This window comes from Ricinus communis, chromosome 3 (assembly GCF_019578655.1).
Source record: "Ricinus communis isolate WT05 ecotype wild-type chromosome 3, ASM1957865v1, whole genome shotgun sequence".
In the NCBI taxonomy this organism is placed as follows: Eukaryota; Viridiplantae; Streptophyta; class Magnoliopsida; order Malpighiales; family Euphorbiaceae; genus Ricinus; species Ricinus communis.
Genome location: NC_063258.1, coordinates 18,158,945 through 18,230,538, shown reverse-complemented (window position 1 = coordinate 18,230,538; position 71,594 = coordinate 18,158,945). Strand labels below are relative to the sequence as shown.

The window sequence follows — 71,594 nt, the reverse complement described above, 5'->3', positions numbered from 1 at the left end:
ATGCTCTTGGCAGAAAGTTTGCGATATGATATTAAAAATCTTAAAAGTATTGCTCAAATAACAATTAGCCTTTGTACCTATGGGCATTGTAACAATTTAGTCAGAATAATAAAGTTCAATTTCTGATAAAATTAAGAATGCACAATATATGCTTGCAACGAGAAAGAAAAAAAATGCATATAGTAATGGAGTAAGGTTCAAATCGGCCCCGAACTTGTAATTAGAGTTCAAATCACTCCTTTTGATCTTTTAGTGTCATTTTAGCCCAAAACTTAGTAAAAATCGTTCATTTTGACCATCTTTTGAAAAAAAAAAAGAAAAGAAAAAGAAAGTGCATTACACTGCCCATTAAAAGTGCGTGAATGCAAAAAAGTAAGAAATATTAATTATAAATTCTTAAACAAAATTTAGTAAATCCTTAATTATTATTATAATAAATAATAAAATATTACATATCAAACTTTTTATTTAAAAGAATATTACATGTAAAACTTTTAACAAACATCTCCATATTCAACTCCACTATGGGTTAACACTGCTACCACTCTCAATACTGCAAAGGCCACCACTCCAATAATTACAATTATCAATACAAGACCATCAATCATAAAACACATTAATAACCAAAAAAATCACCACAATATAGAAGCTATAACTGTATCACCATTTCTATTTTTTTCTTAAAAAAATCGAAAAGAAAAAGACTAAAAGAATATTGATGTTGCTTGTTGTTATCATCATCACCGATGTTGACGTCGACCTTCACCATCGTTGTCGCTCAATACGATCTCGGCCTTTATCGTTGCTGCCATTATTTGATACCGTCAATTGGGTTTGAAATATATGTACAACTTTGATTTCTTTTCAATAGGTAAGATTTAGTTTGTATAGGGTTTGATTATCTTTTTTTTTTTATGGGATTTGAATTTTTTATTTATTAACATAGGTAGAATTTGGTTTGGGTAGGGTTTGATTTTTTTTTTTGGGTGGATAGATTGTTTGTTTCCTAGGAACATGATAGAAAGAAAATATGTGAAAGGTAATTTATTATTTTTATTTTTATTTTATTTTTTTAAGTGTTTTGATTAATAATAAGTATGTGCAGTCCATTCTCTAAAAAAAAAGTTAAAATGAGCTATATTTGCTAAATTTTGGGTTAAAATGAGCTATATTTGCTAAGTTTTGGGTTAAAATGGCCCCAAGAGATCAATTTGGACTTTAATAACAAGTTAAACCTTATCCCTATATTAATATATCTACACAGATGGACCATAGGATTATATTACTCAAGTTTCATCAGGTAAAAAAAAATCATTTTTGAAGATAAAAGAACTGACAAAAACCTTAAGAATCCTAAAGTTTCTGTGAAATTTATGATCAAGTCTTAAATTTTTTTATTTACAATTAAATATTTTTTTTGAAAAAAAAAAAGAATTTCATTAAACAGAATTGTCAACAAACAAAATATCAATTAACCAAGGAAGTAGAGCATGACGCCACACTCTAGTGGACAAAGAACCTCCCACCCGAGCAACATTGTGGGCAACTGATGGGCTTTTTATGCAACCTACACCTAAGGCAGTGAACCTACCGATGCAGCCTAGCACTAGTGAGTATCAATGTCGTATTCCTGGAGATCGGGTGAACCTAGAGTTACTACTGCTTGCTATGTTATCTAGTCTGAAATAGGGTGTGAAAGTTCTAACATACCAGCTAATGGTTATGAGTGCAATTAAGTAAATGAAGGACAACAATGGACAATTAAAAGACAATTGTAAAGAGAGAAATAAATCCAAAAGGGAGCTTAAGTGATGGAATTCTAAAGATGAATTTTATGGATTGCCGATCTTGCTTACCCATGCCTAAATCCTGAATTGAATCCCGGTTCCTCTCTCGAGCTTACTGGATTCCTAAACCTGCACTAACCTAATGGAATCTCTTCCTATCAGATTATTACAAATTAGCATTAAGTATGATTTAAGACTATTAAGAGTTGTTAGTTCTTAATCCGGCGAGTAAATCAACCTCATCTCTAAGTGTTAACTACCAGTCCTTACTATTCAAAATCCAGTTGTAACAAGCATTTCTCAATGTCAAGAAACAACCTAATAAACAATTAATCCAACGTCTCAAATTAACCGCATCAAACTTTTATTCTTTGAATAGCAAGAAGATTGCAAGAATGATAATTATAAAAAACTAACAATTAAGCATAATCCATCAACAAAGGTGAACCCTAATGGATTCAAAAGATCTAGACGCTCATGTTCATAGTCAAAGCAATTAAAGAACAAAATAAGGAAAAACAAATTAAAGGTATGTACACCCTTCTCTTTCAAGTTTGAATGAGAAACCCTAAATTGCAAATTCAAAATCTCAAACCCTAGTTGCCTCTTGAATGCTCCTAAAGTTTGTCTTGATCTTCAATTCGATGTTGGAATAAGTGGAATCCCCCTTCAATTGATGAAAATTGATCTCTCCAGTCTACAATTGAGGTATAGGAAATATTTGATTAAGTGTGTGTCTTGGAATTGAGTCCGAAAATCGTCCTCTTCAATTAGAATTCAAAATCGCCTATATAGTTGATTCAGAGAGTCCGTGTGATGATTCAACGGCCGAGTCCAGTGTCGAATCTGTAGTCTGTTGTCTTGAGCCACCACAGTCGTGCCCAAGCCGGTCTTGATCCACCACAGCCGTACTGGAGGCCGTGGTGGCTACCAAGTCGTACTGAAATGGCACAATTAGGGATAGCCTCTTGATAATTTAGCACGGCCGGAGTCTAGGCCGTGCTCAACCCTCGGGGTGCTTGTTCTCGCCCAATTTGATGGATTTTGCTCCGTAATCACACGTATTTCCCTCGATTACTGATGGTGTCCTTCGAAAATGACCTGAAATGAAAAGGAAAACAAAAGACAGGTGATTCTAGCATAAAATGGGATAATCATGCATAAAAATGTGAACAATCGGGCATGAAAACATGTGTAGTATGATGCTTATCAAATTACCCCATGCTTAAACTTTTGCTTGTCCTCAAGCAATTTACAACTCACTCCTCAAAAGATATCAAATAACTCAATCAACTGCATTGCAGGAGGTTAGCTCAAAATAAATTTCAAAACTCCATAATGATTTTTCCCAAAATCCCCAAATCACTAAATCCTTAAGAGAAAGAGCAAACTTAATAAAGTTGCTAAAGTTAAAATGATAAACCATCTAAATTAAGAAATTGAGAATCATGCCTCACAAGATATCACTCAAAACACACAAGTGTATATAGGTGAAAGAAGATCGCCAAGCTCTCAACGCAAAAATCTGGGAAAAGTGCTTACCATAGGCTTGCTTATGGATTCAATCTCCACTACTACGAAATAATCAATAATCATGATCAAAGGGTCTTGAGCCAGTTGTAATGGGGTTAAGGTAAGGTACGTATAAATATGGAAAGTAGGCTACAAGTTCTTTGGAAGTTAAGCAAGTAATGCAAGAAAGTAATGAAGGATCAAGTGCTGTACCAAAATGAACACTAAGTTGCTCTAAAAATAAGATGATGCTCGAAATGAACTAAATTAATACTTTCTACTTTTTTTTTGTTTTTTTTTTGTTTGTTTTTTTGTTTTTTTTATATATAAATATATATACTATGTATATATATTACAACAGCTTATGTAGGAGTTGTTGGTTATTGACACATACAATAATTGAAGGGAGCATTTATGAAAAATCTAGCAACTTAGTGAAATTTATGAATGCAGATTGATCCAAAGTAAAATGCAGCATAACTTATATAATTTCCAGCAACAATGGTAGAAAGAATGGTCAAATGAATAGAAGTGATAAGATGAGTGTCACTGTTATTATTGTCACGAAAGGAATGGCTAAGGCTCAAAATTGGTTCACTAAGGGAAAAATAGGGTTAGCCTTTTTGGCCAAATTGTGTAAATCCTAAGTGCCCAAATCATCTCACGATTATTGACAATTCATGTAATCTCAACAAATATCATAAAGCAAGTTCTAGAAACAGAGATTCTGTAAAATGCTCACTAATGAAAGAAAAGGGAGCATAATAGTGATGCACCAATTGGCTCAAAATCTCACCATTTGAGTGATTTAAAATTGCATGAATTCTCAACCCAAAGTTTAAACAGTCAATCACAATAATAAGCAGCAATATTAACAGTATTCTATATCTACGATAAAGTAATATGGAAGAATTAAGGAAAATACCAGTTTTACCTGGCTGGATTGTAGTTGAGAGATTTATTCATTGCCTTCTTCCGAATAAAGTTCGATAAAAGCTATAAGGGAATCCATTCAAAGGAGAAAAAAGTCATCAACTACCTAATTAAAACAAAACTCAAGATAGGCACAACATCGGTAGGTCCCTACCCCACATTTTAGTATAACATCACAGTGTTAGAGATTAGGCCCGAGGAAGCATATGATTCACACATTATGGTTATGGAAGATCATGCTGATTTTTTTTTAATTAAAAAGGCATAGTGTTCTACTTAACATAAACAAACAAGTGCAAGGAAATAACATAAAAGTAAACAAGCTACAAGCAAGAAAGTAAAAGGAGATAACAAATTGAAAGAAAATAAATAAAAAAATAAAATAAAATAAAATAAAATAAAGAAAAAGGATGGAGGAAAATATCACAAATTTTTTTCTTTCCGCTAGGAGTCTGCTGACGGTATATCCTCACTGGTTGGATCTGCTGGAAGTTGGGGGGCAGGGAAATTTGCTGAGGGAGGTTGCGGTGGTGGATCAGGGTCTGTGAAGCATGTCGCCAAATCGAACTCCATATCATCAATGAGCCATTGATTTTGTGCTCCAGCCTCTTGCATCTTTTGAATATGCACTACTATGAAGTCTGTCTGGGTGGCCTGTCTTTTTAAACCACTCAGGAACTGTTGAAGTGTCTTTATTCAAGCCTTCGTTTCTTCTTGAAACCGCACAAACTCGCGTAGATCGCAGACTCGATCTAGACGGTCGGCCAAAGCAACTGATCGGGCCTTCGATGGCTCTACCGAATGAGAGGATGAGGCTCCAGATGAAGGCATAAACACTCTAGCTAGGTTAGGAATCCTAACATCCGGAATCCCAGCCGACGGATGTTGGGCTCCTCTAGCCACTGCCTCTCTAGCTTCCCTGACTATTGTGCTCACGAGCCTATATTCAATACCATGTGGATGTCTAGTGGCCGTGATCATCTGCATGTTGATCATTTGTCTGATCCCTAGTGGTGTCATGTCACCAATATTTGAAAGCTCTGCAGACAGTCGTCCAATACATCTAGTCTCTTAGCTAACCTAGTCACATACGGACCGAAACAACAATGCATCTTCTTCTGGGCGTCTACTATAAATGAACGGACTTGGCGAGCCAATAAATATCCAAAGTCTAGCTTCTTCCGATGTTGCATAGCCCGGAGAATAAAGACATCGATCATGTGGCCCCCCAAACCGGCCCCTCGACTGTAATAGTGTAAGCTAGTAGGGTATGAATGTAGCGGAGATGGTCCCAGAGGCTAGATGCCTTAGACCACCCTTGGGTAGTATGTTTCCGGCCTCATTACCAATGAATCCCACATGGCGTCATATGAAATTGGGTGGATGTAGAGACAACCCTGATACTCCTCCCCCGAGATTTCTTGTTCAGTCCATAATCCCAAATGCATTCCAAATTGTGGGACCGACATCGAGAACTCCCTTCCCCCAAGCCTAAAATAAATTGCATCAGGCTGATGCCGGTTTGTGATCCTTTGTAGGAAGAAGGTGTTGAGGAACTCGATCGTAAGCTCACGGTAGGTTGGCTTAATGATGTCAAAGAATCTCGCATATGGCAGAGTCTCGATCAGTGTGTGCACATCTTGAGCCAATCCCACTCTCTCTAGGGATGTGAAGTCTATGCAACGGTCCGCCATCACTTGCTTCCATCTCATGACTTGGAATCTACTTTCATTATGCGCATTAGGGAATGTCCACAATGGATGACGGCCAGTGTGGATGGATTCACAGTAGTGCTCTCCGAGGTCGGACTATTTCTTTGTGGTGGTGGAGGTGGAAGTCTTTGGTCTTTGGTTACGGTCTTTGTGGAGGAAGACGTTCCTTCACCACGCGATCGCTTGCTGGTAGCGATGCGTTTCAGTTGCTTTCTACGAGATTTATCGCGGTCCGTCATATCACCTAATGCAACGAATTATTAGTTTTTTGTAAAAATTCAAGTTAATGAAAGAAATAATCTACCGAATCAACGTATAATGATTATACTTCGACTAACCAAAACTTGTATAAACTAATAAACCGATATATATTAATCTAATTTATCATGAACCAGCAATTGCAATTTAAATCTAAACATTATTCATGCTTTGCATGCTGTAGGCACATTTTATTTCCACCAAAACCCTACACTTATCAATTTCATAACCAACTACACCACAAACACAACAACTAATGTAGATTAACCTAACCAAGGTCATATAGTTACAATATAGAGCCACCAAAATATCCTAGCATGTCCTAACAAAAGTATATGTCTAAAATAGAAGTGAAATCATAATAATAAAAAAAAATAGAATGCAACAAATGAAGGGACTTACCTGAGTTCGCTTAGGAAAGTGAGAAGGGTGAGATAGGGGTATAAGAACAACACCTTTGAGCTAAGAAAAACAAAAGGGAAGCAAAATTTTCGGAGGCCTCCACTTCTTATAGGCACGGTTTTAGCACGGGTGAGGGTAAGGCCATGCTGATCAGCACGGCTAGGACTCAGCCCGTGCTGATCCTTTAGCCTTCTTTGGATGCTCCTTGGCACGGGCATTAGCGCTTCCCGTCTCGCCAAGCCGTGACAATTACTCTTTATCCTTCAACACGGTCTTGACTCTGGCCGTGCTCATCAGCACGGCCTGGTGATGCAGCCCGTGATGGCCACCGAAACCGTGGTGAAATGGAGTGTTTCTGGGCTTGCCTTTTGCCGACTCGAGTCGCCTTGCCCCCATACCTATAATTAACACATATGCATGTAATTAGATCATTAAACAAGTAGATATGGTCAAACGGAAGAGTTTGTCCTCTTCGATTCTATAAGTCCGAAAAATTAAAATTAACCTAATTATTTTTAAGCAACTATAATAAAGTCAAATGAAAATAATGAAACAACCACAACTAATTAAAAACATGAAAGTATAATCCAAGTCGAATGTACAAAAGTGCTTATTTGGAGAGTCTTAAGCGTGACTCATTCGGATCACCCTTTCTGTGCATACAAAGCCAGGTCAACTCGTTGCTCACTATCCAACGAGTTATAATGATATCGCTTTAGCCGATGGCTGTTCACTTTGAAGTTCCCCTTCTCTGGATGATGCAACTCTACCACTCCATATGGAAAGACTTGTCCGATCTGAAATGGTCCAGACCAACGAGTCTGTAGTTTTCCGGGAAACAGACGAAGGCGAGAGTTGTAAAGCAACACTCGATCCCCAACCTGAAATTCCTTAGGCTCACGAATCCTTTGATCATGCCATTTCTTAGTCCTTGCTTTGTAAGTTGAGGAGTTTTCGTATGCCTGCTGGCGCCACTCATCTAGCTCACTCAGCTGCCATTGTCGCTCCTTACCTGCAGAATCAATATCAAAGTTACAAGTTCTAAGGGCCCAAAGTGCCCTATGCTCTAACTCAACAGGTAAATGACATGACTTTCCATAAACAAGGCGATAGGGCGTAAAACCTATAGATGTCCTAAATGCAGTCCTAAATGCCCATAATGCATCATCTAACTTAAGAGTCCAGTCCTTCCTACTGGTACTAACGGTTCTCTCTAAAATACGTTTAATACCCCTATTAGTTACCTCAACCTGCCCACTAGTCTGGGGGTGATAGGGAGTAGAGAACCGATGAGTAACTCCGTACCGCTTAAGTACTTTCTCTAATTGGGTGTTGCAGAAATGTGTTCCTCTATCACTAATAAGCGCCCTAGGTATGCCAAACCTAGCAAACAATCGCTTAAGGAACCTGTAGACAACCCTAGCATCATCAGTGGCTACAGCCTGAGCTTTAGGCCACTTAGAGAAATATTCAACAGCAACCAGAATGTACTTATTACCATACGAAGAGGGAAATGGTCCTATGAAGTCGATGCCCTAGACATCAAAAATCTCAACGACTTGCACACTGGTTTGGGGCATCTCATCACGAGAAGAGATATTACCTACGCGCTGGCAAGAGTCACAAACCTTAACAAATTTCCGTGCATCTTGGAAGAGCGTAGGCCAATAGAATCCTACCTCTAGCACCTTCCTCGCAGTATGGTTTGCTGCTTGATGACCTCCAGTGGGTCTCTCATGGCATTGCTTCAATATTTGGAGAGTCTCCTCGCCATATACACAACGGCGAATCACCTGATTTGCACATACTTTAAACAAAAAGGGATCTTCCCAAATATAGTATTTCAAATCGTGAAGAATTTCTTCTTTTCGTCGTCATACCCTTTGGTAGAACCCTAGCAACCAAATAGTTAGCATAATCAGAAAACCAGGGAGTATCAGTGTATACCTGAGTGACATACAAATGTTCTTCTGGAAATCAATCATCTATGGTCGTCTCATCAAGTGCATCTAAGTGAGGATTTTCCAATCTCGATAAATGGTCCGCTGCCAGATTCTCCGCGCCCTTCTTATCCTTGATCTCGACATCAAATTTCTGTAACAAAAGAATCCACCGAATCAATCTCGGTTTCGCATCATTTTTCAGGAATAAGTACCTCAATGCCGAGTGGTCCGTGAAGACAATGGTTTTGGAGAGAACGAGGTATGATCTAAACTTATCGAAGGCGTAAAAAACTGCCAATAACTCCTTCTCTATGGTGGTGTAGTGTTCCTGGGCTCCTGTCAAGGTCTTGCTAGCGTAGTAAATGGGTTGAAACTTCTTTTCAATCCTCTGTCCAAACACAGCTCCAACTGCATAATCACTAGCATCTCACATCAGTTCAAAAGGCAGCCCCCAATCAAGAGAAACCATGATTGGGGCTGTAGTTAGAAGTTTCTTAAGTAACTCAAAAGCTGCCACGCATGCATCATCAAAAATAAAAGGTACATCCTTAACTAACAATTGAGTGAGGGGCCTAGCAATCGTAGAAAAATCTCTAATAAATCTCCTATAAAACCCTGCATGGCCCAGAAAACTTCTAACAGCCTTAACAGAACTAGGAGGAGGTAGCTTAGATATTACTTCTACCTTAGCTCTATCCACCTCCATCCCAGCCTGAGAGATCTTATGCCCTAAAACAATCCCCTCTCTCACCATGAAATGACATTTTTTCCAGTTTAGTACCAAGTTAGCCTCAATACATCTAGCTAACATGCGCTCAAGGTTTGCCAAACAAAGAGAGAAAGAATTACCAAAAATAGAGAAGTCATCCATAAATACCTCCATAGACTCCTCAATCATGTCCTAAAAAATAGCCATCATGCACCGAAATGTAGGCCGGTGCATTGCACAGTCCGAATGGCATCCGTCTATAAGCAAACGTCCAATAAGGGCGGTGAAGGTAGTCTTCTCTTGGTCCTCGGTGCAATAGGAATCCGAAAGTAACTTTGAAAAGCCATCAAGAAAACAATAAAACATGTGACTGCTAAACGTTCAATCATCCCGATCAATGAAAGGAAGAGGAAAGTGGTCCTTCCGAGATGCATCATTAAACCTACGGTAATCAATGCAAACTCGGGCTTTATTCACCGTCCGAGTCGGGATCGGCTCATCCTTCTCATTCCTTACCACTGTGATGCCTCCTTTCTTGGGTACAACTCGCAGGACTAACCCACGAATCGCCGGAAATAGGATATATCAAACTGCATCAAGAAGTTTAATTACCTCCTTCTTTACCACTTCTTTCATGTTCGGATTGAGTCGTCTTTGAGGCTGAACGACTGGCCTGAAACTGTCCCCCAATGAAATCTTATGAGAGCAGAAACTTGGATTTATGCCCGGGATATCGGCTATATTGAAAGCAAAGGCCTTCTTGTACTTCCTTAGAACTTCCAAAAGCATGGCTTGTTCTTCGGAGTTAGATCGGTACGCTATGATTACTGGTAAGCGCTTCTCTTCATCCAGGAAGGCATAAACCAAGTGGCTCGGTAACTCCTTCAGTTCTAAAACTGGTGGGTCCTCGAATAAAGTCTTTACTTTCCGCACCCCAGACCTGTCAAGAAAAAGATAGGGATCAGTTGACAAGCTCGGCTCAGAAGCCAATAAAACAGCGAGTTGCTCCAACACTTGCTCGTTAGACAACTCCTCCTCATCCTCAGCTAATGCTACTTGCAAAGGGTCAGAACATAAAATTTATTGTAAATGGGACTCAACCACATCATCAATCACATCAATAGAACATACGATTATCATAGTCCGGATCGCCCCATGGAAGTGGCCAGTCAAAGGTAATGGTCTCATCATTAACTCTAAGCTTAAGCTTTCCATCACTTACATCGATAACAGCCCTCGATGTAGCTAGGAAAGGCCTACCCAGGATAAGAGGCACAGTGCTATCACCCTCCATATCCATTACCATAAAATCTACAGGAAAGATAAATTTATCTACCTTTACAAGTACATCTTCAACAATACCTCTAGGAATTTTAACAGTCCTATCTGCTAATTGAACACTCATCCTAGTAGGCTTTGGCTCATGCAACCCTAATTTGGCAAATAAACTAGTGGGCATTAAGTTAATACTGGCTCCTAAATCAGCCAATGCACCACTAATTGATAAATCACCAATCATACAAGGGATAGTAAAACTCCTTGGATCTCGTCGCTTGAGTGGCAGTTTGTTCTGGAGAATAGCTGAACACTCCTCATTAAGCACCACCTGACCAAGATCCTCCAACTTCCTCTTGTTGCTCAAAATCTCCTTTAAGAACTTGGCGTATTTCGGCATCTGTGAAATTGCCTCAACAAAAGGTAAGTTAATTTTCAGCTGCTTAAATAAGTCAAGAAACTTACTGTATTGCTTGTCCACCATATCTTGTCTCAACCTTGCAGGATATGGTACCGGGGGCTGATGCTCCCGCACAGGGCTCTTTTGCCTGTCTTCTTTCTTTCTCTCATTCTCTACCATCTCAAGGTCTGGTCCTTCCTTAGCTGGCTCGACCTGCACGATTGTATTATCCTTATCAGCTAAAGGTGAAAAACCAATCAAATTCTTACCTGAACGCAAGGTGATAGCTTTGTAATGCTCCCTCGGGTTTGACTCTGTAGTGCTAGGGAGCGATCCTGAAGGTCTCTCTGAAAGCATCTTAGAAATTTGGCCAATTTGAGTCTCCAAGTTCTAAATCGAGGCCTGTTGATTCCTAAGTGCACTATCAGTCTGCTGGAATCTTGTTTCTGTAGATGTCACAAACTTCATCATGAGCTCCTCTAAATTTGACTTCTTTTCTTGGGGAGGAGGAGCTTGTGCAGGCCCAGCTGGTTATTGTTGTGGCTGTTGATGAAGTCTTTGGAAACCTGGCGGACCCTGGGCATTATTGTTCCTCCAACTGAAATTGGGGTGATTGCGCCATCCAGGGTTGTATGTATTCTTTGTAGGGGTTATTCATTGTCTTGGGGCATTCCCATATAATCAACCTGTTCAACATCAGAAGATATAGTAGAATTAGATGGAAAACTAATAGAAGATGAAGCAAACATACCTCTTGCAGTACAGTTTGCACTATAATGCGGGCCACCACACAATTCCGATAGCGTTCATTTGTGTGAACCAAACATCTGAGTTGGTCGATCTTCTTGGCTAGAAGCTCCACTTGAGCTGCCAAGGCTGCTGTAGAGTCTACTTGGTTGACCACTCCTTGTCTTCCTGGTCGGCTCCTAGAGGATTGCCACTGATAGTTGTTCATGGCCATTTCCTCTATCAAGTTCTGAGCTTGCTCGGGCATCTTACTGTTTAGCGCCCCACCTGCTGCAACATCCACCATCTGCCTCGTTGCGAGGTTCAACCCGCTGTAGAAGGTCTGAACCTGCATCCACACTGGCAATCCGTGATGTGGGCAGCATCTCAAAAGTTCTTTAAATCTCTCCCATGCATCGTACATGCTTTCATCATCAAACTGCATAAAAGAAGATATGTCATTTCTAAGTTTAGCGTTTTAGCCGGGAGGAAAATACTTATATAAAAATTTTCTACCAACGCCTTCCGTGTAGTGATCGTCATTGTGGAAGAGATTGCAACCATCTCTTTGCTCTGTCCCTCAAGGAAAATGGAAACAATCTCAGCCGAATGGCATCATCGGTTGTTCCATTTATTTTGAATGTGACACAAATCTCCAAAAAGTTGGAGATATATGCATTGGGATCCTCGCTGGGCAATCCTCCAAACTGCACGCTTTGTTGGATCATCTGGATAACATTGGCCTTTATCTCAAAATTGTTGGCCGCTACAGCAGGTCTGACTATACTAGTTTTCGTCCCATCCAAAGATGGTCGAGCAAACTCGTACATCGTTCTCTGATCCTCATCGGCGTGGGGGTCATGGTTTTCCATCGTGTCTAGTCTATCCACAGGTACCTCAACCTCAATCTCCTCCTCTTCTAATTGCAACCTCTTCCTTAAGAGTCTGAGGGATCATTCTGGATCAGATAGAGGCTCTATAAGATTCGAGTTTGAGCTCCTGGTCATAAACTACCTGAAACCAAAACTTCACACAACCACCGATCAACAAAAATAATATAATAATAAATAATAATAAAATTAAAGAATAAATGAATAAAACAAATAATGACTAAATTAACACAAAAACAATTCACTCTAGTTCACCGTTACAAGTTCCCCGGCAACGGCGCCAAAAACTTGATGGGCTCTTTATGCAACCTACACCTAAGGCAGTGAACCTACCGATGCAGCCTAGCACTAGTGAGTATCAATGTCGTATCCCTGGAGATCGGGTGAACCTAGAGTTACTACTGCTTGCTATGTTATCTAGTCTGAAATAGGGTGTGAAAGTTCTAACATACCGATTTAATGGTTATGAGTGCAATTAAGTAAATGAAGGACAACAATGGACAATTAAAAGACAATTGTAAAGAGAGAAATAAATCCAAAAGGGAGCCTAAGTGATGGAATTCTAAAGATGAATTTTATGGATTGCCGATCTTGCTTACCCGTGCCTAAATCCCTGAATTGAATCCCGGTTCCTCTCTCGAGCTTACCGGATTCCTAAATCCTGCACTAACCTAATGGAATCTCTTCCTATCGGATTACTACAAATTAGCATTAAGTATGATTTAAGACTATTAAGAGTTGTTAGTTCTTAATCCGTGAGTAAATCAACCTCATCTCTAAGTGTTAACTACCGGTCCTTACTATTCAAAATCCAGTTGTAACAAGCATTTCTCAATGTCAAGAAACAACCTAATAAACAATTAATCCAACGTCTCAAATTAACTCGCATCAAACTTTTATTCACCGAATAGCAAGAAGATTGCAAGAATGATAATTATAAAAACTAACAATTAAGCATAATCCATCAACAAAGGTGAACCCTAATGGATTCAAAAGATCTAGCCTCATGTTCATAATCAAAGCAATTAAAGAACAAAATAAGGAAAAACAAATTAAAGGTATGTACACCCTTCTCTTTCAAGTCGAATGAGAAACCCTAAATTTACAAATTCAAAATCTCAAACCCTAGTTGCCTCTTGAATGCTCCCAAAGTTTGTCTTGATCTTCAATTCGATGTTGGAATAAGTGGAATCCCCCTTCAATTGATGAAAATTGATCTCTCCAGTCTACAATTGAGGTATAGGAAATATTTGATTAAGTGTGTGTCTTGGAATTGAGTCCAAAAATTGTCCTCTTCAATTAGAATTCAAAATCGCCTATATAGTTGATTCAAGACGAGTCCAGTGTGATGATTCGGTCGAATCTGTGGAGTCTGTCAGGCCGAGCCACCACAGCCGTGCCTGGCCGGTCTTGATCCACCACAGTCGTATTTGGAGGCCGTGGTGGCTACCAAGTCGTACGAAATGGCACAATTAGGGATAGCCTCTTGATAATTCAGCACGGCCGGAGTCCAGGCCGTGCTCAACCCTCGGGGTGCTTGTTCTCGCCCAATTTGATGGATTTTACTCCGTAATCACACGTATTTCCCTCGATTACTGATGGTGTCCTTCGAAAATGACCTGAAACAAAAAGGGAAACAAAAGACAGGTAATTCTAGCATAAAACGGGATAATCATGCATAAAAATGTAAACAATCGGGCATGAAAACATGTGTAGTATGATGCTTATCAGCAACAGTATTTGTAGATCTCCTAATAAACGAGAATGTAACTTCTCCTATAACTTGGGTCAGGGCTCTACATTCCTCAATAATGAGGCCAAACCCATTAGGATTAGAATAATTATATGATGAAGCTTTAAATACCTGCAAACAGTCCATCTCAACAATAATACAAGATATTTGAAGCCCCTTAATCCAGCTGAGGATCTTATGTACTCCAACTACTTGAGCATCTTTTGTAGCAAAATTTCCAGAAATAACATCACATTTTGCAATAATAAAATTACCTTCAGATCCTTGAATTACACCCCCATAACTAATCTTTCTTTGAGAAGCAAAGGTGGCAACATCAACGTTGCATTTGAACTAACTTTACTGAGGTTTCACCCAGTAGATAGATCCTTGAACTAACTTGCTAGGCTCATCATTTAAGAATTTTTTTTGCTTCCTTGCTAATTTCCACTATAGCAAAAACTGACCTGCATGATTCAGAATATGAGGCACACGACCACATGTATTTTTCTAGATTTTATCATTTTGATTTAGCCATATTTTTCAACAAACTATAGCTACAAGATTGCATTCCTCCTTGCTACAACAGACAAATATGTGCTCAAGCCACACTATAAAAGAAGAACAATTTCCCATATAACTAATACAGGATGAAATCCAATAAGCTTTTGCAAACTCACAGTCCCCTAATGCATGGATAGCAATCTCGTTATAAGCATTACATAAAGAGCAAGTAAGCTGTACCCTCCACTCTCCTGCAGATGAGGTTATCAAATGTTGGCAAAATATTCATAGCTGATCTCTAAAACACATTCTTAATCTTGCTTGGTACCTCTAATTTCCATATCCTTGTCCATATGCAACTAAGTGGTGTATCATCAATGTGAGTTAATAATTGATAACAACTGCGAACAGAGTAAACATCTCAAGGATTAGTCATCCAATACCAAATATCATTATCTCTTCGAGTGCTAATAAGGTTTGCATCTCCTACATCAAAAATGTCAGACACAATGTCAAGATCCCATCTCCTCTACCCTAGTACCATAAGGCTACTGATTAGGGCTTCGGCTGTATCCTCTCTAAGGCTTATGGTAATAAAAACATTATCCAGATCAGTTAACCATGGGTCCCTACCAACTACCACCTGGTGACCACTTCTCATTTGTAGTCTGTTGTCTTTAATGACCACATACTTCGTTGTCATTATAGACATACAAGCATAACTCATATTATGTCCCACATTTGCATTAACAACTAAGGTTCTTGGGTAGTAACGAGCCTTGAAAATCTTAGCAACTAGGGAATCTGGAATTGTTAAGAGTCTTTAACATTGCTTCCCTAACATTGCAATGTTGAAAGCCTATAATCCTTTAAATCTAATCCCTCAGAACTCCTTTGGTTTCCATAAAAGCTCCCATCTCAACCAATTAATACCTTTACTCTGTTTCTTTTGGCTCTCCATTAAAAGCTAATCATTGCAGTTTCCAACTCTCTATAAAGGTCCTTTGGGAGAAGATAGACACTCATAGCATCATTGGGCACTACTTGGACTAATGTTTTCAGTAAGATTTCCTTCCCTGCCCTAGAAAGCATTTTCTTACTCCATCCTTGTAATTTCTTCTAGACTTTATCTTTAATAAATTGGAAAACTTCCTTCCTCCTCCCCACAAATGAAGGCAAACCAAGATAAGCACCATGATTAGTAGTATTATTAACATAAAGAATACCAAAAATCCGTTGCACCACCTCCTCACTCATGTTATGACTAAACAAGATAGAGGATTTGTTAAAATTTGCCTTTTGGCCCGACGTACTCCCATAGATAGCCAGCATATTATGAACCAAGCGAGCTTCCTGTTGGTTTGCTTTAAAAGACAGAAAGCAATTATTGGAGAGAGATAAATGAGTCATAATTGAGGCATTCCTCGTAACTCACACCATGAATCAAACCAAACATCTCCTTCCTTTTCATTAAAGAGCTTAGTCCTTCTGCACACCATATAAACATATATATGCGATAAAGGATCACCTTGGCAAAGGCCCCTACTTGGAACAATCGGACCCACCTCCTTTCCCTCTTGCAACACATTATATCTAACTGTTGACATACATAACATTATTAACTTGACCCATTAAGTACTAAATCCCATCTTAAGCATCATGGATTCTAGAAAACCTTATTCTATCTGATCGTATGCCTTTGACATGTTAATTTTCAGAGCAGCCACCCCATTTTTGCCTTGCTCTTTCTTTTCTGGAAGTGCATAATTTCTGCAAAAATGAGAATGTTGTTCGTAATTACACGTCCAAGAACAAATACACTTTGTGATTCTGAAACTACCAAAGAAATCACCCTATCTTTAAATTGCTTAGAAGGTAACCTCCTTCATTGGTCCTATTTAAGTTGAAGGAATTTTTTTTCCACGAATTACTCCTATATATTTTTTTCTTTATGTTTTAGTCCTTAATTTTTTGGGTTCAACAATTATGTTATAATTATCTTTTAGAGTGGGTGATATGTACTTAATTGTAAACAATAATAAAAGATTTAAGAACTAGAATTAGTAAGTAATCTATTTGAATTAATTTTCAAAGATATTCTAGTAGACTCCTTGATATTAGGTGTAGAGATATGAGCACTTTCTAAGTTAGATATGAACTCTTATGTTAATTTTCTTACCGTTGTTGTGCTACAAATTATATTTTAATGCATTTAGGGTGCAAGTGTTCGGATTATAGATGGTGTTCAAAAAATAAATTTGAATTTTTAAATTTAATGTATTGATTCTTTTAACTTTTTTATAAACTAATTTTCTCTAATTTGTTTTCAAAAGAAACATCAATTCATCTATTTTTTTTTAAAAGTGATTTTCAAAACTAAAAAATAATATAAAATAAAAATTGAGGTGGATAACCAAACACAATACTAACTTGACCATATATATAACCCACATTTTTCATTGAATTTGTGGATCCCTTTTAAACTGAACTCTCTATACTTGAGCATGTCGTTGATTGGAACGACCATCATATATACTTTAGATAGGATTATAAATAATTAATTTTTAATAAGTGAAGATATTAAATCTTAAAAGTTTGTTACTATAATCATATAATAATACCGATATAAATTAGTTGTTACACTATAAAGAAAACAAATGGATTACATAAATACGGGAAAGTGTGCTGAATTTTTTATTTTTATGATTTTTTCATAATTTTTTTAATAAAATCTTATTTATATGGTTTTTTTATAACTGTATTATAATATTTTTTTGATAATTTATTAGTTTTTTTAATATATTTTTGTTACCATTGAATATATTTTAAAATTTTTATGTTGATTATATCTTCCTGTATTTTAAATTCTATTTGATATATTTTTTAAAACACACATTTTAAAATCATCAAAATATTCTAGTTGCTATAAAAAAAATATAATATCATTCAGTTCACAAATATTAAATATAAAGATATAAAATTAAAATGATAAATATACCTTATTTAGCTAATTTCATAGTAATATAAGTTAAAATCATATTTTATTTGTGTCTTATAGATATATTTTTAATATTTTTTTCGGACGAAATTCTAAAAGGTAATTTCATAATAATACAAGTTAAAATAAAAAAAATTTAGTATTTTTTAGTTATATTTTTAATATTTTTTTGACGAAATCATAAAAAAATAAAATTATCTAAAATAAAAATTAAATCTACAATAATACGTATTAAAAATAATATTTTTTCGGTATTTTATATATATTTTTAATTTTTTTGATATTTTTTAGATATACTTTTTCTTGACAAAATTTAAAAAAAAAAATAAAAAAGACATAAAATAAAAATTGAAGTTATAATTATATAAATTTTTAAAATATTATTGAGATATCTTATATGTATATTTTTGATAATTTTTCTGATGAAATTTTAGAAAAAGAAAATTTATAAAAATATTTAAAAAGAAAACGTTAAAAGAATATTCTTTTTAACAGTAAACGTTAAAAGCCAACTTTATTATTATTTAGTAGTGATGTATTACATAAATGGACTTCTCAAGGTAACGTGACGGGCTTTTCTAGTGGAGGGAAATAGCCCAATCTTTTAGAATGAGCAGGCCCAGAGATTCAGGATTGGGCTGCTTCTCATAGCTAAATCGGGCCGGAGAGAGCCCGCTTCAGTTGCCGCTCAATCTTCGCCTCTCTCTCTCTCTCTCTTTCTCTCTCTGGGGTAATACAGCGACTCTGCTCTGGTGCTTCAATTTTGAGTTTGAGCTTATCGATGGAGGATCCTAAGGTATTCTTCATTTTGTTAATCTTTTTCTTATACTTCTTTGAGTAAAACTTATCCGTTTGATGTTATTTAATTGTAGTATCATGTAGAAAGTTTAATCTTCTTTTTTTCTTTTTCCTGCTGTTTCTTGGCCATCTGTGCCCACACCATTACTGCTTTATCATTTTTCTCTTACTTTTCTTGTTGGTGGGGGTAAAATGGTCTTTGATATGTCTCTGTCCTTCTTCTTCATTTAGAGAGAGAGCTTTAGAGTGAGCTCTATATTGTCATGTTAATTCAGTATGTATTATACTATCTTTAGCTTTAAAACAAAACAAAAAAAGGAAGAAAAATTTAGGGTTTAAACTTGCAATATGTGTAATCCACTATTAGTTTTGACAGCTAAAGGTGTTATTTTCAATGATCAGTTGTTGGTTTGTTTGTTGCAGCACTTTTCATCAAATAAGATCATAGTGAAAGACGATACCTTTATAATTGTCCTTGAACTCCCTGAAGATGATCCCTTTTTTGATAAAAAAAAGGTGAGAAATAAAAGCGTTGGTGACAATTTTTTTTTGTTCTTTTATTTTTATTTCTAACAATTTGCCTGGGCTTGAATTTCTTTTATAAAATGTTAATTAATAGTTGATTGTATTGTAATTTTTCATTAAGAATGGGCTTATGATATGCAAAGATTCTTATAGAAAAAAAAAAACAAAAAGAAGACAGTATGCATATGTAAATACAAATGGTCTGGAGCTAGATGGCACTCCGTCTTGATCTTGATTTGTGAATCAGAAAAATTCTTGTTCTTTAAACTTTTAACTTATAGAAGGTCAATATGTGCAAGTCACATTTTCTCAATAATGAAATGGGTAATTGGATTTATACTACCATTGTGTCCACTGATGTCTTGTCTGTTTTTAATCAGCATAGCAATTTTTTTCCCCTAAATACCTATTTGAATGACTTGTTAATTTTCTATCTTTGTTCTGATTATGTTCTACATTGTCTGGCAGAAACTACTGTGTGATAAGGGTTTTGATATCAAGGAACAGATACAGCTCCAGAGCTCATTTTCCCTTGATTCAGTTGCCACCACCTTACGAAAGATACTTCATATAGCAAGGATCATACACTTAGATGAGGCAAGCTGCAAATAACATGTTTCTTTAACTTTAGGAACATTCTAGAATATTGGATAAATGGATCTTAATTACTGGATAAATTGATACATCCTTATTGCACCCTTCCGCACCATGTCAGCAATATAACTTTAACTCTTGAATATAGAATTTTTCAATGTTTTTTCTTGTTATGCAGAGCATTGCTTGATCTTAATGTGATATTATTAAGTATTGGGAGTGCACTGGTGCAGGTAGAACTTTATTTTGGTGAAAATGATGAATGTTCATCAGTGGAGTACTGTAGCCTCAGGAATGAGGTGGAAGCCCTCAATTCAATTGCAGCACTTCTTGACGGCATGCTCTCTAGTAAAACACACAGAGAAATGAATGTCTTGCAAACCTTGCGAGATGCAGTTGTTGATAGGATTGAAAACTCAATGGAAGATAACAGAGTGGAAACTAGAATAGATAAGAGCTACAGTTGCGACATAGAAAAAAGCATAGCAGAATGGGGCCAAAGAAATGGCGTACACTCACGATTGGAGATAGTTTGTAAGTCTTCGATATTAGGGTAAACACTCTATACATACTTCTAAACAATATGTATATGTATATTTTCCCTTGGTTTCTACCATCTTCTAGTTGCAAAGTGCTACTTGGAAATACTGATGTCTCTTGTGCTTTTTTCTTTGTATAGATGTTGAAGGTGCTGGTAGAGGAGCCATTGCAACAGAAGATCTGAAAGTTGGAGATATTGCTTTGGAGATCCCTGTATCTATTATAATTTCTGAGGAGCTTGTGCGTCATTCTGACATGGTAGGTTTCATCATCTGGACATATAAACAAATGCTTCTGGTGCATGTGCATTTTTTTAACAATCACTTTGCAAAAATATCTGCAAAGATCAAAATAAGGTGAATAAACCTTCGGATACCTGAAGGAATTCCTTGGCGTATTCAGTATCATTTTTATGGTTGTAAACAAGTTGTCAGTCATAATTCTTAAAGCTATAGGGTCTAGGCAGACCTGTTCCTAAACTATTCATTTCAGATTCTCTCAAGCCTGGCGCCATTTCTAAGCTGTATCTTTGTATTCCCAAGGATTTAATTTGTTAAATTTACCATTTAGTTGGTTAGACAAAGGATTCTTATGATTTTTCTTTAAAATATATCACAATCTGATTTGGTGCTCCAGTCCCAAATTATGTCTTCTTCCTTCCTCCTAAACAACTCCAATGTTTGAAACAATGGCAAACAAAAGATTTTCTAGGTCTATATCTGAAAGACTTATAATGAAGGGAGGAAAGAAGGTGATCTCTTACTTGATAATGATGATGATTAATTCTAGTGTTTCTAAGACTAGGACTTGGGTCTGCTATTGTGATCTCTTGCATGTGCTCTGCTGCATATGACCTTAGTGTCTACTTTGTTTATGTACACATGGTCTTCATTGGAGTGGTTTATAGTATTGCTATAGATTTAGAGTACATTTTTGTATGCTAATATTGTTTGTATTGCTGTTTCATTAAGTTTTGTTGGATATATTATGTTCAGTTATTACTGTAACAATATCAGCGTATGCACATCTTAATAATTGCATACATTACATGCGTCAAATCTGTTGAAGTTCCAGGTATCCTGTGTCCGCTAGTCTGCTTGCACCCAGCCGTGTTGACAATCCTTATCCACAGGAGGTTGCTAACAGAACATGCTTTACAAAACATTGGCACCTAGGACTGACAATCCAAAATATTGTTGTTATAAATAGTTGGTACATGGTCACATTGGTTCGTGTTTTGTAGATAAGGCATATCTGATTCATGCCTGCCTCTCCCATTATCTTTGCTCAAATATCAACATAAGGTTCAATACAGTAAGGTTCATTCCTTAATTTGGTTGCAGTATCATATATTGGAGAAGATTGATGGGATTTCCTCTGAGACAATGTTGTTACTGTGGAGCATGAAGGAGAGGCACAACTGTAATTCGAAATCCAAGATTTACTTTGATACTCTACCAAAAGAATTTAATACAGGTGTTCTTTCTATTCTAATACACCCGGTAAATGAAATATGTGTAGAGGTAGATATTCTTTGGATAAAAGATGAAATATATTGTGTTAAACTGTAATGTTTAATTCTTTGAGGGTAGTTCTCCTTTCAATCAATTTTTTGACATGATATAGAAAAATACATACTGGTATCAGTCTTTAAACATCAAATTGTTCCTCATCAGTAGATTTCTTTTTATTTATGATTTGGTTTCTATTCCTGGAATGGCAATCATTCTGATTGGAAATGCAATAAGATCCTTTGAATTTCATTCCTAACACTTGAGAGAAAATTAAATGATCACACAAGTCATTAGTAAAACAATAATTACCAAATCTATAAAGGAATTGAAGTTTAATGATGAAATTGTAGCAAAGTGACTAGTGGTACAAATTACTCCCTAAAATTTAATTCCTCGAAAATCTTGAAATGAAGCTAACCAGCTGATTTTCTAAAATTCCAGTTTTGAATCAGCTACTTTCTATTCTACTGTTGAAGCATCTTGAGCTTGCAATCAGAAGGTTGCAATTATTTAAGTCCCAAAGCAATCGCTTTGTGAATTTTCTAAAGGATTTAAAACTATCCTTGAACTTTCCTTCTTTCACCTCTTCTTTGCTCGACCCTAATGTATTTGTTTTTAAATATGTTAGCATTGATATGTCTTGTCGAGTAGTTTTCATATTCCTCCCCCTCTTTAAATATCTACAGGGCTGAGCTTTGGAGTTGATGCAATCATGGCTTCAGATGGAACCTTGCTGTTTGACGAGATTATGCAAGCAAAAGAGGTTACTTTCTGCTGTTAATATCTAATATCAGCATTCATCCTGGCAGTTCTTTTTTTTTTTTTGTCTTTTCTTATGAGTAAAACTAGAATTGTGGGGAAAGCATTTTAATTATATTAGATTACAAGTGCATTTTTAGGTTTCTGATTGTCAACTGCTATACTTTTGGTGCATAAAATGCCACAAACCAGGTGTAACTTTCATGAATTAATTGAAGAAAACATTTATCTTTTGATTGTTTTGGACTTTGGATCGTCTCTTCGTCCAAATAATACTCTCAAGTAGTAACCATAGTTTATTTAGTGCATTGGGTAAGGCGAAAATATTTTATGTTTTGCTATTATGTGGATAGAAATGGACAACATTGTGTTCTGTGAATCTATGGTTTCTTTCAAAAGTCTGAAATATTGAGAACACACTGCTGACTTCTTTCCAGTACAATTTCATGTGTCCAACTACTATATTTACATCTCAAATTTGGAAAAAAAAAAAGAAGAAAAGAATAAAAGCTACCTTCTGAATGTGGCATACTTGCTTCTCTAATTTTTTACAGCACCTGCGTGTTCAATACGATGAGTTAGTTTCTGCACTATGCAATAATTACCCTGATGTATTTCCACCAGAGCTCTATACATGGGAGCAGTTCTTATGGGCTTGTGAACTCTGGTACTCCAATAGCATGAAAATTAAGTTTCTTGATGGAAAGCTAAGAACTTGCTTGATTCCTATTGCTGGATTTCTCAACCATTCGGTATGCATTCTTCCTCTTTCTCCATCATTTTGTGTGCTCGGCCCCTCATTTTTGTATAGATAATTAATAAAATTTTGACACCCAATGATAATGGTATCTACTATAAATTTTGAAATTAAATTTATTTTAGTTGGACTCTATCATTAGTGTGCCTGAAAATGCACATATGCTTAGCTCTTGCTGCTTGCTAGTTGCTGATTTCTGTATATCTGAAATTATATTTGATTAAACAGACTTCATAAACGTCCACCCCTTTTTTGCCTGCCACAAGAAGGAAAACGTAGCTTGTTGAGACATTTTGGTGTCTGTTGATTGCTTTGTTAGGGTTCTATTGCTAAGTATATCATCTGTCATAAACAAAATGTATTGCAGCTTCTTATTTACCAAAACTTCCAGCTGTTTGGCAATGTGCATAATTTGTTCATGTTCCAGTTGTTTTATTGCAGCTCCATCCACATATCATTCACTATGGCAAAGTAGATTCTATTACAAATACATTGAAGTTCCCACTGTCAAGGCCTTGCCGTGTTGGAGAACAATGCTGTCTTAGCTATGGGAACTTCTCTGGTGCACATCTAATTACATTCTATGGTTTCTTACCACAAGGAGACAATCGATATGATATAATTCCATTGGGTAAATTCCTTACTCTATTGCCTTGGGAGGTGGGGGTTGTGGAAAGGAAATCTGACTCGTACTGAGACATACCAAGGTTGTAACTCATTCGGATTTTATTGCATCATTAGATGAGTTTAGAGACATTCAATGTTTGCAAATGCTTTGGATATTGTATGAGTCCTTGTCTTGATGCAGATATTGATGCTGGTGAGGCTGATTCCACTGAGGATTGCCCCATGTCCAGCTGGGCTACTCATATGGTTCGTGGTACTTGGCTCTCTAAGAACCATAATATATTCTGTTATGGCTTGCCATGTCCATTGCTAGATTTATTCCGGAGAGCTCGGGTTCCTATGCCATACACTAAAACCATAGTAATTTCTTTTATATCCATGATTTTCTTCCCTCCTACAAATATTTCCTCATCTATTGGCGTAACTTTTGAGTCTAACGATCTGAGTTTTATCATCACTCGTTTCAAGAGTTTCTTTTGAGACTCTTACATTTCTTTTTTAAATCGAGTAAATTTCATAATTCCCTAATTGCATTTTTAGACACAATCAAACTTGGAAATTGAAATGGAAATCCTGGAAGACCTGCAGTCAACTTTCAGTAACATGATGGAGAATCTTGGTGACCCGGATCTTGTTGACAGGTTAGAATTTCCTAGCAAGTAAGCTCGGAGTATTCCTTGAAGAAGCAAACAATTTCCTTTGTAATTAGAGTTCTTATGAAATCATTGCAGAGAAAACACTAGTTGGGATGTTAAGCTGGCATTGGACTTTAAAGATCTGCAGAGAAGGATTGTCTCCTCAATTTTAACTTCATGTGATGCTGGTTTCAAGTTGGTACAAAATGAATTATCCAAGTGCATGGCTGAGGAGTGAGCTGGCTTTTAAGCATTACAAGCATCTGCATACTCGAACGGTCGCCCCAAAGTAAGCCATGGATATTTAAATCATATTATGCTAGAGCAGACTTTGATATAAACTTTTTGTAGCAGGATGACTCTTTTTTTGGTTTTGACAAGAATGACATATAATAATTGAATTGTAGCAGGATTATTTATGCTGCAATGGCATGTATATTTAAATTATTGCATGTCAGAGCAGATTTTGATATAAACTTTTTGTAGTAGGATAATTTTTGCTGCAATGTCGATGATCTGTCATCAACTCAAAGTTTTCTTTGAATATGACATAAAAATTGGTATGAAGCATATGGAATCTGACCTTTGTGATAAGTACATTTTATTCTCAATGATAATATTCTTTTCCTTGTTAGCATTAGATAATATAGATTAGACCCCATTCTTTGCAATTGTTGAAAATGAAAGGACAAAATGGGAGTGCCCTCAGAAAAGGTGTGACCATTATATGCCCTTTTGATGTGTGGCTAGTATGGTCATACCAAATATTTATTTATTTATTTAACACAAGTGAGTCAGTCCTATGTTGGCAGGTACCATGAATTTAATTTGACTTGATAACTAATTGCCTTCTTTATTATTTTCTTTGTTTGGTGGATTGTCCAATTTTGACTAAATATTTCCACTGTGGCCTGGAGAACTTTCTTTTTCTTTGCACATTAGCATACTACATAAATCATATAGAAAAGGAAATTTCTTAGCCACTCTTCCTTCCTGTATTACTTTTAACTGTTTGGATGAGTAAATCGAATTATTAATATTATGCAATTCGCTTAGAAAAGAATTAGAAAATTAGGATGTCTTAAATATTTTATTTTCAGAATTTGCATGTTAATTATTATGTTATAAACTAATTGAAAAAAGTAATAAACATTATTCAGTGGCAGAAAAAAGCAACAATTGTATTTGTCATTTAGTAACAAATACAAAAAGTGCCCAACAGAAAGAACTTGTGCAAAAACTAGCAACAATTACGTTCAGGAGCTTTATTAAGAGAAGGGGACACACAACTTAAACAAGTACCAGGAATTGCCATTTTCCAGACAGCTCTCTCAATTAGTGGAACAAAATTGGGTCTCTTTGCTTTGCTGCCACTAATATTTATTTATTTATTTTAAAAGAAAAAAAAAAACTAAAGATAATAATTATAAATAGTAGAGATCCCATTAGGGTAGTTGTTAGATAAAAGTGGTGGTTTGTGAGGTTGTGACTAGGATGATGTTAAGTGGTTCCTGCTTCCGTTTATTCATTTCTTACATTCCATTACCAATTTATATTATTTGGATTAGGGATTTTGTTTTGTTTTTATTTTATAGTTTTTTTAGTTCTCTTAATATTCTATTGCTTGGTTTTGAAAAAAAAAATTCATTATAATATGGCCTCACAAATGAATGTTATTTAATATTTTTGTAAACTAAAAGAAAAATCATGATAGTACAATATCACATCATATCTTAATAGAAATTCTCATGAATAAATGATCAAGTACTTTTTTAAATTTGTATTTTCGGATTAAATAAATCTAATTTTAATTATTTTAATAAGTAGAACTATAATTTCTATTTAAAAATTAAATAAATTTAAATTAAACTAAAACTGATAAAATTAATAACAATGATGTTGATAATGGATTGGTAAAATCGACAATAATAATAAAATAGAAAAAATTTAATATATAAAAATTAAAAGTTTAACTTTTAATATTAAAAATTAATATTTATATGAATTTATTTTATTTAATTAGTTTAAATAAAAAACTATAATAGATACACTTTTTTTAAATTTAAATCTAGTTGGTTTTTAAATAGAAATTTTAAGCCTATTTATTAAAATAATTAGAATATTAAATTTATTTGAAGACATTTAGCTCTTTATCTAATTTCTTATCTAGTAAAGAATTAATTACTTTAATAAGAAAATACAATTTTATACAATTATTTTAATACTAAATAATAAAACCAATACTGAAGGGGATGAAAATAAATTAATTATTGAGAGGATGGCCAATGACAAAAGATGGCCTGTCACTGGGCCATGCGCAGCCCACCACAGCCACATCCTCTTTTGTCCTTTTCAGGTGCCAATCAACAGTTCCCACGTTGATTAAGAGACAGCTGGCAAATGAGTGCGGCGTTGTCTGATTGGCTGTGAAATCACAGCGGAAAATTAAGTCAGATACAGCAGATAGAACCTCTTACTTAGATATTGTTTACAATTTGTTTTTAGGAAAAAAGAGCAATATAATAATAATAATGGTTATATTTATTTATTTATAATATAATACACAGCGCACTCACCTAACAAAATAAAATAAAATAAATAAATAAATAAAAAATAAGTAGGAGAATCGCTTTTATTGGTCCTCTATCATTTGGTGTATTGGGTTTGGCTTTTTGGTTTTGCTTTCGCTCTCTTCAATTCCTTTCTTTCTCTTGCTTCTGTTTGTTTTAGCAGAGAACTGAAGAAAGAAGGAAGGAAACGAAGGGAACTGAAAGCAGCAGCAGCAGAAGATTATTTTTAGAGATTCATTTTAATTTTAGTTTTAATTGAAGTGTTGAATTGAAATTGATTTGAAATTGTAATTTAATTTTAATTTGAGAAGAAGAGAAAGAGAAAGAGAAGGATGATGGTAGCTAACAGTTTCGATCTGTGGCAAAAGGATTCTTTCTTTTCTGCAGCTGAAGAAGTTCAAGCGTCTGCTGACCTGTACGTCTTTCCAATTCAATTCATTCCCTGTTCGTTTTTCTTTTCTGGTTTAATTTCTCTTATCAGTTTCTTTTGTTTTTCAAAGGTTTATCGTTAAGTGTTTCAACTTTTATTGCCATAGAAAATGATTTTTCAGATGGGTGTTGTTTAATATGCGTCAAAGATGCATAGTTATTAATTGGTTCAGTAGTATCAAGGATGCTGCTTACTTTGTATTGGGATATCATATTATAGGCCTTGTTTGGTATTATCATGTTCAAGAATTAAATTTGAATTCGATTCCTTGCGAAATTATGTCACTTGTGGAATGATTTCATTTCATTTCTTTTCTTCTTCTTTTTTTTTTTGTTTTACCTTAATGCCTTCGTTTCGCTTTTACTATGTGGAAAGAGTTGCATCCCTATTAACTATATGATATTTCAAAACAGGAGAATTTACTAAATAGAGTTGAATTATTTTATTTGTAGACTTCCCAAAACAAGGGAATAGAATTCCGTTGCAATTTCAGTGTCATCAGAATATATTAGGATCTTTAGTTAAGTTGTCAAGTCCAGTCTTCTCTGAATATTGGTTTGTTTGTCCAGAATGCAATCAGCATATAGGATGTGGGTAAGAGAGAAGGAGGGATCAAATCCAGAGGATATAGATGAACTTTTTAGAGAGCTCCAAACTTCTTTAGGTACTGCTAAATGGCAGGTACGTTTCCTCCCTATTCCTATATTTGAAAACCTTCTTCCTTTCTTTTTTTTTCTTTTTGCAAATATCCCTGTATTATTTAACTACTATGTGATGAAACAGTTGGAGGAGTTTGAGAGGGCTGTCAGGTTGAGCCATGGACATCGTAACGATGATATTACAGCATCTAGGCATAAACAATTTGTTGCAGCCATTGAAAGTCAAATATCACATGTTGAAGCTGCATTAAGAGAAGCTTATAGCGAGGATGGAAAGAAACCTCTACAATGGGTTCATCTGAATAAAGAAGAATGCGATGATTTGGCATTATTCCTCTCCGGAGCTCCCCAAACTCCAAAAAGTGTGAAAGATGATTGCAATGCTCTAAGACCTTGTATGAAGAGTCCTCCTATGGAGAAGAACTATTGTACAAGAAAAGATGCAGACTATATTCTTAATGCTACATGTAGTGGAAGTACTTCCAACGAAAGAGATGTTAGTGATGTTACTAGTTGCAAAAATGATGAATTTATTATAGATGTGGAAGACAGAGATATTTCTAGGATGCGGGATGATATCATCTGTCAAGCTGATAAAACATCTGGGACAAGGAGAATATGGAGTTCACCAAATTTTGGTGCTTTGAAGGTTGTAATTGCTGATGAAGATGAACATGATAGCAGATTGTCAAGAATTGATGCTACACCAAAGGAAAAAGGGTCCAAGCCTCTTTTTTGGAAGCAAAAGTGTGGAGAATTTTCTCAAGCGAAGGGACCGTCTAGTATGTTCAATCAGGTATTCAAATTATGCACTTACGGATTGCAATACTTGGTAATTAATCATTCTGAAAGTATGAAGTGCAATCCATGCCTTAAATGAGAAATGAAAACCAGTTAGTTATTGTAAAATATTTATGATCTCTGTTTTGGTTGTTGTACATGATATGCAAGTCTATTCCTATGATTCTAAAGATTATCAATCTCTTGCAGCTCTTCGGTCAGGTTGGTGGGTTCCAAAGACAATTGCAATCACCACTGCCCATGCAGTTTAGTTGTTCTGTCCAACTTACACTTGCTTTGATGCTAAGTATTTTTTTGATTGGTAAGTCCCTGATACTTTCTTTAAACGCATATGTTTCTCTGTTTGACATTAAAGAAATTAAAACCAAAGGCTGCTGCGTCCCTCTTTTTCCTAGTATTTCCTGGTTAACACATAAGATCACCAGTTGATATTGGATTTGATACATAATTTAACTGCACTTTAAATTTTTTGCAGTAGTGCTGCATGTAATTCTTGAGGAATGTACATTCTGTAATTTTTAGTAGTTATTTCTTTGATAAATTACATGGCATACTCTTTTCAAACTGCCATTTATTTTATTGCTTCATGTTGAAGATTTAGCATGTTTCATAGCAATGTCAAAGAAGAATGCTTTTTACAGCCCTGGGATGTTATAGAATTTATCAATTGATGCAACTTACAACCACATGATGTCATAGATTAATTATATACTCGATTTCTCAGTGTAGTTATATGTCTGATGTAATTCAGGTTACAAGACATAGTGCTTGGGCATATAGCATTTTGGAAACAAACTTTCCGGAATTGGAGTTGCAACTTGTTTAACATTGTCAGAAATCAGTGTGGCTATTATTTCTAGGAAATGTTTTACTAGCATCTATTATTGAAATTTTGTGAATCTTATGTTGGGCGGGACATGGATTTTACTGTAGATTTTAGTTGGTTCTGCCACATGTTAACAAACTTTTTGCGTCATCTGCAGCAGGCACTTTACTTTTCTTTTAATCTGGGTCATTGATTTATTAGCTGACTGAAAGTTCCATTTTTTGCTTGTTAGTACCTCAAGTTTAGTAAACTCATGTTCTTTAGATTTTAATAGTACATATAAAAGACTTATTTTTATGCAAATAAGAAAAAGAAATTCTCAAGAAAAAAAGAATTCTCATTTCTTTTTTTTCTTTTTTTTCTGCAGTGCCTTTTCTAGTTTATTCAGCTTGAGACAAAGTGGTATTTTACTGCTCATGATGAGGTTGAGAGGTAATCCTTTTACCCTAAAAATTTCTCTTTTTACTTTTCTTTTCCACTTTACCATAATGCTTCTTTTTCCCCATAATGCTTTTTAACTATTACAGCCACAATTCGGTGAATTGAATATAGAAGGTAAGGTAATAGAATATTTGCTTCTTTTCAAATGGTAGGATATTTATGCTGAAGATAACTTGTTACCAAAGCAAGACAGTTGATAATCAAGCATTGACTTGCAGTTTTGTAGTTTATAGCTGAGATAAAATATTTTAAATATAATATCTTTACTTTTGCTCCTTATTTCTTTTTTTGACCAAACTTTCTCCTTATTGGGTATAACCTAATGTTTCTGCTACCACAATTTTAGGCAGAATCTGGAATCTGGTGATAGAAACTAAATTACTAGTGCCTGTTTCTTACATCACTCTGATTCTAGATTTCAGCCATAACTTGAAATGAAGTGGAATTCCTTTTCCCTGGGGAATTAATCCTTGTTGTTTCTTTTTTATTTTCTCTCGTCCAAACTTTGGGAACAAAAGTACAATCACTATAGAAATCAGACTTGAGCTGGTTGATACAATGCCCTGCTACCTTTTATCTTTTCAGTATATACTAATTACAGATTGCAATTCCAACTTCAATTTAGAAATAGTTAAATATGATTTAAATAAGTTGTATCAATTTTATCTGTGGTTTGGAAGGGAGGAGATTGTTCCATGGTTCAAGTTTTGTGGGTCTCAACTTGCTGAATTGAAACAACTTCCAGGACAAGTTCAGTTTAGATCAGTTGGTGATCCATGTTTGACCACTAGTATTTTCAAAACTAAAAGTGAAGTTCCGTGATGTGGCATATTGTGGCAATATGCAGTTTTGGATAACTGATTACATATGTGAAACCTGCAAGTTCCTCCCTCCCTCTTCTTTTTGTGATGTAGCATTCTTAGCAGAGTGTACAAACACTTTTTGACGAATGTTGTGTTATGGAGCATATCATGTTTGGCTATCTTTTATAGCTATTCATGTAGAATTAAATAGACTTCCTCTTGCATTTGTTATATTGCAAGTAGTATGGAAGCCTTTCTCATTTCTCAAGAGTGCATGACCTGATCTCCACCAGTCAATAGATTCTTCCAAACCCTTCAGGTCTTAACTTGTTCCTAAAGGCAATACTTTTCTTCGGATTAAATTCTACATCCAAATATCAGAGAAACTTATTTCTTAAGAATGTAATGCAGTTGAACAATAACATGTTAGTGAGAGTATGACACTTAATGTTAATGGTGTTTTTGGTGCAGGCACTGAAGCTATCTGCGATAAGAGGAAAAAGCATGCATATAATATAAGGAGGATGCTAACAAATTGCCAACATCTATGCATGTTTTCTATTTGAAGTTTGGGAATAGGCTAGCTTAGCTCTGAAATTACAGGGGAGTGAAACTAGCAACAGGAACAGGGTAGTGTTTAGATTCCCTACCCTTTAAGCCACAGAAAGAAAAAAGGAGAAAAATGTATAGTATCCATCCATGTAGTCTCAAATGTAATTCAGACTATACAGAATCTCATCTGAATTGAACTTCAAATTTAAGATCGAAAGTTTGGGGTGGCGCAACTGCAAATGAGTTTAAATTGTAACAATTATTCTAAGTCGAATTTGTGTATTTTTCCTTCTCTTTTTTCCTACATTTTCTGTACATATTCCTTGTTTGTTTTGAATTGCAATACTTTTACCAGGAAGGAACTAGAGAAAATGTTATGTTTCTTTTAGTGAAATCAAGAAACAAGCCCAAATTCAAATTTCATTAATTAGATTTGGGGAATGTAAGGCAAAAAAAGTATAAAGAACGGTTATTTCCGGCTGAAATGATAAATTCAGAGCTTCTGAAATTCTTAGTTAACTGGTGGAATGGCTTAATTGACTAAAAACATTCAATTTAGTTTTCGAATTTATTATAAAATATTAAACTTATTTAAAATTAAATTATTATTAGATTTTAGTGGATATTTTTTTTCTCTTAAAATAATTTAATCTATTTTTAAAAAAATTAGTATTATTTAATCGATATAACAGTTTAATATTTTTTTTAGTTACAAATTTTATCAATATGTAACATTTTAAAATTTTCTAATTTAAATAACCTAAATTCTGATTCACATCTTAATACTTTGATAGGAGTTATAATTCTCTAATTTATTTAATATAATATAAATTGAATTTATACATTATAATTTGATGATTGTGATAAAAGATAAAAATAAAATATTTAAATATTTTAAAAATTTAAAAGTTACACATTCTCTGTTATTTCTTATGCTCGTTATAAATTTAAAGTTGGATTTCATATATCATATGCCTTTGTATACTCAAATTATCTAACTTGATTATTACTAGTGTTTTCAAGTAATCAAATTTGAGTATAAATGTGTTCTAAATTATTATACGTCTTTACTCAGCATACTTGATTTATAAAGTTATACATGACTTGTTATGCCTAAAACTAAATCATGTTAAGAAATTAGAATAATAGATATTATATTAAAAATAAGATTATATTATTATTTTTAAAAATTAATTTTAAATATTAAATTAATAAAATTTAATTTTGAATGAGTTTGATATTTAATAATAAATTTAAAAACTAAATTGAACTTTCTTTTAGTCAATTAAACCTTTTGACCAGTTGACTAACAGGAAAAATAGATGAAAGGAATAATAGTTAACGTAAACAAACGTCAAGAAGGTTCTAATTCACTTTTAAAAATGCAAGGTTAAACTTGTAAATCTTGTTACACCTCAAAAGGACAATAATAATTTTCCCTAAGATTTATTAATAACAAATTATTTCAAATTGATCTCATATAATTAGTTTTTTATAATTATAATAAATAATATTATTTTAAAATTATATTTAATAATTAAATAATTATAATATTTATAATTATATCATTAGAAATTAATAATAGTAGAATCTAAATTTAAATTCTTATTTTTAAAATAATTATTATAAATATTTTTAATAATAGATACAATTGAACTAAATATAATTAGTTATAATATGTTTTTATTATTATAAGTTATATTTATTAATTTATATTTTTGAAAATAGTATAATTAAATAAAATATATTTAAAAATAAATAATAAATTTAATAATCATTTAACATATTAACACTAGTTGCTAATAAAATCTTACTAAATATTTTAATTTATTGTTACCAACTATAAGACAAGCTATCAGCTACCTGCTGCATTAATAATTTAAGGCTTAATTACAAAAAAATTCTCGACCTTTGGCGTTTTTCTCAATTTAATCATGTGTTTATAATTGTAACAATGTCATGCGCGACATTATAAATTTTGTCAAATCGATACATAAGTAAAATTTCCAGTAAAGTTTATTCCACGTGGCTGCCGGCACTCTGGTAACTTAAATACGTAGAAACGGTGCGTTTTAAAGCAAAAGCAGAAATGCTGTGTTTTGCCCTATAGAAATGGTGCGTTTTATAGTCTTAATATGCCCCAAATGCATCGTGCTTCATATGCCCGAAATTCCTAATTCCTAAATTCATTTGCAATCTGTAGACTTAGTTTTTCTTATTCTCGTGGTTCATATGCCCCTAAATTGACATTTGTCTGCTAGTTTTAAGGTCGCGCATGGAAGAGGTAATGGTGTTGTATTAGGTTGATTGAAAGATTCACTTGAAACTTCTGATCCTGTAATGCTTCAATTGCGAGCTGGATCAGTAGTTCGATAGCTTCACCCTGACATATGAATGTCTTCCTTATATGAAAGATGTGATGAATCATTTGAAAGCTGAAAGGACGCATTGGAAGAAGTAATGAAAGTGAAGATGGTAATGGAGTCAACTATTGCAGAAAACTTGATAACTGCAAAAAGCTTGATGACTGCAGAAAACTTGATGATTGCAGAAAACTTGATTACTACAGAAAGCTAAATTTTGAAAAGAAAATGCTACAAAGAGAGTGTCCTGATGTGGTTTGAGAAACTTTTGTATTGTACTACTCATTGATATTGGTATTGTAATGCCTATGAGTTTAGCTTAACTGTTGGATAAATGTTTGTTTTGTAATTTGAATAGAAATATTGAATAAATGACAATGTTAATTTATGATTATTAAGCATTTTGACATAGGCCATATAACTTGAAGTTGGATGCCTTTTGCATATATGGTACTAGTATAAATCATAAATGGAGAATACAAGTATTTAAGAAGAGTATGAATTGATGAAAATAAAGGCATTATCTGCCTTCAAAACATGCTGCTATAAAGAAAGGCAAAAGTCTACAAACAAGATAACAGACACAATATTTGCCTAAAAAAGAAAATGTCATGCTCTACATTTAATCACAATTGCATTATACTACTCAATTTGCTTGACTCTCTTGGGTTCCAACAAGTGCAGCACCTTTCCCACCATTTTTAGCTCCTCTGCCACGACTTCTGTCAGCTCTATTGTTTATTGAACTTGCAATTGTTGGTCTGGCATAAGAGGAAACTGATTTGCCCTTACTTGCTGCTGCCTTTGCTGATGCTGCCTTTGTACCAGAAATGAATTTCACTCTCCTTGATTCAGGCATCTAGAAACCAAACACAATTATTCCATTAGACTAGGCATAAAATAATAAGAAATAAAATGTTGAATTGAAATTACCCTCAAATACATGTTGCCAGAATCTTCAAAGATTCTAACTCCATAACCTTGGTTAACCTGTTTGTATAATCATAATGAATACATATTGCTTCCCACTGTTCAAATGTAAACCAAATACAAGTGTTCAAAAAACTTACTAATGCAGTTTTTTTTCCTCCTTTGAGGTCCACTTTAAGGTATGCCAGCAAATTGAGTTTTTCCAGATTCAGGTCCACTTGAAGGTGTGCCAGCAAATTGACTTGGTCCACTTGAACTAGGGACATCAGACTGAGTTGTTAGGGATGTTGCAGTAGATCCAAGTACAGAAGTTGCTTTTCATGGCCTGCCACGCTTGACTGGTAGTTTAGGAGGCCTCTTGAAAGATGGATCATTTTTCATCTTACAACTCCTCTTGTTGTGCCCAACTCCTCCACAAACTGCATAAGTCATTTGAATTCCTTGTCTTATTAGGATTCATTGGATCTTCAGTGATATCTCTCTTCCTGTTCTTCTTAGATCTGCCAGGCATTTTCTTAAATTTGGTGCCTTGATTGGAAGCCCATCAGCTTGTGGCCATATTTTTCTGCCATTCAGTGGCTCAAGAACATTTTTGTAGGTTTCAATATAAGTTTCTACACTAAAGTACTTGTCCACAAAGGTTGCACTATCCTGGTTCATCTAATGAACGCTAGAACATGCATGGATATAAGGAATGCCTGTTATCTGCCATGCTCTACAAGTACAAGTGTGTATATTGATATCAACCACAAACTGATCATCTCCTATGTTCACTTGGGACTTGCCAGCAAACAACAGGTTTGCAAGTACATAATCTGATATTGTACTTGATTTCTTCAAGCTTAGTTATAATTCTAGGTGTGATGGAGTCAGTTAAACCACTAGCATGCATCAACTTACTATGCATTCTCTCCATTAATGCACATCTAATCTCTTCGAGCATGTCTATAATGGTCATACTTCTAAATTTGACAATGTAACCATTGAAGGTTTCACTGACATTGTTATCAATCATATCATACTTAGGAAGCTCAGAAATAAATGACTTACAAAATTTGGATGGATCCCTCTGTAAAAAATTATTATAGGCAGCTTCATTTTCTACTTTAATTTGATCAATGGCTTCCTTATAAGCAGCTTCATTAGTACTTCTAGCTGCACTCCAAAACATGTTTTTTAAAACTTGCCCCTTAAACTCCTTCTTCCAATTACAATAAACATGCCTAGCACAATTCCTATGTTCAACAAAAGGTGCTAGGTTCTTTATAGCATTAGTAAGACCCTGTGCAATAAAGCAAATATAATTATTAAGCAAATACAAATATAAAGTAAATAATAATTAAAACAGTCAAGAAAAATCACCTTTTGTTGGTATGATATAAAGGTCCACCCTAAACCATCTGTAATTTGCAGCTCCTCTAAAATAATGGTTAAAAACCAAGTCCAAAAGTACTCATTCAACTACAGCCCAAAAGATAGGGAACATTCGATTGTTCCTATCTTTACCTACTGCACATAATAGTGCCCCTCCTAAAAAATTTTCAAAAAACACCCATCAAATCTAATAATGGGCCTGCAACCCTTCAAAAACCCTTTCCTCAAGGAACTAAAGCCTATGAAGAACCCTTTAAAAGTACAGTCTTCATCAAGGAGGAAATCAAATCTGCCTTCCTTATCCACCCTAAGCAATTCAGCTTTGTAGCCTCTTAACTTAGCATAATATTCTTATACAGACCCTCTTAGCATATTAAGTGCTTTTCATTTTGTCCTATAGCACTTTGTTCTTGACACTTGAACACATAACTTCTTAAGTAAGTCATCCTCTAAGTCCTTCACACTCCAATTGCCATTTCTTTTGAATCTATGTATATATTCCTTAGCTATCCATTCAGAGGTAGCTTGCCTATTTTTCATCTCCCTAGGGCACCTATGCTCACCAACATATGTCTTAATAGCAAAGGTATGCTCTCTTTTAATCATGCTTCCATACAGTCTCCATGAGCATTTCGTGTCACATCTCATTTAAAGTTGGTACTTGCTGCTTCTCATCACCTGCACATTGTGACCATTAATAATTGCCCATTTATAAACTGCAGCTTTGCACTGATGTGCATCTTCAAATCGCATTCCAAGAACTAGCTGTAAATACTTATGATCACATCTGGGATCATATACAACCCTCATTCTCTTCTTTCTTGAAGCCTCTTCAATGTCATCCTCATCAGTACTGTCTGAATTCACATCCCCATCAGAGTCTTCGTATTTACTTACAAAGCCATATGCTTCATGTCCAGCATTTTTTGCCCTAGTAGTGCCATCAGTAGATGCTTTTTTGAACTGCAAACCAGTATTGCCATGTAATCTGTTAGCAAGCTCATCAACAGGCACATAATTCTTATACTTTACTGTCCTTTTCCTTGCTTCCACATACTCATCATCATCTGACAGTTCATTATCATTTAGTCCATCATCTTTATCACTCTCATCAACTAGTAAGTACTCAGGATCCTCTTCTGATTCTACTTGTTGTTGCAATTGCTCACTATGTTCAACACTGACATCAAACACAGTTTTATCTAAATCATCTAAATTGTCACTCTCATCCTTAGTTTCATCTAAATCATCAGTCTCACTCTCACTCTCATTAACTGGTAAGTAGTCAGGATCCTCTTCTGATTCTACTTCCTGCTGCAATTGCTCACTATGTTCCTCAGTTTCATGTACACCTTCTGGATTTTCACTAATATAGCTAACAACACCATCTTTTCCATGTACACATTTCTCTCCTTCAATATAGACTTGTAATACTCCATTACCTTCATCTATATACTTAATCATATCCATTAACCCTTATCATCCACCATTTCCCTTAACCCATCATTCAAACTCATTCCTGGAATCTTATAAGAAATCTTTGCCCCATAATATCCTAGTTTTTCTGCTTCATCAAGTATGTCCAAATATCCTATCCTATATGCGACCTACATAAACACATTCCCACAAATAGAAGCAAAAACGCCCACCATAGTTTATATATACAGAAAAGCTGTCAGACATTCTGTTGAAAGAGTGCATGAGTTAATATTTCAACAAGACAAACATAATACTTACATGAATAAGACCCTACAGACCATGACAAACTCAAATAAATAAATACGAAAATCACAATAAACTCAAATACATTTTGAGAAACCTGAAAGTGCAGTAATAAAAGATTGATTGATACCCTACCCCACACATATCGCACTCATCTCATTAATGTAAAAGTTTCTTAGAAAAGCAATTATCAATATAATAACTTACTTGTCATTTTCCAATGGTCGATACTTCAAGGGACCACAATGTTTGATGGCTGCTGCTGTCTTTGCTGGTTGAAGGGACCACAACGTGTTTGATTCTTTAAAGCGGCTTCACTTTCACTCTATTCTTCAAATGGTTTCAGTAATCACAAACAATAAAAAATAACGGCTATTTCAATTTTGGGGATTTAAGGTTTTCTTACACCATATACGCCATCGTTTCGTTCTTTTTTTGTTCCTATTTAATACTATAAAAACGCACCGTTTCTATAGGGCAAAACGCAACATTTCTGCTTTTGCTTTAAAATGCGCCGTTTCTACGTGTTTAAGTTGCCAGAGCACCGACAGCCACGTGGAATAAACTTCACCAAAAATTTCATTTATGTATCAATTTGATAAAATTTATAATGTCGCGCATGACATTGTTACAATTATAAACACGTGATTAAATTGAAAAAAAACGCCAAAGGTCGAATTTTTTTTTATAATTAAGCTATAATTTAATGATATAGAGCCATGTATATATATATGAACCAACATGTATATATATATATATATATATATATATATATATATATGAACCAAGTTCGAATCAAAATTTTTGAAACATTTGTTTCTAAATATATTAATTTTTGAATTATAATTAGTAATATTTAAAATTTCCCATATATATTATACATCATTTAGTTATAATATTGTAAAATATAAAATCGGTACTATTTTTATAAAGGATTTAATTCCTCCCTTCCTCAGTTTCCTTCATGTCCACCATGTATTGTTGGGTTCTCAGGTGGGCTTTAATATTGTATTTATCCTAAACATTTCATTTCAATTGGTATTCACCATGTACATGGATCAGTCAAAACTTATAAAAAATAGAACGACAAGAGAACAAGAAGCGCCCATGGCCTAATGGATAAGGCGCTTGACTTCTAATCAAGCGATTGTGGGTTCGAGTCCCACTGGGCGTGTTTCCCTTTTTTTTTTTCTCTTGTATATTTTGATACCTTTCTTTTTATTCATTTATTATGGATTTAGATATATTCAAAAACTTTATTTTTTCTTTACATTAATTTTTTCTTCTTCTTTTCTTTTTATTTTTATAAATTTTTAAATCTCCTATTTAAAATTTATTATTCTTTCTCATTTATGGATTTAAATACATTCACTTTTAACAAGATTCATCCCCTAAAAATCCCTCATCTATAATTCATTGCTTTAGATTTCATAATATTTCAAATGTTTTAAGTTTTTCAATATATATAAAAATTTTCATTTTCTTCGTTTCTCTAATTAGTCACTAGTTTGTCTTCATTTCTTTTTTCCAGCTGAATTTTTCTATTTCATTATAGAAAGAATTAATTGTGGGAATGGCACTATAAAATTGTATTGAGAATCCATGCCTCTGTGTGTGAGTGTATATATATATATATATATATATATATAACAAGTTGGAGAAAAGACAAGTTATAAAAATGATGCATAATGAATGAAAGTAAAAATGAAATCAGCTGAAATCTTCATAAATGCATTTGTTTATGTGTAATTCCTCTCTTTTTCTTCTTTTCCCTCTTATGGGGACAGATAAAATAGTATTAAAAAGATTAATATTATACAGAGTACATGACAGGAAACCCTGCATATCTGCAGCAAAAAGAAGATTTTTACATATCTGAGATTCCAATAAGAAGACTAAAGCTACCCAAATTGGAGTTGTTGGTTAATAAAACCCTGTGCACCATTTATATGAAATTAGTATAAAATCCAGCAGTTGAAATGCAATTTACTGCAGAATAAAGGGGTAGCAGCACCAGGAACATCATGAACTGCAGGCTGCTCATCCAGAAGCAAGCAAGAACCCTACAACAGGATTTCTCTGTAACCAGTCTGTAGATGATAGCTTTTGCGATTACCGAGAATTCAAAATGTATTAGCTGTCAATTCACAAGATAAATAGTACCAATTGAGATGGAAGACTGTCACAACTCGCTACCAGCAAAGTTGATAGATCCTAACAGCACTAGCACAACTTGTGATCTATTCAAACAAAGCCTCAGCAACATGAATAATACATGCGACTTTTATCATTCTGCGCAAGATGAGGAAACAGTTTCCAAATTCTGAAACAGGCAGAAATTACCAAAGTGGATCCAGTGCCAGGTAATGTAATGGTGTTTCTTGTAGGAACTCGGATAGAAATCCTGCAAAGACAACAAGATGATAAATACTTCAGAAACTTAGATCAAGATCGAGCTAATAATTTTCAGACACACTTGTTTAATTCAACCTACCCACAAAACCTTTATTTCTTCTTTCTCCCATATTAATTTAAGCCATCTGATACACCATTTGTTTCCATACTGTATGAACATATGAAATAGAGGGTGGAGATGCATACAAAACTCCAATATTGTGCATTAGTCCTAAAACTTCCATGAAGTTGACAATTAGAACTATTATGGATCTAGTGCACTACATTGTCTAATCAGATTCCATGATAAAAGATAAGATCTGAGGTTGTCATTGGAAGCCCTAGATTCTAGAGCTTTTTGAATGACAAGCAACACTGCCTCACTAGATTACTTTTTGGCAGAAAGACGAGAAAAAATACAGATGAAATCACCAAGATTATTCCTAAGCTCTCCACCAATTCCAGAGGGTCCAGAATTTTGTCATTGACAATGTGTCCACATTCCATTTATAACACCATTCCCAAGGGGTTCCCAAAATGAAAGATCTTTATGTTTCACAATTTTTTAGTGCACATGTTGAATCAAGTTGAATACATACAGATGAAAAGGGGAAAATGGCTTTAAATACTCCTTTTTAATGTTTGAATATGAATTTACAGTGGAACACATTCTCTGGATATCAAGAAACAATGTTGTTTTACCAATATTGTTCTACTTTCATGAAGGTGACTAGAGAAAAGGAGGAGGGGGGGAGATATGATGGTTCTCCACAAAAGTGGTAATTCCATTTGTCTGAAGAACCCCAAGCATTTCGCATCACAAGTAAATAAAGTTTGGAAGTGTTATAGATCGTCATTCTCCAATGAAGAATAATAGTCAGAATGACTTGCTTAGTTGGGAATGTAATAGTTTTATGAATACGGAAAAAATAATATTATACAGTGCAAGGTTCTGAACAATATTAATACATAATTTACTTAACAGTTAAGTTATGCACAGAATTGATAGTTTACCAAAACAAAATGGACAGAAACGATAAGTTGAATAATTTCAGTAATAGAAGCTTAATTTAATTAAGATCTGAGAACAAACAGTTTGATAAAAAGAAAATATTGTAGTCACCACACATGACTTAAAGCTAAAATTTGTATTAAAAGATAATTAGAAACAACAGAAGAAATTACAATACACAACATAATCCTAATTTCTATTGCTTAGACTCTTTTCTGATCTTTTTTATCTGCTACTGAGGTGTTCTATCTGTTTGTTAGAAAATGGACCTTGTTTCTTTTATTTTTATTTACCCTTCCCCATAGAAGATGCTATTGCTAATATCATACAACAACATGAATAGGTTAGTAGATAAAATAGGAATGACCGACGGTAAAATGGCATGGCCAACTCAATCCTTTTCGATTTGTACAGTACGACGACAACTGTGTGAAACCATTTAAGAGATCATCTTCAATTAATAAAAATGTTATTCACTTCAAAGGTGATCCAATAGAAATTTTCTTCCCTTACAAGAAGACTAACAGCAAGTGTACTATTTCAGCCCTGTTATTGACAGTCCTGAGCATGAAAATTAACTGTGTTCTTCAGAGAACACTATGAACAGAAAAAAGATTTCTACAAAGCAAGGGTTAAAGAAGGTTATATATCATATGCAACCTTGAGGATGTATTCACGACTTAAAAAAAGTTAAAACCAAACTAGAGTATTATAAAGGAGCCATCTTGCTGCACTGAGACTTACCCTCAAAACTGACTAAAGCAAAGAAAAGGAAATATTTATATTTTCCATGAGCAGAGCACACACATACTTATGCATACAGGTATGCAAATGTGCAGTCAATTACTCAAGCATGCATACACTACTATAACCCAATTACCTAACAGAATATAAGACATGGTGAACTAGATTGCTTAAATTATATGAAGTATAAATCTAGATGCTCTTTGTGAAATAACTTCTCAGATTTGAAATTTGTGTGTTGCATATGAGTTTAGAACTCCATCGCTGACCCCTTTACAGTCCAACATCCAAAATACAAGTATACAACAAATTATCCAAGATTAGATGCCCATTAAGGTTTGCAAATGAGTTTATAACATCATTGCTAACCTTCACTATGACCAAATACAAGCTCCAAAAGTACAAGAATCTTTTCTTTTTTGGAAAAATGCAGCTTTCTGGTTGAAAATGATGGTTGATTCCAGATATATCATTGAGAAAAAAAAAAAAAATGACTCAAAGCATTAACCAAAATTTAAAGTACATAACTTCCCAATTTACAAACATTTTTCAATCGAATATCTTTCCCGAGCAGCTTAAACATGGATATGAACAGAAGCTACACTTTGATAAAACAAGAACACCAAAAACAAATAAAAAGAAATGGCGGAGCAAATATCTCCAAATAAATAAGTAGATATAAAGCCAAAAAGAAAAATGAACCAAAACTTGCTACCTTCATGTGATGCCATATTGTAGAAAAGCACGACATTAACTATCAATTCCAAAAACCCCTTCTCTCCTGATAACAAATTCACATGATGAATAAGGCAAATGAGGCGCAAAAACAACATGAAGCCTCCTCCTTGTTTGCGAACAAAAGGAACCACTTTCAGCTCCATCTACCATGCCATTCTCATCCCTCGACAAGAAAAGCCTGGAATTCACACAATTCGCCCAAGCTAACCCTAATGCCGGACAAACTCTCCTCCCAGATGAATACAAACTACCCAAATCCCCAATCCTCGCACCATTTAGTCCATCACCAGACCCAACAAAATCCACCACCTGATTACTCACCACCACAGCCAAATTAAACCTCCATGCCAAAGCCCTTAACTTGGCAGAAATCTTGAAAAACATCGCCGATCTCCTCTTTAAATCAGTTGCTGTATTCTCAAACTCAGACCGAAAAAGAGCTGCAACCGAATCAATCACAATTAGCCTAACAGGCAAATGGGTTTTCGAATATACTAAAAAAGATTCTATCTTTGGCATTATATCAAACAAGTAATCAGCAGAACGTACACTATGTACAAATATATTGTCACAAGGATTGTCATAATTGTTAATGGTATCATTATTATTATTATTGATAAAGATTTGTGGGTGTTGAGATTGAAAGGAATGAGAGAGTTGGTGTAAACGGCGAAATGGGAAAGGGAATTCAGTGTGGAGGTAAAGAGAGGAGGCAGAGAGGCCGCCTAAAGAGAGTGGGAGTTGGGCGTAGAGGGAGAGTTGGAGGCATAATTGGGTCTTTCCAGTGCCACTCTCGGCAACTATTTCGGTTATTGAATTGCAAGGAATGCCGCCGTTAAGACAGCGGTCTAGGATGGGGCAACCCAAGGTGCATTTTTGGGTGGGGATGGGTTGGAATACAAGATTTTCAGGTTTCATGGATGGAAAGCTATTTGTTTAATCTTCGTGTGATAGAGGAAGGAGTTTTAAATATGGAAGTGGAAACGGCGCCAAAAGAATTTTTTTTTTTTTTTTTCTTTTTATGCTTGATCGCAAAACAAATTCAAGGAGTTTTAATGCTTTTTTTTTTTTTTCAATTTAATCAAATCCTTTTTATTATAGTAATACTATACATCATCTTTAAAGTATTTTTATAATTTCATATACGCAGCTGGACTTATTTATATTTTTAAATTTATATTTATCAGTTTAGTTAAAAATTTAATTTTTAATTTGATATAATAAATATTTAAATTGTACTTTTTATTTAATATTTTTAAATATTTTTAACTTTAATTTTATATAAAATGCACTTGAAATTTACTTTTAGTAATATTTAAATATTTTTTTATAATAAATGTGGAAGGTATTGAATACATATCAAAAAATATTAAAATAATCAAATATTTAATATTAAAATATTAAAAATAAATAAATTTAAATATCTATTAAATTAAACTGAAAATTAGAATGTTAAACTAACTAAATAATCAAATTCCATTTGCATAAATATGGGTTTGGCCTATAAGTTAATACTTCATTTAGGACCTAGACTTAGCCAATGATATGAATTGACGTGAAACTAATATTGTAGCCAACGACATGAATTGACGTGAAACTAATACTGGAATGCTTGTTCATAGTTTATTGAGAGATTGATCCTTGAATTGGTTTGCATATAGAAGGTCTAGCTCACAAATATGGATAAAAAAGTACATAATAAGTTAACAGTTTATATTCATTACGGTTCAGTTTTGGCTCAACCCATTCCAATAATAAATAGAATTCAAAATTTAATTGAAAAATAATGAAAATTATAATTTTTTCTTTTTTTTAAAAAATCTTCATCATAGCCTTTAACTTATTTTTATTATATTTTTCCATTAACATTTATTATAATAATGATATGTTTCGTCAGAGTTGAGAATTATAATTTACTTCAATTATATTTATAAAATGCTAACTAAATTTTTAATTTAATTAAAAATTTAAATAATATTAAAGGATATATCTGTATATATATAGTGTGTTTTTACATAAGTCATAAGTGGATCAAATGTGAGACTAAACTAAATTTTTTAATATTTTTCAAATTAAAAAGTTTTAAATTAATTTGAATCATCAATTTCGGCTCATAATCATATCAGATTCAACATGATGTTGGACCTATTCTTACTCTTTTGAGATCTTGAGTCAGTTGAACAGAACTATTGACTATAGACAAATTCTGGATATTAAATCTATCTAATTTTATCTTATTTGCATCTGAATCATTTCTTTGGCCAAATCTAATAGAACGTAGGATAAAAATAATGAATTTTATTTCTTAATGATGTGTCTAAATTAGTACTCGCAAGTATACAAACTGAATGGTAGTTCGGGCAAGCTTACCATGAGGTCGATCTCACAAGGAATTGTAGAGCATATATTATAAAAACCAACTATCACACAAAATACTGAAAATAAATATAAAAACTCTAAGCCAATGTTTTGAGAATGATCTTTAGTTTAATAAATAAATTAAATAACCAGAAAATAAATATGCAACTAGAATGATTAATATGAACTATATGATAAAATAGCATTTAGTCTAGCTTTTATTTAGTAATCCTCTCAATTCCCTTAAGCCCTAATTTAACAAATGAGATGGTGATGTGCCTTTTTCCCTAGGTCACTCAAGCTAATAATACAACTTAGATTTTTTATACCAATATAGATTAAAATAAAGATGATGTTTCTAATACTTTTAACCTAAAGATTTTCATAACATATGTTATTACTAAATTGATATGATAGTCAACCAATAATAATAGAGGAAACTAATGAACATATGAAGGCAAAGAAATCATTCATTAAACTCAAAATATATAAGGTTTATACGTAAGTAAAAAGCCAAACTAAACACTTATGGAACTTAACCTAACATACTTAATTCAACGATCATTATAATTAAATAGAAAGACTTAAGATTCATAAAAAAAAAAAACTAAAACTCCCTCAAAGTTCAAAGGCTCTTTAAGGAATGAAGAAGATTGGTCTTCTTTCTCCACGTCTTCGAAAAGCTTTTCTGATTCTTCCAAGAATAATGCAACAACAAGCTAGCTAGATGTAGAATATGATGAACTATAGAAATTTCTGCAGAGAATGATAGAAACCTTCTCTAGAGAGATTCTTAGTAGCCGAAGAACTCCTTGTTTTAATTAACCTCTACTCCTTGTAGAGATTCTCTTTTTTCGAGTTCTTTTTTCAACACACAACTACTATAGTTTATCATTTACTGTCATAAACAAACTAAACAACTCAAAAGATAATTATCCACTAATTACATAACAATTACTTAAATCATCCATTCGTGGGCCTTAATGAATTAAGCTAGGCCCAAACTATTAATAGTGCACGTGTCTGATTCTCGAGCCCTTAATAGCTGCAGTCCAATTAATGCCCATTAGTGCGTTTTTCGCTCAAATTCTCCTATCTGGCGATTATTTTCTGAATTTATATAAAATTAAAGTGAGGTAAAATACATCTTTTCACCATATTATATATAGAAATATATCATTAAAGCTCTAAACTACCTTTAAATATCTATATACAATTCAGATCGATCAAATACCCCAACACTTGAACTTTTACTTGTCCTCAAGTAAATAGTAACTTAAGAATCAATCGTTGCAAAAAATCAATAAAGCAATTCGTACTCAGCTCAAAAGTACTATTCAAAAGAATCTCACTAATGCAGAAATTATGCAAATCAAAGAAAACTTGAATCATAAATTTTTTTTAAAAGGTTGTAAACTCAATCATAGTTAGTCAAAAGATTCAAGTATTCATCATTTACACATGTTTACAACAAATAGCTTAACTCATCATCAATTAATATAATTATAATGTATAACCCAAATTATGATAACCTTATTCAAGAAGGAAAACCTTACTATTCAAATAAGAGATCAATAGGCATTTATATTTTTCACTTGCTTTGCAAGCTCTTTTTTTTGAGTTTTTTTTTCACCCCTTAGATTTACTTAATACTTAGAGTTTCTTTCTTTCTTGATAAGTTATGTCTTTTTATACAAATACAAACATGGGTAATGAATGTACCTAGTTACTCAACAAAATAAAAATCAAGATGCTTTGCGTACTCATAATTTCAATTGTCTTTTTTATGTGAAAATTAACATTGGTCATGAAGACCCCCGGTTACTCAGCAACTAAAACTAGCAGAGTATAATTATTAACTTAGAGCTTTTAACTTACCCATATCATTTCCCACAAACATAGGTAAACCATAATAATAATAAGGGAATAATAACCTAAATCATACACTTCTAATCATACCCATGTTAAATGCTGCTAAACTACTAATTATGTTCTTATGCAAACGATGAACACTGGATCATTTAAGTGTAATCAACTCATAAGTTCACATTCATATGTGCTTAAAAACTAATTTAAGAACTCAAAGATTTATCATAATAGCATTATTATTATAAAATAAATGCATAACAGAAATCCTAAATAGCTATAAAGGATGAAAATCCTAAGATAGCTAAGAATATAAAAATAAATGCCCTATGGTAACTAGATAGCTAAATCCTAAAAAAAAAAAACTTAGTACAAAACTAGAATCAATGATGAGGCGGGGATGATGGTGGTGAAGGAGCATCAAAGTCGACGGATTTGAAGTAGCAATCGAGTTTGTATGCTTATCGATGTTGACTCTTCTCCATATTACCCAATCGAGAATCAAAGGCATCGAGCCGTTGGTTAAGGTTGGTATTCATAGCTTGTAGTTAAGGTAAAACTTGGTGCCAACCTTGACTACCCCATTCTTGCCCTCTACTTTATTCACTATTCGATTCTTCTTCTGTATTATGTCTTGGTGGCTCATCTCCAACCACACTACTACTACCTCCACTCGATTCGTGCTTAAAGTAAGAGGACCACCATGACAATTTACCAAATTAGCTCTAATTAATGCATTAGTATATAAATTGCCTGCGGAGGGTAATGCCTCATATGGAGAAGACTCTAGATCAAAAATACGAAGATACATGGCCAAACCTATAATAATATGTCCTAACCCGATACAATTCTTAGGTCTAGCCAATGTTCTTAGTAAACTTTGCATAATAAAGTATGCCGAAGAAACATATTTATGGGTATCCAAATACCATAGAATATTTATTTCTTACTTCGTCACCTTATTTGTCTCTTTCCTACCAAAGATGCCTCCATACATAAATTTTTAAATAAGTAAATAACAATGATCATTGAAGACATTATTTGGCATGTTATTAACATCATATTTGTCTTGACCCGCTAGTTCTTTTCCAAAACTTGCCCAAATCAAACTTATGATGTTGCTCACAAATACCTCCTTTCTTTAAATTAAAAGCTTGGAAAATTGCATCAATAGTAACAGTATAATTATGCCTAAACAATCTTACCTTAAACTCCTTGTCATTGGAAGGATCATAATATAGAGTTGTGAAAAACTCTAAAGTTAATTCATTATATGATGACAATGAGTTAAAGGCAAAATCCTTCCATCCTAGTCTATCCAAATGAATCATCATTCTCTCAAAAATATTCAACTTAGCTAGAGAGGGAGCATCCAAGAACTTACATGAAACTTACTCTCTTGAAGCAAGGCTAAGAAATCGATTGCCCTTTTCATGAGAATAAAGATAAAAAAGAGCTCCATAAGTTGCTATTAAGCTTTGTTCTTCTTCATGAGAGCTTGAGACTATCTTTTTCTCCTTTTTCTTTCTTGTTCTCTTTTTTGGGGCCATTATTTACCTATGGAATAGGTATAATAGAGATTGGTGGGTAAAGATTTTGAAGTTTTGGAAGAAAAAATGAGGTTTTTTGTAGAGAAAGAAAGAAAAACGATGAGAGAGAAAATATGAGGTGGTGTTAATGGAGGAAGGTGATGTTAAAGAGAGAAAAGAATATATTTATATGTGAGGGTTAGGGTTTTGGGAGGGGTGTTTTTGAATTCAAATAAAATTTTTGTTGTTTATGGTGGGAGATGAACAACTTTGGAGTCCTAATGTATTTCAAATTAAAGTTGCTCATCTCTTTTTTTTTACTCTTTTTTTTTAGGTGGTCGGTCCCTCCCCGGGCGCCTGGCGGATGAATAGCATGAGGTCGTGGCATGCGCCAGGTGCCGCTGCTACTCACCTTGCGACAGCATCCGCGGCTTGCCCGCAGGGTGCCCCTGCTACGCACCTCGCAAGTTCACCTTGGCCGGTCTTTGTGTCATGGCTCACGGCCATGCAGGGCCTTCGTCTTCGTGGCTATGTTTCTCGCGGTAGCCCCGTGAGGTCGCGGCCTACTGGGTCCTTCTGCACTACTGGCTACTGCTGCTTCGGGCCCATGCGTTCCTGCCGTGACTCTGCTACGGGCCCGTGTGAAATTTTATTGCCACAATGTGGCTCGCTCGACTTAAAATATATATATATTTTTAATACAAACAAAATTTCATCTAATAATAATAAGAAAAACTAAGCTACCAAGGGGGACTTGACTAGAATTAAGACTAAATTCCTAATTAAAGACAAGCATTGTAAGGGATACTCAAATCCTAACTAAATGACCTTTATATAATACACATAATCTTATATACTTGAAGCACAATATTGACTAGTAAATTAAGTGTTACCATATAAAGCTCCTTTGTTGTACTTGATGATCATGTATGTACTCGGATGGTTGAATCTTTGCAGGTTCCTAAAAACAAAGCGAGAAAATACTTTAAATTGAAAAGTAAAATAGTAAAAATAGAAAATATGTAATATACAAGTGCTAAATTTATTGTCTATAGCTAGACATTGACAAAAGTTATTTCAAATTGAAGGTGCTTCCATGCACTCCACTTCATGTCCATAAGTCATCCCTTCATAATATGGCTTTAAATGATGGTCATTAACTTTGAATTGTTCTTAGGTCTTAATTTTACGTAATTCCATCACACCATAATTGAAAACCATTATTACTTCGAAGGGTCTGTTCCATCTGGATTTAAGCTTTCTCGGAAAAAGTTTAAAGCGTGAGCTAAATAATAATACTTTCATTCTAGGGGTAACAGATTTACAAAGTAAACTCTTATCATGTTGCTTCTTGGTCCTTTCTTTGTATAGCTTGGCATTCTCATAAGCCTCACTACGCATTTCTTCTAGCTTATTTAGATGCAACAAACGCTCTTCACCTGCTTTAGTTAAATCCATATTAAGCTCCTTAATAGCCTAATATGCTTTATGTTCCAATTCGACCAGTAAATGGCAAGTTTTGCCATATACTATAAGGACTCATTCCAATCGGTGTTTTATAAGCCATTTGATATGCTCAAAGGGCATTATTATTCAAGTGCATAGCCCAATCTTTTCTAGATGGGCGCACTGATTTCTCAAGTACTGACTTAATTTGTCTATTGCTAACTTCCAACTATCATGATGTTTGTGGGTGATAAGGTGTTGTAACTCTATGAGTTACTCCATATTTCTTTAGTAAGGCGCTAAATGCCTTGTTGTAAAAATGTGTTCCCCCGTCGCTAATGATTGCTCTAGATGTTCCAAACCTGCTAAAAATATTATCTTTTATGAATTTGCATACTATCTTAGCGTTATTAGTTCATGTAGCTATTGCTTCTACCCATTTAGACACATAATCAACAGTGACAAGTATATATTCATAACCATGAGAAGGTGGAAATGGTCTCATAAAATTGATGCCTCACACATCAAACAGTTCAACCACAAGATTAAAAGTTTGAGGCATTTCAGTTCATTTGCTAATATTTCCACTTCTTTGGCACCTATCACATTTAGCATAAAAAATATGAGCATCTTTAAATAACAAAGGCTGGAAGAAACCTAATTGTAGAACCTTGTAGGCTGTTTTCTTACCATCAAAGTGACTCCCACAATGCATTTCATGGCAAAAGGCCAAAATGCTTTGTTGCTCATCTTTAGGAACACATCTTCTAATTTGATCAGAACAATGTTTAAATAAATACGGGTCATCCCAATAGTAATGCCTACATTCTGATAGAAATCGTTTCTTTTCCTGCCATGTTAAGTCAATTCTCATAACACCACATGCCAAATAGTTCACAATGTTAGCATACCATGGCTCATGATTTACTATAAATAATTGCTCATCAGAGAAAGTCTCATTAATTACTGTTTTAGAATCAAGGTTATCAAATCAAAAATCAACCTCGAAAGGTGATCCGCTACTACATTTCACTATCTTTTTTTATATCTTATCTCTATATCAAATTCTTGCAATAAGAGCACCCACCTAATAAGTCGTGGTTTAGCATTAGGCTTAGTTAAAAGATATCTCAAAGCTGCATGATCTGAATGAACAATGACTTTAGATTCCACCAAGTAAGATCTGAATTTTTCTAGTGAATATACAACAGCTAGAAATTCTTTTTCAGTTGTCGAATAGTTTACTTAAGCATCATCAAGAGTTTTGCTAGCATAATATATTACATGTAATGCTTTATCAACTCTTTGGCCCAAGACCGCTCCTGTAGCATAATTAGATGCATCACACATGATTTCAAAGGGAAGAGACCAATCAGGTACCACAATAACCGGTGCACTAGTCAATCTTTCTTTCAAGATGTTAAAAGCATATAGGCATGCATCATTAAAAACAAAGTTAACATCTTTAGCCATCAATTCAGTTAAAGGATGAGCAATTTTAGAAAAGTCTTTAATAAAACGCCTATAGAATCCTGCATGGCCAAGAAAACTTCTAATTCCTTTTACTGAAGTAGGAGGGGGCAATTTGGCAATTAAATCGATTTTTGTCTGGTCTACTTCAATACCTTTATCCTAAAAAGACATATTTAAGTGTGTTAGGCAACTCCTTAAGCTCAACCTTAGGTGGTTTATTAATAATTTCTGATTTTCTTTCAATGAATGAATCTAAAGGTTTAATAATGCTTTCATCAGGTAACATTGGAATAGCTTCATCTAACTTATCATGTAAGTCTAAAACTTCTTCATCTAAACATTCTTCATGCTTTTCCAATATTAATACAACTTCTAATTTATCATCTTTATCCTGTAAATATGTTTCATAAATAAAATAATCCATGCAATTAACATATGAACATTCATCAAGGAGATATAGTTAGAGAATCAAACACTTTAAGTTCTATAGTTTCTTCTAATACTGTCATTGTCAGCTTCCCATTATGCACGTCAATAACTGTCTTGGTAGTTGCCATGAAAGATCTACCAAGGAGTATTGTTTGCTCCTTATCCCTTGCCGATGTACCTTCCATGTCTAGAACCACAAAGTCAGTAGAGATTATCAGTTTTCCTACTTGAATCAGCAAGTCTTCCACTATGCCTCTTGGATACTTAATTGACCTATCAGCCAGTTGCAGAGATATGGTGGTTGGCTTCAATTCTCCTAAGCCAAGTTATGCATATGTTGAATATGACATCAAATTGATGCTTACTCCTAACCCAACATGGCTTTAGCAACCTTTTTGTCCTCCATTGTAATATCAATGGTAAAGCTCCCAAGGTCTTTCATCTTAGGAGGTAACTGTTGTTGGAGAACCGCACTTGCTGTTTCAGACACCATAACTTTCTCATTGTTCCCATATCTCCTCTTGTTGGAATTAAGTTCCTTAAAGAATTTAGCATGAGCTGGCATATTCTTGATCATATCCAACAAGCACAAATTAATTTAACCTTAGAAAGCATATCAAAAATTTCAGAAAATTACTTATCCCGTCTGCTTTTTTCAATCTGTTTGGGAACGTACTAGAAGGCTTATAAGGTTGCTTTATGAAACTCAGGTCTTGAAAACGCCTTCTTGTCTTTCTCTTTCTGCCCAAGATTAGGCTCTATTCTTCCTTCTTTTTGTAAACCTCCTTCAGTTATCTCTACATCAACTAGTCTATCTACTTTTGATGTACATGCCTAAGAAGAATGTTTTTCAATTAAATTTTCAACATTATTATCAAATAACTCACCATTCTTAAGAACAGTGATTGCTTTAGCTTGACTTGAAAATTTTTCTTTTCTTATTTCCTTGTATCGCTTCAGCAATTTACCCAATTTGAATTTCCAATTGCTTTACTGAAGCTTCTATGGAATCAGTTTTCTTCTCATTTCTCTCCATTCTGTCATGAGTAGCTGTCATAAAAGATTGGAGTGTTTCCTCCAAACTTGGTTTTCTTTAAGAGGCTTGTCCTTGATTAGAGAATGGAGGGTTTTGATCCTTGGGTATTAAGGCTCTTGATTATGATACTAGGGCTGGTTTTGGTTCCTCAGTATTTGTGGTGGGTTACGATTATTATTTCTCTAGGAGAAATTTGGATAATTCCTCCATCTTGGAATATAAATGTTGGAGTATGGATTATTCCTAGGTTGCCTAGGTTGATAAGATTCCATCAAGTTAACCTGTTCATAATCATCTCTTGCATAAGTCTCATAAGACGAACAAACGTTAGCACCATGACCATAAACACCACATATACCGCATACCTCATTGCTTTGTACATTTTTAGTTGAAGCAAGAATCTTAACTTGTTTAGTTAATTTGGCTAATTGCATAGTCATCATTATTAGACACAACTTCATTTACTCATACTCTTTTTGTTCTCACATTCTTTTGTTGTGAATTGGCTCCTAACATCTCAAAGATATCATAAACTTCATTAGCAGTTCTTTCTAGCATAGCACCCCCAGCTGCATTATCAACAATACATTGGTATTGTTGTGTTAAACCATCATAAAATGATTGGTTAGTCACAGGAAGTGGGTATCCATGGTGTGGGCAATATAGCAAAATTGATTTGAAGCGGTCCCATGCTTCGTGAAAGGATTCAATATCCTTTTGATAAAAGTTGGAAATTCCAGCCCTTAATTCTTTGGTCTTTTTATGTGAGTAAAATTTACTCATGAATTTTTTATAAACTTTATCCCAAGTTCTCAAAGAATTAGGAGGCAAGGTCATTAACCAAGCCTTTGCTTTATCTTTTAATGAGTAAGGAAAACATCTCATCTTTAATTGATCTTCATTGAGTCCAGATAATGGGAATGTATGAACTATAGCATAAAACTATCTAATGAATGTCAATGCATTCTCACTAGGTATACTATAGAATGACGGAAGCATATTAAAATGGATGTTCTTTAGCTCATAATTTCTAGATACATCGCCTAAGACTATGCATGAAGTAGTGGTACCAATTATCGGACGAGCATAGTCCTTCATGGCCATTTGCCTTTGAGCTACAACTTCTCTTTGGTCATTAGCCATTATCTCAACTTCTTCTTCCAACTCTTATTCCAGCTTTTTTCCAAATTCAATTCCTCTTGGAGGTACAAACTCACTCTTTACCTCTTGGTCTCCTTCTGCTTTTTTAACAGTTAATCTCAAGTTGTAGGGATTTTGAGTTGATGAATTACCTAATCTCGTTTTCTTGCTAGGCATATAAAATCAAAGGAAAAATTTCAGAAAAAATTTAAAAACAGAATTTAAAAAGTAAAACAGAAATAAATAACATGCAACACACAAAAAACACAAAAAATAAAATTTAACAATTAATCAATATTAATTCGATCTCACAAGGAATTGTATATATTACAAAGACCAACTATCACACAAAATACTGAAAATAAATATAAACACTCTAAGCAAATATTTTGAGAATGATCTTTAGTTTAATAAAAGAAATTAAATAACCAGAAAATAAACATGCAACTAGAATGATTAATATGAACTATATGATAAAATAACATTTAGCCTAGCTTTTTTACTTAGTAATCCCCTTAATTCCCTTAAGCTCTAATTTAACAAATGAGATAATGATGTGCCTTTTTCCCTAAGTCACTCAAGCTAATGATGCAACTTAGGTTTCTTATACCAACATAGATTAAAGTAAAGATGATATTTCTAATACTTTTAACCTAAAGATTTTCATAACACATATTACTACTAAATTGATATGATGGTCAACCAATAATAATAGATGAAACTAAAGAACATATGAAGGCAAAGAAATCATTGATTAAACTCAAAATATATACGGTTCATACATAAATAAAAAGCCAAACTAAACACTTATGGAACTTAGCCTAACATACTTAATCCAATGATCATTGTAATTAAATAGAAAGACTTAAGATTCATAAAACAGAAAACTAAAACTCCCTCAAAGTTCAAAGGCTCTTCAAGGAATGAAGAATATTGGTCATCTTTCTCCACTTCTTCAAAAAACTTCTCTGATTATTCTAAGAATGATGCAACAACAAGCTAGCTAGATGTAGAAGATGATAAACTATAGAAATTTCTGTAGAGAATGATAGAAACCTTCTCTAGAGAGATTCTTAGTAGCCGAAGAACTCTCTATTTTAATTAACCTTTACTCCTTGTAGAGATTCCTTTCTTCGAGTTCTTTTTTCAACACTCAACTACTATAGTTTATCTTTTACTGTTTTAAACAAACTAAACAACTCAAAAGATAATTATTCACTAATTACATAATAATTACTTAAACCCTCCTTATTGGGCCTTAATGAATTAAGCTAGACCCAAACTATTAATAGCCCACGTGTCTGATTCTTGAGCCTTTAATAGCTGCAGTTTAATTAACACCCATTAGTACATTTTTAGCTCAAATTTTCCTATTTGGCGATTAGTTTCTAAATTTAGATAAGAAAACTAAAGTGAGGTAAAAGACATATTTTCACTATATTATATATAAAAATATATTATTAAAGCTCTAAAATATCCTTAAATATCTATATTCAATCGATCACTTAATACTTATTATTTTAATTTATTTTCTAAATAAAATCTACAATCAAATTCTATATTTTATCACCTCAAAACACACTCTTTTCTTTCTTCCAAATGCATCCAAAACCAAAACCTAAATAAACTATCAAATTTTTAGACAATTAATTGATACAAAGTCAATAGTTTATGGAATGTGTGGATAAACAATTAATTAATAAATCTCTAACTTATAAAAATTAAAATGAAATATTATGCGCCTATTATTATATTGTTTGACCCCTGTTTAATTAATATTTTAATCTATCATATTTTTTGTTTTTTTATTTTAGAATTTCTTCAGTTATGTATATATATTCTTATATTTTTATTTATTTAATATTATCAAAAACTAAATATAAACTAATAAAAATATAAAAATATATATACAAAATGAAAAATGTAATATACAAAGATGGAGAGATATTATAGGTTAAACGTAGTAGAGAGATTAAAATTTAATCGATAAAATTTAGGTTAAAACTATGTTTAAGAAAGAAATAAGAAAAAAACGAAAAGGAACTTGTCATCGCGCCAGTGGAGCCGTTCAAAATTTCAATGAAACCAAACGCGGCATAATAATTGATTTTTCTCTTTGAGTTCGTTCCCGCTTTCTATCGCAATTTCAACGCATTAACAAAGTTAAAAAGAAATCAGATTTAAAAAATTCTCAATCCAACGGACAAAGCTCCAACCCTAGCCTATCACACGGATCGCCACTTGATCCAACGGCTCCCGTCCCACCTCTCCCTCTATAAAACCAACATATTTGCTCTGTCGTCATCAAAAGACAAAGCAAATCAGAAGGGAAAACACAAATTCAGGAAAGAAAATGTCAGGAAGAGGAAAGGGAGGCAAAGGATTAGGAAAGGGAGGAGCAAAACGGCATCGTAAGGTGCTAAGGGATAACATTCAGGGAATCACGAAGCCAGCAATACGACGGTTGGCCAGGCGTGGAGGAGTTAAGCGAATTAGCGGGTTGATCTACGAAGAGACGAGAGGCGTACTTAAGATTTTTCTAGAGAATGTGATTCGTGATGCGGTTACTTACACTGAGCACGCTCGTAGGAAGACTGTTACTGCCATGGATGTTGTTTATGCTTTGAAGAGGCAGGGCAGGACTCTTTATGGCTTTGGCGGTTAAGCAACTTAGCGATTGGGGGGTTTGATTGATTTTGATGTAATGATGAGATTAGTATTGTAATTAATTGAATCAATCAACGGATGAATTTTCAGATTTTTCAAATCTTATGATTGTTTTGGGTTCTGAGAATTAAACAGTTCTTGATATGGTGTTTTTTATTTTATTTTATTTTTTTTTCTGAAGAATGATATGGGTTCTTTTAGATGTGCGATAATTTGGGTTTGGGTTAGGGAAAAAATTAAAAATCAGGACCAGAATTTGGTTCTAAAAAATACTTATCAGACTTAATTTTGATGTAATGATGAGATTAGTATTGTAATTAATTGAATCAATCAACGGATGAATTTTCAGATTTTTCAAATCTTATGATTGTTTTGGGTTCTGAGAATTAAACAGTTCTTGATATGGTGTTTTTTATTTTATTTTATTTTTTTTCTGAAGAATGATATGGGTTCTTTTAGATGTGCGATAATTTGGGTTTGGGTTAGGGAAAAAATTAAAAATCAGGACCAGAATTTGGTTCTAAAAAATACTTATCAGACTTGTATTTGATAATTTGGATTGGTTCCTAAAACACAAGACAGTGGAATTGTTTTTCTTATTCTAGCTATCAAATTTTGAATTTAGATGAGTTGATGGCATAGATTGTTTGTTTGATCTTGTTCCATGCTAAGTGTGTGCAGAGAGGAATAATTTTTGGTAACTGAGGAGTAATTAAGATTCTGTACATAGTATATGATTTTTGATTAACCATTTATAGGCATAATTATCTAAGAATATAGTACTGTTGCCTCACCACATTTCTTATATTCCATAGGCATTGGCTGCAATTTACATGATTCTGCCTGAAATTGGCCACCGTACGCTCCATTCTCCGCAGAGATGTACTTTGCGTTTTGTTAATTAAGATCACAACCGCAGTACGTATGTTGTCTCATTTAAGGGAGTCACTGTTTCAGTATCAGTGCTTGCAATTTTCTTTGCGTCCAGTTACAGCTGTTCAAAGAGCAGCCAGATTTGAGAAATTAATTTATTGGGCACTACCAAAATAGTCATGCAATGTATCCGTTCAATACGAGATATCTCAATTTCAATTTGCTTAAAATATAAATACATAAATCCTTACTTGTTAACTTGCATAGTATCTCAACTTGTCCAAATATGATAATATTTTATATTTATAGATGTATTATACTTATATTAATTGAGTAATAGATACTTGATCGATTCAAATTATGTATAGATATTTAAGTGTATTTTAGAGCTTTAATGATATATTTTTATATATAAAATAGTAAAAATATGTGATTTTACCTCACTTAAGCTTAATTGTCTATTTTCAGAAATATTACCAAAGAGAGGAAAATGTGGAGCTCAAAGAAACTTAATGGGATATTGATCTGTCCAAATTATGTATAGATATTTAAGGGTATTTTAAAGCTTTAATGATATATTTTTATATATAAAATGGTGAAAATATGTGTTTTTGCCTCACTTAAGCTTAATTGTCTATTTTCAGGAATATTAGCAAAAAGAGAAAAATATGGAGCTAAAAGAAGGTTAATGAGACATATTCGTGTCAAGGCCCAAGATTAAGACGCATGGACTACTAATTATAAGGCCAAAGGGATATTTTAGTCATTTTATATAATTATTAGGATTTATATTAAGAGTTATTTATGGAATAGTATTTGGTGGAGATTAAGATACTTTAAGTCTTATCTATTAGATAGACTTATATTAGTATACTCATCTCTAGAGAGATTTATTTAGAAGATGACTCTTCTCTATATAAATCTCTGCAAAAAAGAGGAGGAAAGGAAGGAAGAAGGAGGAGAGTTTTCTCCTATCTGCTCTCTACACATGTCACCATTATTCTCTCCATAATTCTCTACAGTTCTTCATAAACACTTTAGTTTTAGTTTTCATTGTTCTTTTAGGATCTAAGGAGCTTTTCAAGAAGTGGAGACTGAGGATCAATCTTCTTCTTACTTGAAGAAATTCTGAATCTTGAGGGAGCTTTTTACTTTCTTATTTTTTTGTCTTTCTATTTAATACCATGATCATTGGGTTAAATATGTTAGACTAGTTTTCATAAGTGTTTAGTTTAGTCTTTCTACTTTTTTATGAACCTTGTTATTTATTTATTTAATAAATGATTTCTTTACCTTCATATCTTTATTAGTTTCAGTTATTATTGTTAGTTAACCATCATATTAATTTAGCAAAAGTAATTGTTATGAAAATCTTTAGGTTTAAAAGTATTAGAAACATCATCTTTACTTTAATCTATGTTGGTATAAGAAACCTAAGTTGTATCATTAGCTTGAGTGATTTAGAGAAAAGGCACATCACCATCTCATTCATTAGATCTAGGCTTAAAATAAAACAAGGAGATTACTAAGTAAATGGCTAGATTAAATACTATTTTTAGCATATAGTTTTAGATCATAAGCATTTGCATTTGCATTGCATATTTATTTATTGTTTAGTTACTTTACTTTATGACCATTATCCTCTCAAACATACGATTTAGAGTGTTTAGATTTACTTTCATTGTTTTGTGTTGATAATTAGTCTTTATAATAAGTGGCCTCATAGTTCCTTGAGAGATCGACCTCGTAGTGAACTTACCCTTACTATAGGAACGATTCGTGCACTTGCGAGTACTAAAAAAGACATATCAAGTTTTGGCGCTGTTGCCGGGGAACTGTATCCAAATTTATTATATTGATTGATTATCAAAAGTGTCTTGTGTTTGTTAGTTTGTTTTGTATTTTGTGATTTATTTTGTTTATGTGTCTTTGTTTTGTTTGTTTGTTTTGTGTTTTATGTTTTGTTTTGTTTATGTGTTTTTATTTTGTTTGTAAATTTTATTTTTAATATTTTATTTTTAATATGAAATTTTCTTTTATTTTGTATGCTTAGCAGGAAACAACTAGAAGAAGAATCAACAGAAGAAGTTGATATCATGGCAAACCCACCAAGAGAAGTAGAAGCTAAAAGGCGAATGGCTATGAAAGATTATGCAATGTCTACAATTGGTAATACTACTTCATGCATAGTTCTAGATGATACATCTAGGAATTATGAACTTAAAAGCATTCATTTTAATATGCTTCCTTCATTTTATGGTATGCCTAGTGAGGATGGATTAATATTCATTAGAAAATTTTATGCCATAGTTCATACTTTTCCATTATCTGGACTTAATGAGAATCAACTAAGAATGAGGTGTTTCCCTTATTCATTGAAAGAAAGAACAAAGGCTTGATTAATGACCTTGCCTCCTTATTCTTTGAGAAATTGGAATGAAATTTATCAAAAGTTTATGAGTAGATTTTACTCACAGCAAAAGACCAAAGAATTAAGAGGTGAGATTTCTAATTTTTATCAAGAGAATGCTGAATCTTTTCATGAAGCATGGGATCGCTTCAAATCACTTTTATTGCAATGCCCACACCATAGATTCCCACTCCCAATAACTAACCAATCATTTTATGATAGGTTGACACACCAATATCAATGTATGGTTGATAATGCAGCTGGGGGTGCTATGTTAGAAAGGACACCTGATGAGGTTTATAATATCTTTGAGATGTTAGGAGCCAATTCTCAACAAAAGAGTGTGAGGACAAAGAGAATAGAAGTAAATAAAGTGGTAGCTAATAGTGAGATGACCATGCAATTGGCTGAATTGACTAAGCAAGTTATATGCTTACTTCAACAAAAAATTCACCAAATAATGAGGTATGTGGTATTTGTGGTATTTATGGTCATAGTGCTAATGTTTGTTCATCTTTTGATAATTACAGAGAAAATATGTATGACCAAACAAATTTGATGGATTCTTACCAACCTATGCATCCTATGAATGACCCTTATTCCAACACATATAATACAGGTTGGAGAAACCATCCAAATTTTTCTTAGAAATACAATGATCAAAACCCACCACAATTATTAAGAAATCAAAATCAACCTCATTACCAAGACCAATATTCTCAATTCCAAAGGGACTCCAATCCTTTCTTTCAAGATCAAGAACAAACTCTTCGATCTAATGAACAAAGGAAGCCAAGCTTGGAAGAAACACTTCAATCATTTGTGATGGCTTCTCATGATAGGATGGAGAGGAATGAGAAAAAGACAGATTCCATTGAGGCTTCACTAAAACGTTTAGAAGCTCAAATGGAACAAATTGTTGAAGAGCTCAATAAAGAGGAACTATCAAGTTAACCTGAACAAGCCAGTTCCATTACTACTATTAGAAGAGGTGAGGTTGTCGATAATATTACTATGGAAATTGAAAGGAATTTTTCTTCTTATACAAGTACATCTAATAATGATGGATTAGTGCAAAGCAATGAGGAAAGCATACAAAAGGAAGAAAAGTAGAGCCTAATCTTAGGCTAGAGAAGAAAGAAAAGGAAGCATTTTCTGGACCTGAATTTCATAAGGCAGCTCAGCCTTATAGACCCCCTATTCCTTTTCTAAACCAACCCAAAGAGAGCAAAAATGATGAGTTTTTTTTTGAAAGTATTGAGATGCTCTCTAAAGTTAATACTAACTTACCTTTGTTGGATGTTGTCAGGAATAAACTAGCTTATGCAAAATTCTTTGAAGAGTTGAGCACCAACAAAAGGCGATATGCGAACAACGAAAAAGTACAAGTAGCAAGTGTAATGCTTCAGCATCAATTGCCCCTTAAGATAAAGGATCCTGGTAGCTTCACCATTAATATTACAATAGGTGACAAAAATGATACAAAAGTCATGTTAGATTTGGGAGCAAGCATCTACTTGATGCCGTATTCGATGTATGAACTACTTGGCTTGGGAGAGTTGAAGCCTACCACTATGTCTCTTCAATTTGCAGACAGATCGATAAAATATTTTAGAGGTATAGTGGAAGACTTGCTAGTACAAGTAGGTAAGTTAATAATTCCAGTTGATTTTGTAGTACTTGACATGGAAAACACACCAGCAAGGGATAAAGAGCAAACCATACTCCTTGGTAGACCTTTCATGGAAACTACTAGAACTGTGATTGATATGCATGAAGGAAAACTTACCATGACAGTTTTAGGAGAAACTGTAGAAATTAAAGTATTTGATTCTCTAACTTTCTTTCCTAAATCTATTATCGATAAGTGTTCATATAATTATTTAGATTCTCTTGTTGATAAACAATTATATGATGATATTCCATTCTTAATTGACAAGAGCTTTCGTGACACTTTAGATGTTCGCATAAAAGTATGAAGCCATACTTGAAAGGAATGGCTTATGACCAAGAGGTGAAGTGGGCGGATGAACGCCCACCATGAACATAATCAGGAATATCTAGCTATAGACAATAAAGTTAGCAATTGTATTTTTATATTTATGCATTTAAGTTATTTTTTTATTTCTATTTTTATTTTTATTATTTTTAATATTTATTTATTTTATGTTTATCTTGTAGGCTTTGATCCCCAAAAAGCAATATGTCTCCATGAGAAGCAATTAAAGGTTAAAAAAAAATTGAGCGAGCCACGTTCGCGGCAATAAATTTTCACACGGGCCCGTAGCAGCTAGCGGTAGAGACGACATGGGCCTGCAACAACCAAGCGGTCGCGGAGACCGCGAGGAAGCCGGCAGCAACCCTAGCTACAGCTGGGCGAGTCTTGCCGAGGAGGCCGGTCAGCGGCGGTAAGCCGCGACCTCGCGGGGCAGCCGCGAGCCGTGGGCCACATGCTCGCGGTGCAGGCAGACAACACGCAGGCCCGGGCAAGTCCATGGGGCGGCCGCAAAAAAAAAGGAATAAATTTGAACAAAAATTAAAATAATTAAATCCAAGAAATTGGGATTGATTATGAATTATTCTTAGTTAAAATACCCTCTTTAAAATTAAATATATATCCATCTTCTCCACATAAATAGTCATATCATTGATCTAGGATTTTATTTTAAATTTTATTCTAGAATTTATATTTATTTAATAGGACCTAACTTTTAATTATCTTAGGATTTAATCTTTTTAGTATGTTTAGGATAATTTATTATTTTTAATTCTCTATTATTATTCTTTATTTCTTTATTTCTTTTATAATTATCAATGATGTGTATTCAAGTGTGCTTCTAAGGTTTGGATGGTGGAGATTGGAATTCAAGTTCATGGCTTATTATGCATTGCAAAATTCTAGGGGAGTATTCTATCTTTTTCCTCTCTTTTTGTTCTTTATTTTTCTATATGCAATTACATTGAAGACAATGTCAAATTTAAGTGTGGGGGAGGGAAATAGAATATTTCTTCGATTAAACGTTATACGTCATATGCCATGAGAATTAGCAACTTTGGTTAATCTTTTGCAAAATTTTAAATTTTTCCACTCAGCTTTTTCTTATTGTTCAATATAAGAGTCGATGAAAGAATGCTATTATGTTAAGATTCTTGAACTCTTGAGTTAGTTTTTAACATGTATAAATATGAATGCATGAGTTAGTTGCACTTAAATGATCAAGTGTTCATCTTTGTATATGGACATGATGAATAGTTTAGCAACATTCGACATGGGTATGATTAGAAGTGTATGATTTAGATTATGATTTCCTTGTTATTAAATTGGCTTGCCTAAGTTTGTGAGATATGATATGGGCAAGTTTAAAGCTCTAAGTTTAATAACTCAACTCCGCTAATTTTAGTTGCTTAGTAACCAGGGATCTTCATGACCAATGTCGATTTTCACGTAAAAAGGCAATTAAGATTATGAGTATGCAAAGCATCTTGTTGTATGTTTTGTTGAGTAACCAGGTGCATTCATTACCCATGTTTGTATTTGCATAAAAATGCATAACATCTCAAGAAAGAAAGAAGTACCCCAAGTATCAAAAATTAAAATCCAAGGGGTATAAAGAAAAGAAAAGAAAAAGTATAAGAGCTTCAAAAGCAAGTAATAAATGCTTATTGATCTCTTGTTTTTGAATGAAGGTTTTGCCTTTTTGAATAAAGTTATGATAATTTGGATTATGCATCATAGTTGTATCCTTTGAAGATGAGTTAGACTATTTGTTGTGAAACATGTGTGAAGGATTGGATGCTTGAGTCTTTTCATTAACAATGATTGAGTTTATATTTTTAAAGAAAATTATTATGACTCAAATGTTCTGGGTTAACATGATCTTTGCATTAGTGAGATTCTTTTGAATAATATCTTTAAGCTGAGTAGGGATGTTTTTCATGATTTTTGCAAAAGTTAATTCTCAGTTGCTATTTACTTGAGGACAAGTAAAAGTTTAAGTGTGGGGGGTATTTGATTGGTCCAAATTATATATAGATATTTAAGGGTATTTTAAAGCTTTAATGATATATTTCTATATATAAAATGGTGAAAATATGTGTTTTTTCCTCACTTAAGTTTAATTGTCTATTTTCAGGAATATTAGTAAAAAGAGAAAAATATGGAGCTAAAAGAAGCTTAATGGGACATAATCGTATCAAGGCCCAAGATTAAGACGCATGGACTGCTAATTATAAGGCTCAAGGGATATTTTAGTCATTTTGTATAATTATTAGGATTTATATTAAGAGTTATTTATGGAATAGTATTTGGTGGAGATTAAAATACTTTAAGTCTTATCTATTAGATAGACTTATATTAGTATATTCATCTCTAGAGAGATTTATTTAGAGCAGGACTCTCCTTTATATAAATCTCTGCAAAAAAGAGGAGGAAAGGAAGGAAGAAGGAGGGGAGTTTTCTCCTACCTGCTCTCTACACCTGCCACCATTATTCTCTTCATAATTCTCTACAGTTCTTCATAAACACTTTAGTTTTAGTTTTCATTGTTCTTTTAGGATCTAAGGAGCTTTTCAAGAAGTGAAGACTGAGGACCAATCTTCTTCCTACTTGAAGAAATTCTGGATCTTGAGGGAGCTTTTTACTTTCTTATTTTTTGTCTTTCTATTTAATACCATGATCATTTGGTTAAATATGTTAGGTTAGTTTTCATAAGTGTTTAGTTTAGTCTTTCTACTTTTTTATGAACCTTGTTATTTATTTATTTAATGAATGATTTTTTTACCTTCATATCTTTATTAGTTTCAGTTATTATTGTTAGTTAACCATCATATTAATTTAGCAATAGTAATTGTTATGAAATTTTTTAGGTTTAAAAGTATTAGAAACATCATCTTTACTTTAATCTATGTTGGTATAAGAAACCTAAGTTGTATCATTAGCTTGAGAGATTTAGGGAAAAGGCACATCACCATCTCATTCATTAGATCTAGGCTTAAAATAAAACAAGGAGATTACTAAGTAAATGGCTAGATTAAATACTATTTTTAGCATATAGTTTTAGATCATAAGCATTTGCATTTGCATTGCATATTTATTTATTGTTTAGTTACTTTACTTTATGACCATTATCCTCTCAAACATACGATTTAAAGTGTTTAGATTTACTTTCATTGTTTTGTGTTGATAATTAATCTTTATAATAAGTGGCCTCATAGTTCCTTGAGAGATCGAACTCGTGGTGAACTTACCCTTACTATAGGAACGGTTCGTGCACTTACGAGTACTAAAAAAGACATATCAGATATATTCGTGTCAACGCTCAAAATTAAGACGCATGGACTACTAATTACAAGGCCCAAGGAAATTTTAATCATTTTGTATAATTATTAGGATTTATATTAAGAGTTATTTATAGGATAGTATTTGGTGGAGAATAAGATAATTAAAATCTTATCTATTAGATAGACTTATATAAATATACTTATCTCTAGAGAGATTTATATAGAGGAGGAGGACTTTTCTCTATATATATCTCTGCAAAACCTAATTGGAAAGAAGGAAAGAGGGGAGTTTTCTCCTACCTGCTCTCTACACCTGCCACCATTATTCTTTCAATAATTCTCTACAGTTTTTCCATAAACATTTAGTTTTAGTTTTTATTGCTCTTTTTAGGATCTAAGAAACTTTTCAAGAAGTGGAGAGTGAGGACCAATCTTCTTCCTACTTGAAGAAATTCTAGATCTACAGGGAGTTTTTACCTTTTTATGTCTCTTTATTTAATACCATGATCATTGGGTTAAATATGCTATGCTAGTTTTCATAAGTGTTTAGTTTAATTTTTTTTACTGTTGGATGAATCTTGTTATTTATTTATTTAATGAATGATTTCTTTACCTTCATATATTTATTAGTTTCAGTTATTATTATTAGTTAATCATCATATTAATTTAGCAATAGTAATTGCTATGAAAATTTTTAGGTTTAAAAATATTAGAAACATCATCTTTACTTTAATCTATATTGGTATAAGAAACCTAGGTTGCATCATTAGCTTGAGTGACTTAGGAAAAAAGGCACATCACCATCTCATTCATTAGATCAAGGCTTAAAGTAAAACAAGGAGATTACTAAGTAAATGGCTAGATTAAATACTATCTTTAGTATATAGTTTTATATCATAAACATTTGCATTTGCATTGCATATTTTTTTATTGATTAGTTACTTTACTTTATGAACATTACCCTATCAAAATACTAATTTAGAGTGTTTAGATTTATTTTTATTATTTTGTGTTGATAATTAATCTTTATAATAAGTGGCCTCATAGTTCTTTGAGAGATCGACCTCGTGATGAACTTACCCTTACTATAGGAACGGCTCGTGCATTTGCGAGTAATAAAAAGGATTCATAAAGTTTTGGCGCCATTACCGGAGAACTGTGTCCAGATTTATTATATTGATTGATTATAAAAAATGTCTTGTGTTTGTTAGTTTGTTTTGTATTTTATGATTTGTTTTATTTATGTATTTTTATTTTATTTTTTTATTGTGTTTTGTGATTTGTTTTGTTTATATATTTTTGTTTTGTTTATAAATTTAATTTATTTATTTAATTTTCTTTTAATATGAATTTTTGTTTTATTTTTTATGCGAAGTAGGAGACAATTAGAAGAAGAATCAAAAGAAGAAGTTGATATCATGGTAAACCCAACAAGAGAAATAGGAGCTGAAAGGCGAATGACTATGAAAGATTATGCACTGCTTACAATTGGTAACACTACTTCATGCATAGTTCTAGATGATGCATCTAGGAATTATAAACTAAAGAACATTTATTTTAATATGCTTCCTTCATTTTATGGTATGTCTAGTGAGGATGCATTAACATTCATTAGAGAGTTTTATGTTATAGTTTATACTTTTCCATTATCTAGATTAAATGAGGATCAACTAAGAATAAGGTGTTTCTCTTATTCATTGCATCTAGGAATTATGAACTAAAGAACATTCATTTTAATATGCTTCCTTCATTTTATGGTATGCCTAGTGAGGATGCATTAACATTCATTAGAGAGTTTTATGCTATAGTTTATACTTTTCCATTATCTAGATTAAATGAGGATCAACTAAGAATAAGGTGTTTCTCTTATTCATTGCATGTAGGAATTATGAACTAAAGAACATTCATTTTAATATGCTTCCTTCATTTTATGGTATGCCTAATGAGGATGCATTAATATTCATTAGAGAGTTTTATGCTATAGTTTATACTTTTCCATTATCTAGATTAAATGAGGATAAACTAAAAATAAGGTGTTTCTCTTATTCATTGAAAGAAAGAGCAAAGGCTTGGTTAATGACCTTACCTAATAATTCTTTGAGAAATTGGGATAAAATTTATCAAAAGCTTATGAGTAGATTTTACTCACAACAAAAGACCAAAGAATTAAGAGCTGAAATTTCTAATTTTTATCAAGAGAATGCTCAATCTTTTCATGAAGCAAGGGATCGCTTCAAAAAACTTTTATTACAATACCCACACCATGGAATTCCACTCCCAATAACTAACCAATCATTTTATGGTGGGTTGACACACCAATATCAATGTATGGTTGATAATGCAGCTGGGAGTGCTATGTTAGAAAGGACACCTTATGAGATTTATGACATCTTGAGATGTTAGGAGCCAATTCTCAATAAAAGAGTATGAGGACAAAGAGAGTAGAAGTAAATGAAGTGGTAGCTAATAGTGGGATGGCCATACAATTGGCTGAATTGACTAAGCAAGTTAAGATGCTTACTTCAACAAAAAACTCACCAAATAATGAGGTATGTGGTATTTATGGTCATGGTGCTAATGTGTGTTCATCTTTTGATAATTACAGAGGAAATATGTATGACCAAACAAATTTGATGGATTCTTACCAACCCATGCATCCTATGAATGACCTATTATTCCAACACATATAATACAGGTTGGAGAAACCATCCAAATTTTTCTTGGAAATACAATGACTAAAACCCACCACAATTATTGAGAAATCAAAATCAACCTCATTACCAAGGCCAATATTCTCAATTCTAAAGGGACTTCAATAATTTCTTTCAAGATCAAGAACAAACTCTTCGATCTAATGAACAAAGGAAGCCAAGTTTGGAAGAAACACTTCAATCATTTATGATGGCTTCTCATGATAGGATGGAGAGGAATAAAAAAAAGACAGATTCCATTAAGGCTTCATTGAAATGTTTAGAAGCTCAAATGGGACAAATTGTTGATGAGCTCAATAAAGAAAAATTATCAAGTCAACCTAAACAAGCCAATTCCATTACTACTATTAGAAGAGGTGAGGTTGTCGATAATATTGTTATGGAAAATGAAAGGAATTCTTCTTCTTATGCAGGTACAACTGAAAATGATGGATTAGTGCAAATCAATAAGGAGAGCATGCAAAAGGAAGAAAAAAAAGTAGAGCCTAATCTTAGGCTTGAGAAGAAAGAAAAGGAAGCATTTTGTAGACATAAATTTCATAAGGCAGCTCAGCCTTATAGACCCCCTATTGCTTTTCTAAACCAACCCAAAGAGAGCAAAAAGGATAAAAAAAATTTTAAAAGTATTGAGATGCTCTCCAAAGTTAATACTAATGTACCTTTGTTGGATGTTATCAGGAATAAGCCAGCTTATGCAAAAACATTTTGAAGAGTTGAATACCAACAAAAGGCGACATGCGAACAACGAAAAAATACAAGTAGCAAGTGTAATGCTTCAATATCAATTGCCCCTTAAGATGAAAGATCCTGGTAGCTTCACCATTGATATTACAATAGGTGACAAAAAGGATAGAAAAGCCATGTTAGATTCGGGAGCAAGCATAAACTTGATGCCGTATTTGATGTATGAACGACTTGGCTTGGGAGAGTTGAAACCTACCACTATATCTTTACAATTTGCTAATAGATCGATAAAATATCCTAGAGGTATAGTGGAAGACTTGCTAGTACAAGTAGGTAAGTTAATAATTCATGTTGATTTTGTAGTGCTTGACATGGAAAACACACCAGCAAGGGATAAAGAGCAAACCATACTCCTTAGTAGATCTTTTATGGCAACTATTAGAACTAAGATTGATGTGCTTGATGGAAAACTTACCATGACAATTTTAGGAGATACTGTGGAATTTAAAGCGTTTCTTTCTCTAACTTTGTCTCCTAAATCTACTATCGATAAGTGTTCATATAATTATTTAGATTCTCCTATTTATGAACAATTATATGATGATATTCCATTCTTAATTGACAAGAGCTTTCGTGACACTTTAAGTGTTCGTGTTAAAAGTATGAAGCCATACTTGAAAGGAATGGCTTATGAGCAAGAGGTGGAGTACGCGGATAAACGCCCACCATGAGCATAATTAAGAATATCTAGCTATAGATAATAAACTTAGCAATTGTATTTTTATTTTTATGCATTTAACTTATTTTTTTAATTTTTTAATTTATTATTTTTCTATTTTTTATTTATTTTATGATTACCTTGTAGGCTTATGTTTGCTCCCCAAAAGGCAATATGGCTCAATGAGAAGTAATTAAAGAGCCAAAAAAATAAATTGAGCAAGCCACATTGCGGCAACGAATTTTTACACGAGTCCGTAGCAGAGGCACAATAGGAACGATATGGGTTCATAGCAGCCAGCCGCGAGTCGTAGGACGCTACGTGAGGAAGCCAGTCGCGGCAGTCCCAGCACCATGGTGCTGTCGCGAGGCGTGGGGGAAGCTACCGCGAGGAGCATGTGCTGCCGTGAGGAGGCCAGTCGCGGCAGCAGCAAGCCGCGAGCCGCAGGCCACATGCCCGCAATGTAGGCATCCAGCACGCGAATCGGCCCGCAGCAGAGGGAGGTAGCACACATGAACGGGCCCGCAACATCGGTAGGCAGCGCACGAACGGGCCTACAACGTAGGCAGGCAGCACGTGAATGTGCCCACGATGAGGGCGGCGCACGAGCGGGCCCGGCGCGGCCCAGCTGCGGATGGGCTTGCAGTGTAAGCAGACGTAGCAGCAGCTTAACAATGTAGTCCACGAGGCGGCCGCTAAAAAAAAATCTTTTTGAGCGAAAACTAAAAATAATTAAATCCAAGAAAGTGGAGATTGATTATAATTAAAAAAATGATGAGTTATTTTTAAGTTAAAATACCCTCTTTAAAAAATTAAATATATATCCATCTTCTCCACATAAATAGTTATATCATTGATTTAGGACTTTATTTTACATCTTATTCTAGAATTTATATTTATTTATTAGGACCTAACTTTTAATTATCTTAGAATTTAATCTTTCTAGTATATTTAGGATAGTTTATTATTTTTTATTCTTTATTATTATTTTTAATTCTTTATTTCTTTTATAATTATCAATGATGTGTGTTTAAGTGTGCTTCTAGGGTTTGGATGGTAGAGATTGGAATTCAAGCATGGCTTACTACGCATTGCAAAATTCTAGAGAAGTATTCTATCTTTTTCCTCTCTTCTTATTCTTTATTTTTATATATGCAATGACATTGAGGACAATGTCAAATTTAAGTGTGGGGGAGGGAAATAGAATATTTCTTCGATTAAACTTTATATGTCATATGCCATGTGAATTAACAATTTTGGTTAATCTTTTGTAAGATTTTAAATTTTTCTACTAAGCTTTTTCTTATTATTCTATATAAGAGTCGATGAAGAATGCTATTATGTTAAGATTCTTGAACTCTTGAGTTAATTTTTAACATGTATAAATGTGAACTCATGAGTTATTTGCACTTAAATGATCAAGTATTCATCTTTTACATATGGACATGATGAGTAGTTTAGCAACATTTGACATGGGTATGACTAGAAATGTATGATTTAGGTTATTATTTCCTTGTTATTAAATTAGCTTGCCTAAGTTTGTGAGATATGACATGAGCAAGTTTAAAGCTTTAAGTTTAATAACTCTACTCCGCTAATTTTAGTTGCTTAGTAACTGGGGATCTTCATGACCAATGTCGATTTTGGCGTAAAAAGGCAATTAAGATCTTGAAGTATATTTTGTTGAGTAACCAGGTACATTTTTTACCCATGTTTGTATATGCGTAAAAAGACATTAACATCTCAAAAAATAAAAAAAATACCCCAAGTATCAAAAATTAAAATCCTAAGGGTATAAAGAAAAAAAAAGTATAAGAGCTTCAAAAGCAAGTGATATAAAAAATGTATAAATGTCTATTGATCTCTTGTTATAAATGAAGGTTTTGCTTTTTTGAATACGGTTATAATAATTTGGATTATGCATCATGGTTATATCATTTGAAGATAAGTTAGACTATTTGTTGTGAAATAAATGTAAAAGATTGGATGCTTGAGTCTTTTGATTAACAATGGTTGAGTTTATATTTTTTAAAGAAAATTATTATGATTCAAGTGTTCTTGGGTTGACATGATCTTTGCATTAGT

General features: G+C 33.5%; 6 protein-coding genes and 5 non-coding genes across 14 annotated transcripts; 8 read left to right on the top strand and 3 right to left on the bottom strand.

Moving 5' to 3' along the window:
* Positions 1 to 12,022: 12,022 nt before the first annotated feature.
* On the top strand, positions 12,023 to 12,129 carry LOC125369690. The gene has a single exon (XR_007215366.1). It is a non-coding gene; the product is annotated as a small nucleolar RNA R71 (small nucleolar RNA).
* A 6,242-nt stretch (positions 12,130 to 18,371) lies between these two features.
* LOC8285817 (N-lysine methyltransferase setd6) lies at positions 18,372 to 25,024 on the top strand. Of its 4 annotated transcripts, none has more exons than XM_048372122.1 (12): positions 18,372 to 18,577; positions 18,982 to 19,095; positions 19,573 to 19,701; positions 19,932 to 20,232; positions 20,378 to 20,496; positions 21,582 to 21,714; positions 22,439 to 22,515; positions 23,066 to 23,263; positions 23,710 to 23,899; positions 24,077 to 24,141; positions 24,436 to 24,536; positions 24,627 to 25,024. In XM_048372122.1, exons 1-12 carry the CDS (start codon positions 18,563 to 18,565, stop codon positions 24,766 to 24,768), a joined length of 1,584 nt encoding a protein of 527 aa, XP_048228079.1. In that variant the 5' UTR covers positions 18,372 to 18,562; the 3' UTR covers positions 24,769 to 25,024. The 4 variants fall into 4 exon arrangements, with proteins under 4 accessions (XP_048228079.1, XP_002531659.2, XP_048228077.1 ...); XM_002531613.4 differs by having other exon boundaries at positions 18,373 to 18,577; positions 19,003 to 19,095; positions 24,077 to 24,255; XM_048372120.1 differs by having other exon boundaries at positions 18,373 to 18,577; positions 24,077 to 24,255.
* Positions 25,025 to 27,159: 2,135 nt separating this feature from the next.
* LOC8273518 lies at positions 27,160 to 31,916 on the top strand. The gene is made up of 6 exons (XM_015726901.3): positions 27,160 to 27,515; positions 28,100 to 28,211; positions 28,314 to 28,985; positions 29,180 to 29,291; positions 30,184 to 30,248; positions 31,532 to 31,916. Exons 1-5 carry the CDS (start codon positions 27,433 to 27,435, stop codon positions 30,207 to 30,209), a joined length of 1,005 nt encoding a protein of 334 aa, XP_015582387.2. The 5' UTR covers positions 27,160 to 27,432; the 3' UTR covers positions 30,210 to 30,248; positions 31,532 to 31,916.
* Positions 31,917 to 39,102: 7,186 nt separating this feature from the next.
* Positions 39,103 to 39,175, top strand: TRNAR-UCU. Its single transcript has one exon. It is a non-coding gene; the product is annotated as a tRNA-Arg (tRNA).
* A 519-nt stretch (positions 39,176 to 39,694) lies between these two features.
* Positions 39,695 to 44,061, bottom strand: LOC8285815 (DNA repair protein XRCC3 homolog). The gene is made up of 2 exons (XM_002531611.4): positions 42,867 to 44,061; positions 39,695 to 40,405 (listed from the first exon to the last, which is right to left on the bottom strand). Exon 1 carries the CDS (start codon positions 43,805 to 43,807, stop codon positions 42,902 to 42,904), a length of 906 nt encoding a protein of 301 aa, XP_002531657.2. The 5' UTR covers positions 43,808 to 44,061; the 3' UTR covers positions 39,695 to 40,405; positions 42,867 to 42,901.
* A 9,607-nt stretch (positions 44,062 to 53,668) lies between these two features.
* On the top strand, positions 53,669 to 53,776 carry LOC112536706. The gene has a single exon (XR_003080677.2). It is a non-coding gene; the product is annotated as a small nucleolar RNA R71 (small nucleolar RNA).
* Positions 53,777 to 56,446: 2,670 nt separating this feature from the next.
* Positions 56,447 to 57,253, top strand: LOC8285814 (histone H4). The gene is made up of 2 exons (XM_002531610.4): positions 56,447 to 56,878; positions 57,138 to 57,253. Exon 1 carries the CDS (start codon positions 56,520 to 56,522, stop codon positions 56,829 to 56,831), a length of 312 nt encoding a protein of 103 aa, XP_002531656.1. The 5' UTR covers positions 56,447 to 56,519; the 3' UTR covers positions 56,832 to 56,878; positions 57,138 to 57,253.
* A 2,941-nt stretch (positions 57,254 to 60,194) lies between these two features.
* Positions 60,195 to 60,302, bottom strand: LOC112536704. Its single transcript, XR_003080675.2, has one exon. It is a non-coding gene; the product is annotated as a small nucleolar RNA R71 (small nucleolar RNA).
* Positions 60,303 to 61,378: 1,076 nt separating this feature from the next.
* LOC125369565 lies at positions 61,379 to 62,095 on the top strand. Its single transcript, XM_048372343.1, has one exon. The coding sequence runs from the start codon at positions 61,379 to 61,381 to the stop codon at positions 62,093 to 62,095; it is 717 nt and encodes a 238-aa protein (XP_048228300.1).
* A 328-nt stretch (positions 62,096 to 62,423) lies between these two features.
* LOC107262244 lies at positions 62,424 to 69,522 on the top strand. Its single transcript, XM_048372342.1, has 4 exons — positions 62,424 to 62,524; positions 66,775 to 66,887; positions 68,227 to 68,520; positions 68,786 to 69,522. The coding sequence occupies exons 1-4, from the start codon at positions 62,424 to 62,426 to the stop codon at positions 69,520 to 69,522; spliced, it is 1,245 nt and encodes a 414-aa protein (XP_048228299.1).
* Positions 67,559 to 67,666, bottom strand: LOC112536705. Its single transcript, XR_003080676.1, has one exon. It is a non-coding gene; the product is annotated as a small nucleolar RNA R71 (small nucleolar RNA).
* Positions 69,523 to 71,594: the final 2,072 nt, after the last annotated feature.

What these genes read in the sequence shown, in the direction of transcription:
- LOC8285814 (XM_002531610.4), top strand. Translation starts at nt 56,520, where the DNA reads ATGTCAGGAAGAGGAAAGGGAGGCAAAGGATTAGGAAAGGGAGGAGCA.
- LOC125369565 (XM_048372343.1), top strand. Translation starts at nt 61,379, where the DNA reads ATGCTCTCTAAAGTTAATACTAACTTACCTTTGTTGGATGTTGTCAGG.
- LOC8273518 (XM_015726901.3), top strand. Translation starts at nt 27,433, where the DNA reads ATGATGGTAGCTAACAGTTTCGATCTGTGGCAAAAGGATTCTTTCTTT. An exon ending in GTTCAAGCGTCTGCTGACCT is followed by an intron (nt 27,516 to 28,099) that starts GTACGTCTTTCC and finishes TTGTTTGTCCAG; the next exon opens with AATGCAATCAGCATATAGGA. An exon ending in TAGGTACTGCTAAATGGCAG is followed by an intron (nt 28,212 to 28,313) that starts GTACGTTTCCTC and finishes GTGATGAAACAG; the next exon opens with TTGGAGGAGTTTGAGAGGGC.
- LOC8285817 (XM_048372120.1), top strand. An exon ending in CTCACGATTGGAGATAGTTT is followed by an intron (nt 20,233 to 20,377) that starts GTAAGTCTTCGA and finishes TTCTTTGTATAG; the next exon opens with ATGTTGAAGGTGCTGGTAGA. An exon ending in TGCCATACACTAAAACCATA is followed by an intron (nt 24,256 to 24,435) that starts GTAATTTCTTTT and finishes TTGCATTTTTAG; the next exon opens with ACACAATCAAACTTGGAAAT.
- LOC107262244 (XM_048372342.1), top strand. Translation starts at nt 62,424, where the DNA reads ATGGGCCTGCAACAACCAAGCGGTCGCGGAGACCGCGAGGAAGCCGGC. An exon ending in GAGGAGGCCGGTCAGCGGCG is followed by an intron (nt 62,525 to 66,774) that starts GTAAGCCGCGAC and finishes TATGCGAAGTAG; the next exon opens with GAGACAATTAGAAGAAGAAT. An exon ending in TTATGCACTGCTTACAATTG is followed by an intron (nt 66,888 to 68,226) that starts GTAACACTACTT and finishes ATTTCTTTCAAG; the next exon opens with ATCAAGAACAAACTCTTCGA.
- LOC8285815 (XM_002531611.4), bottom strand. Translation starts at nt 43,807, where the DNA reads ATGAAACCTGAAAATCTTGTATTCCAACCCATCCCCACCCAAAAATGC.